The 72,089-nt window shown below is 38.8% G+C and overlaps 3 protein-coding genes across 3 annotated transcripts; 2 read left to right on the forward strand and 1 right to left on the reverse strand.

The window, feature by feature from the left end:
• Positions 1-15,731: 15,731 nt before the first annotated feature.
• Positions 15,732-17,332, forward strand: LOC125775395 (putative nuclease HARBI1). The gene has a single exon (XM_049445941.1). It carries the CDS (start codon positions 15,764-15,766, stop codon positions 16,868-16,870), a length of 1,107 nt encoding a protein of 368 aa, XP_049301898.1. The 5' UTR covers positions 15,732-15,763; the 3' UTR covers positions 16,871-17,332.
• On the reverse strand, positions 17,119-18,999 carry LOC125777788 (uncharacterized). Its single transcript, XM_049453373.1, has 3 exons — positions 18,159-18,999; positions 17,958-18,092; positions 17,119-17,556 (listed from the first exon to the last, which is right to left on the reverse strand). Exons 1-3 carry the CDS (start codon positions 18,252-18,254, stop codon positions 17,119-17,121), a joined length of 669 nt encoding a protein of 222 aa, XP_049309330.1. The 5' UTR covers positions 18,255-18,999.
• A 3,727-nt stretch (positions 19,000-22,726) lies between these two features.
• Positions 22,727-24,579, forward strand: LOC125777789 (protein GVQW3-like). Its single transcript, XM_049453382.1, has 2 exons — positions 22,727-23,064; positions 24,564-24,579. The coding sequence occupies exons 1-2, from the start codon at positions 22,727-22,729 to the stop codon at positions 24,577-24,579; spliced, it is 354 nt and encodes a 117-aa protein (XP_049309339.1).
• Positions 24,580-72,089: the final 47,510 nt, after the last annotated feature.

The following is a 72,089-nucleotide window of genomic DNA, read 5'->3' on the forward strand; positions in this document are numbered from 1 at the left end:
ATGTCTGTCTGTCCGTCCGTCCGTGCAAGCTGTAACTTGAGTAAAAATTGAGATATCGTGATGAAACTTGGTACACGTATTTCTTGGCTCCATAAGAAGGTTAAGTTCGAAGATGGGCAAAATCGGCCCACTGCCACGCCCACAAAATGGCGGAAACCGAAAACCTATAAAGTGTCATAACTAAGCCATAAATAAAGATATTAAAGTGAAGGATCGCATTAGGGAGGGGCATATTTGGAAGTCATTTTTTTGGAAAAGTAGGCGTGGCCCCGCCCCCCTACTAAGTTTTTTGTACATATCTCGGAAACTACTATAGCTATGTCAACCAAACTCTGTAGCGTCGTTTCCTTCAGGCATTTCCATATACAGTTCAAAAATGAAAGAAATCGGATAATAACCACACCCACCTCCCATACAAAGGTTATGTTGAAAATCACTAAAAGTACGTTAACCGACTAACAAAAAACGTCAGAAACATTAAATTTTACGGAAGAAGTGGCAGAAGGAAGCTGCACCCAGGCTTTTTTTTAGAAATTGAAAATGGGCGTGGCGTCGCCCACTTATGGACCAAAAACCATATCTCAGGAACTACTCGACCGATTTCAATGAAATTCGGTGTATAATATTTTCTTAACACCTTGATGACACGTACGAAATATGGGTGAAATCGGTTCACAACCACGCCTTCTTCCAATATAACGCTATTTTGAATTCCATCTGATGCCTTCTCTATATAATATATACATTAGGAACCAATGATGATAGCGGAATAAAACTTTACACAAATACGGTATTTGAGCTGAGGTATCCCTTGTGGATCGTGATCGGTCTATAACTTTTCAAGGTCCCTTATATCGAACACGAAGAACTCAGTGCCTAACCTAACCTAACCTAATTTTTCACCGAAAATATCGGTCAATCTCTCAGAACTTAATTCTAATTAATTTTACAGCAAAATAAAAAAATATGTAAATGACGGATAATGAAATCTCGATTATCACTTTATCATGCGAGAGTATAAAATGTTCGGTGACACCCGAACTTATCCCTTCCTTACTTGTTATACCATTAAACTGACGTGATTTTTATTTTTAATTTTAATTCCATTGAAAGGAACTGAAATATCACTTTATAAAATAAAATGTAATATTATAAGTGATAACATAATAATGTAAGTATGTACATACATATATGTGATTATTTTTAATAATAGAGAAAATTAACACAAAATATGAAAATCCACTTTTTTATTTCATTATATCTAGTCATTATTAGAACCAGTTACTAAATCCTTGTTGTTATGCAATAATGTAATAGTAACTCTTACTAATTTCGTAATGGATTTCTTAACCTTTGGTTCATAGCGTTACGGCTCAAGTGGCTTGCGCACAATTGAGCTTCTTCGTATATTCACAAGTGTTTTGTATTCATGAATATCAGAGAATCCTAAGCAAAGATTCATAAGTATTGTGAGCTCATAAGCAAACACTTGTGAATACATGCTTCATACAAGCTAAGCAGCAGAGATCTGCAATTATTCCCTTTTTTAAGTTATTGGTTGAATAACAAAAAAAACAGTTTTTGTGAATATAAATAAAAATTCAACATACACAAATATCCACAAAAACACATTTACGCAAAGTACACATAGCGAGAGTATGAATAATGAGTAAGTTTCTTTTCATACGACCCGGTATTGTACTCATTCTCTCATGACTCAATAATTCAATCACATCAAAGTGAAATGATTCAAAGCACCAAGAAACACCAATAGTATTTTTGAATGACTTAAGTGACTTGAGTATTTTCAGTTTAGATTTTTTGTGTTTGCTGCTTTTGTTATTTCGTTTATAATTTCTATGTTGGTAATTTATTTCACTACTTATTCATAATGTTTTATGCAGTTTTATACGCAACAATGAAGATTTTTCGTATGACTTTAAAAGTTACTACTAAGAAACCAATAGCTCGATTTTATTTTTTTAATAATAGTTTTTATTTGAAAATAACAAAATGAGATCATCCATGTTTTAAAACTAACATACATAAGTTAACAAAATTCATAAATCGTTATATTAGAATTAATGCACTTGAAAAAAGGAAATACTCATTTAAAGCTACATATAAAATGAAATAAGTTTTGTTAGAAAAAATTATAATTTTTTGTTGTAAATTGAATTTAAGAAAATAATGCTGTCTACTGTCTTTGGCGCTATTCTGTTGCGCTTTTCTGTAATAATGTTACCGGCAAGCGAAAACACTCGCTCTGATGCTGCACTGCTAGCAGGAATGGCAAGAACTTTAAGTGCTAACTTAGACAACCTCGGATATCGTTGGCTATTATTTTTCCACCACTGCATAACATCAAAGTTTTCGAAAAATTCCACATTTTCTCTCGAATAGCGACGTAGTTCATCTGACACATTTTCAACTTCTGTTAAAGAAGTATTCGTACATGTCAACAGATTAGGAAAGAAGAAACTCTCTTCGTTATTTGAAGAAGATTTTCCTACTGGTAAATTCATGAAAGATGATGCTGTATCTTCCAGTATAGAAGAATCTGATAACCCATTCACATCTGCTATTTCAGCAGTGCAAAACATTTCAATTTCGTTTAACTGGCTTGCTTGGAGACGCAACGCTGGAGGATAAAAATAATAAGCCACTTTGTGCCATACATTCAAATTTGGAATCCAAGTTCCCTCTATACCTTCCAAAATGTTTAATTTTAACGCAGAAATTGCCTGAATATCATTTTCATTGAACTTGCAAATTTCTTTTATTCGGTTTATTGCGGGAATTACATAGCACAACGAAGGATTCGAACATCCCTGTAGTTTTTTGAAAATTATTTCGAAATCCTTGCAAATTTTAATTAAATTTTGAATTACTGAGATATTTAAATTAGAAAGTCTGTTCATTTCTGCAGTAGTTGACAGAATTTCATTGATTTTCAACCAATTATCTGCAATCGATTTGAACATATAAAAATGTGAATTCCATCGGGTTGCGCAGTGGGTTTTCAACGATGTTTGTAGCATGTATTGCATACCCGATTTCTTAAAATATTTTACAAGCTTCTTACAAGATAATATTATGTCTTTAAGCTCATCTGTGGATTCAACACTGGATTCTAATACGTTTGAGAAAAGATGACTTGAACAGTTAAGCCTTTGGTTATTTTCTAATGCCTTTTTCACGTTGCTTCCTCTGTCTGTGACAAAAATAATGCTGTCTAAACTATTGACGCCGAACTCTACAAATATATCCTGCAGCTTTCTCTTAATATTAAGGCCTGTAGTTTGCGAATAATCCATGGACTTCATTCCAAGGACAATATCGTATAATTTGAAGTCCTTCGCAAAATGCAGTGTGGCACATAAAAAATCGCGTTTAACGTATTCGTCTTTCCATAAATCAATTGTAGCAGAAGCGTGGCCGGATTGTACATATTCTGTTATTTCAACAGAAATTTCTTCTTTTTTTTCTTTCGCCTTTTTTCCTATATTGCGCGAAATGGTTGTTGGGTCCGGAAGTAAATCGTCAACATCAACATTTTTTCCATACTTTGTGCCTATAGCCACAAAAAATTGTACTAATTTTTTAAATCCGGACCCCTCCACGGAAGAAAACGGACGACAGTCTTCAACCACCCAATCAGCGCAAGCTTCTAAAGCTAATTTTTTATCTTCTTCACTTACTTTCTGTCTGGGCAGTTCAGTTATATGTGAGGTAAAACATTTATGTCTATTGAGATTGGAACTCTGCATGCCATGGCATTTATACACTTTTTTGCAATTACGACAACATACCATGTCAAGTAATGTACTTCCGTCATCTTTAACTATTTCAGCAAACATATCCCAAATAGCACTTCTGCCCTTCCGTTTTTTGCTGAGCTTATAAATACCCATAGCTATTTTTCCCACTAAGTCTTCGGTAGACTCCATTGTGTTAGGTCAACTTGAAATAAATTATAATATATAAATATCAGTATATTTACCTTTACAAAAAACCATTAACACTATAACACTTACAAAAACAGATAATAACGAAACAGTTTCTCAGCACGATACAAAATTTACACTTTTATTCTTTAAATTATTCAAATAATTTTTATTCTTTCATTCAAAAAAGTGAGTAAAGTCAAATTATTTGTCTACTATTGAGAGAGTCATAAATTGTTGTCACTCATATGTGTAGAAATATTTTGAGGTGTTTTTTCTTTTGGTGGGAATGATTCTTAGTCATTTTTTATATTATTATGAGTACTCATTTGCACCAATTTTTATGGCTCATGACTTAAGTGCACTAATTTTATTGGTACCAATTGCAGATCTCTGCTAAGCAGCTCACAAGCCAGTATAGTAGTATATTGCAAAGTAGTATACTCTATTTGTCAGAATACCAAAATGAGACTCCTGACTAACAGAATCACTAAATTACTATAGTCACTATTAGAGACATGAGACAATCGTCTCACGCAGAATACCGATATTATACTCATTCCATGAATAATTTGCTTGCTTCATACTCAATTTTTCGCAAGTGGCTCAAAGTTGTGTTTAACGCATTCACTGCAGATCACTGGTATGTACATAGAGTATACGTACAGAAATGTGTATGCATATTTAACCAATTTTCAATTTTCACCACACTTCACGTAAGTATGTATGTATCAATGTATATATTGCCGTATATATTTTTGAATTACTCTTTTTTCCCTTTAGCCCTTTTTTATATACATACTAGCCCGTAAACGTTGTTTTCCCATGTATTTTATTTCTAAGAAACAATTTATTAGCCCCATAAAAATAACTATATACTATAAGTGTTATAAACAATAAAAGTATGCTTTGTTTACGGTGGTAAATTAATGTTTATTAATGTAGAGAATATATTTCAAATTACAATTCATCATCAGAATCATAGGGATTCGTGAAGGCAACACATACATTTTCGCCTTGAAAAATGCCATACAAGATGATGGCTTCAATAACGTTTTTCATTAATTTTTTAGTGACTAATCGTGTGGCATTGGCCGTTGTGGGTTTAAGTTACGAAGCAGAATAATCGGAGATCCAACCATCAATTGTAAATGGTGTGGTGGCATGCCTGGTAAATCCGACGAATTTAAAAACTCAATTGGATAATTCCCAGTCTCGTTTCTATCACAAACTGCATCGATAGATTTATTTGATACCAAGTCCCCAGGCAACAACTCTTGTAACTTTGAATTTAGCTCATTGACATTCACATTTTTACTTGCTAAAATCGCTCTTTTTGCTAGCCACTTAAGATTTGCATATTGTGTGTGTACGTCGGCAAATACATGTGAAAAATCTCAAGCGTTTTTGAGATGCGAAAAAATATGTACTGGGAATGGGCGAATAATTTAAAGCCTAATTGCCTGTCACGAGAGCAAAATATTCCGATATGAAATAGATACGTCCCTTCGATTTTAAGTTCTTTAATACAATGATTCAATTATTCCAATTATCCCTTCTTCTGCGGCGAATCCCTTCAGTTCCGTTGCCTGGGCCAGAAACGCCTCTTTCAGCTCGCGCAACTTGCGATCGGCGCCGACGAAGTTGGTGGCGTTGTCGCTGAATATTCGTCGACATCCCTCGGCGTCCAGTGAACCCTTTTAGGGCGAAAATAAATGAATTAGAAGATAGGTCCGAAACTAATTCTAAATGTACTGCTTGAAGTGAAGCAAACGAAAACTGCAATGTATGTTTTTACGGGTGGTCGACCGCGTATTTTTAGAGTTGTGTATATCGGACCACAAAAATTTACGCCACATATAAGAAAAGGCCGTAGTGCTTGTAGTCTTTCGACTGGCACATTTCCCATTATTTGGTTTTGCAACTTCGGCTTGTAATGAAAACAATGTATACGGTTTCTTACGATTCTACTGCAACCTTCTCGGGCATAAATTAGCCATAATTCTCGAAGAAGCGCAACCAATGCTTTAGCCCCAGCGTGGTGATTTCGAATATGCAGGAACCGTAAATACGTTATAACGAAGTGCGAACTTTTATTTAATAAAAGCGGAAATTTGGTATCGTATGGGAGAGGTGCATTTAATAGGCGACCTCCTACTCGGATCAATTTGAATGACAGCGACATATCCGAGTACTCATGCAAAAACGGGTGGAGTTTTTGCAAGTTTGCGGGTAGCGTGGTATCTTTATGCAATTTTTGAATAACATCCGAAAATTCTGAATGTTGGACCATTTGTGCAATTTTTAGAAAACTCAAGTTTAGCTCTTCTGAAGTCAGATCTTGTCCCATGGAGGATTTTGGTGGTCGTCTGATCCATCGTAATATGTATGCGACCACACGAAGCAATTTTTTATGAGAAGAGAATTTTTCAATGAGGTCCAATATTGGATTTTTCTCAGCAAACGAAATTAATGTAAATGTAGTTTTCTTCTTCTCTAATGCTTCGTCTTCTGGTGATAGCTGGAAGTGGTTATTAATTGGCCATAATGCAGGGTCTTCTAGGAGGAACTTTGGACCGCCAAACCATATTGAATTATTCAATTCGTCTACGTTACAACCCCGAGACACTTGATCCGCAGGATTTTGTTTCGTTGGCACATGTGGCCAATGTACTTTGTCAGTGAACTCTTGGATTTCGGACATTCTGTTTGCGACGAAGGTTTGTAGTGAAGATGGATGTCTTTTAATCCAATGTAAAACGATTTCAGAGTCTGTCCAAAATGTAATATTTTTGAAATGTCGACTCAACATAGGCGTTATTCTTGACCATAATTTCGAAAGAAGATGTGCTGCCGAGAGCTCAAGACGCGGAAGAGATTTGGTCTTCAGCGGAGCCACTGTAGACTTGGCAATAAGCAGCATGCATTTAATACCACTAGCAGATTGGCTTCGTATGTATATGCAGCATCCGTACGCCCTTATTGAGGCGTCGGAGAAGCCATGTATTTGTTAGATGGCACTCGACTCAACGTTTACGTAGCGAGGAATGCTTATCGATGAGAGCTGCATTAGGTTAGCTTTAAAGTTCTGCCAGCTAGTGTCAAGGCGCAATAGAATCGACTCATCCCAATCTAGTTTTTGGAGCCAAAGCTCTTGCAATAAGATTTTTGCTTTGGTAACTAGTGGGGCTAGTAATCCAAGATGATCAAAAAGGCGAGCAGAAACTGACAATATGTTTCGTTTAGTGGCTCGCAGATCATTAAAATTGTCATCTAAAACAAATCGAAACAAATCCTCTTTCGGCAACCAATGGATTCCTAACGTTTTAGTGGAACTTTTGTCATTGAAGCTTAATGACTTTTCAGTGCAATCACTGTCGAAAAATTTAGGACGGTTCGAAAACCACTTCGTTAAGGTGAATCCTGCGAGTTTAATATTTGAATTACCTCACTTCTCAAAAAATCTAGGACTCAAAATTTTCGGACCCTGTTAATAAATCATCAACATAAAAGTCCCTTTTGATGGCCAATAAACCGAGTGGGTATTTCATTGTATTGGCATCACTGAGCATTTGCAAACACCGTTGTTTAAATGAGTTAAGCGTCCACCCCCTCTACACGGTTAAACTGGTCCATCCTAATGAAACAGCGCAATTCACCACAGGATGCCACTACAATATAACACACCACACTCGCACCAACCCAACCAACAAAAGCACTAGACAACGGGGAAGCTGATTCAATCCGTTCTAAACATTCGAACATCCAGTTTGCACCTCTACAATTCGACTCCCTACTGCGCCGCGTAAACTATACATTCGTCACATACTATTCGAATTCGCACATCAACATTTTCGCATTGATACTGCCGCGTCGATACCAACGCTATTCGACCGTGATTTCCACCTTTTGATCCTGATGTGTGGAACTTCAATCACCAGCACCGTCAAAACATCTTCGGCATTGGAGTCTCGCCGCCCGCGTTTGACATTTTTTACAATTAAAACTTATAATATCAAATTATAATTTTGTTAATCTTCTTTTTCTTTTCTGGCGTAGACATCGCTTACGCGATTATAGCCGAGTCAACAACAACGCGCCAGTTGTTTCTGCTCTTCGCTACGTGGCGCCAATTGGATATTCCAAGCGAGGCCAGGTCCTTCTCCACTTGGTCCTTCCAACGGAGTGGAGGTCTTCCTCTTCCTCTGCTTCCCGCAGCGGTTACTGCGTCGAACACTTTCAGAGCTGGAGTGTTTACATCCATCCGGACAACATGACCTAGCCAGCGTAGCCGCTGTCTTTTAATTCGCTGAACTATTTCAATGTCGTCGTATATCTCGTACAGCTCATCGTTCCATCGAATGCGATATTCGCCGTGGCCAACGCGCAAAGGACCATAAATCTTTCGCAGAACTTTTCTTTCGAAAACTCGCAACGTCGACTCATCGGTTGATGTCATCGCCCAAGCCTCTGCACCATATAGCAGGACGGGAATTATGAGCGTCTTATAGAGTTTGGCTTTTGTTCGTCGAGAGAGGACTTTACTTTTCAATTGCCTACTCAGTCCGAAGTAGCACCTGTTGGCAAGAGTAATCCTGCGTTGGATTTCAAGGCTGACATTGTTGGTGGTGTTAACGCTGGTTCCTAAATAGACGAAATTATCTACAACTTCAAAGTTATGACTGTCAACAGTGACGTGGGGGCCAAGACGCGAGTGCGATGACTGTTTGTTTGATGACAGGAGATATTTCGTCTTGCCCTCGTTCAGTGCCAGACCCATTTGCGTTGCTTCCTTGTTCAGTCTGGAGAAAGCAGAACTAACGGCGCGGGTGTTGAGACCGATGATATCAATATCATCGGCATACGCCAGGAGCTGTACACTCTTATAAAAGATTGTACCTGCTCGATTCAGTTCTGCAGCTCGAATTATTTTCTCCAGCAGCAGATTGAAAAAGTCGCACGATAGGGAGTCGCCTTGTCTGAAACCTCGTTTGGTATCGAACGGCTCGGAGAGGTCCTTCCCGATCCTGACGGAGCTTTTCGTGTTGGTCAGCGTCAGTTTACACAGCCGTATTAGTTTTGCGGGGATACCAAATTCAGACATCGCGGCATAAAGGCAGCTCCTTTTCGTGCTGTCGAAAGAAGCTTTGAAATCGACGAATAGGTGGTGAGTGTCGATTCTCCTTTCACGGGTCTTTTCCAAGATTTGGCGCATGGTGAATATCTGGTCGGTTGTTGATTTACCAGGTCTGAAGCCACACTGATAAGGTCCAATCAGTTTGTTGACGGTGGGCTTTAATCTTTCACACAATACGCTCGATAGAACCTTTTATGCAATGTTGAGGAGGCTAATCCCACGGTAGTTGGCGCAGATTGTGGGGTCTCCTTTTTTATGGATTGGGCATAGCACACTTAGATTCCCATCGTTGGGCATGCTTTCGTCCGACCATATTTTACAAAGAAGCTGATGCATGCTTCTTATCAGCTCTTCGCCGCCGTGTTTGAATAGCTCGGCCGGCAATCCGTCGGCCCCTGCCGCTTTGTTGTTCTTCAGGCGGCCAATTGCTATTCGAACTTCTTCATGGCCCGGTAATGGAACGTCTGCTCCATCGTCATCGATTGGGGAATCGGGTTCGCCTTCTCCTTGTGTTATGCGTTCACTGCCATTCAGCAGGCTGGAGAAGTGTTCCCTCCATAATCTAAGTATGCTCTGGGCATCGGTAACTAGATCACCTTTGGGGGATCTATAAGAGTATGCTCCGGTCTTGAAACCACCTGTAAGCCGCCGCCGTATTTTTTCGTAGAATTTTCGAGCATTACCCCTGTCGGCCAGCTTATCAAGCTGTTTGTACTCACGCATTTCGGCCTCTTTCTCCTTCTGTCTGCAAATGCGTCTCGCTTCCCTCTTCAACTTTCGGTATCTATCCCATCCCGCACGTGTTGTGGTCGATCGTAACGTTGTGAGGTAGGCAGCCTGTTTTCTCTCCGCTGCGACACGGCACTCCTCGTCGTACCAGCTGTTCTTTTGCACTTTCCGAAAACCAATGGTTTCGGTTGCAGCCGAACGTAAGGAGTTTGAAATGCCGTCCCACAGTTCCCTTATACCGAGTTGTTGACGAGTGCTCTCAGAGAACAGGAGTGCAAGCCGAGTAGAAAATCTTTCGGCTGTCTCTTGTGATTGCAGCTTCTTGACGTCGAACCTTCCTTGTGTTTGTTGGCGTGCGTTTTTTGCTGCATAGGGGCGGGTGCGAATTTTGGCTGCAACAATATAGTGGTCCGAGTCGATGTTAGGACCTCGGAGCGCACGCACATCTAAAACACTGGAGACGTGTCTCCGTCTATCACAACATGATCGATCTGGTTGGTGGTTTTTCGATCCGGAGACAGCCAGGTAGCTTGATGTATCTTCTTATGCTGGAATCTAGTACTACAGATAACCATATTTCGGGCCCCGGCGAAGTCGATCAGCCTCAACCCATTTGGGGATGTTTCCTCGTGGAGGCTGAATTTACCGACCGTAGTGCCAAAGATACCTTCTTTGCCCACCCTGGCGTTGAAGTCGCCAAGCACGATTTTAACATCGTGGCGGGGGCATCTCTCATAAGTGCGCTCCAAGCACTCATAAAAAGCATCTTTGGTCACTTCGTCTTTCTCTTCCGTCGGGGCGTGGGCGCAAATCAGCGATATGTTGAAGAACCTCGCTTTGATGCGGATTGTGGCTAGACGTTCATTCACCGGAGTGAATGATAGTACTCGGCGACGGAGTCTCTCTCCCACCATGAATCCCACACCAAACTTGCGCTCCTTTATATGGCCACTGTAGTAAATGTCACAAGGACCTACTCGTCTCTGTCCTTGTCCCGTCGATCGCATTTCTTGGACGGCGGTGAAGTCAGCCTTTATCTTTACGACGACATCTACCAGCTGGGCAGCGGCACCTTCCCAATTAAGGGACCGGACATTCCAGGTGCATGCCCTCAAATCATAGTCCTTGTTTCGTTTGCCGTGGTCGTCATCAAAAGGGGGGTCTCTCGTCCGAGGCTGTTTTTTTCTTTTCATTGGGGGTGTTTTTTACGTGGCGGGTCCCAAACCCAGCGCACAACCCTATGCAGGGGATGTTTCGCCTTCTCACTTTAGCTCGCCTTCAAACGGATGTTCTTAGGCTACCCAGAGGATACTTGGTCAAAGACCGGAAGTCGTGAGCTGCTTGAGTCATATGTAAAAGAATCGTTTCTGGCCACTCCCAAGTGAATGGCGATCAGAGAACTTTCCTCACTTGCGTGAACTTCTACACATGACTCCATCCTCCTTTTGTTAATCTATTGTTAAAATAAAAACAAAATGTATGATAAATTAAATTTGATATACTTTTAATTATGGTCCTTCGAGCCTTACCGAAAGGCACCTTCGGATTTTGACTATACAAAAAATTATAAAAAGAGAAAAACGCAAACGGAGTGCGAATAAAAGTGAAATTTAAAACCTTAAAGTGCCGTGGAGCAAACAAAAGTGCATAGAGTGCAGTGACGCAAAACAAAAATACAATATTTACATAAATACATACGTACATATATATGTATATAACAAAAAAAAAAAAGAAACAAAAAAAAAAAAACCAAATCAAAGACCGCAGCACAACAAAAAGGAAATTAAGCTCATTTCAGCAAACAAAACAAACGTGTCGCGAAACTCACAAACTAAAAATAAAAAACATAAAACAAAAATCCACACAATCGGGCGCGTTAAAAAATTAAAAGAAATAAATAAAACGGGCGCGAAACTAAAACTATATAAAATAAAAACAATTTAAAACCGGAGCAACACAATACAGCTGGACATCGCAGAGACCTGCATACACCAACGAGGGACAATTGCACGAAAAAGAAAAAACAACAAGGAGGTAGCTGGAGCAGAGAAAGAGGGACAAACGCAGAAGGCAGTGTTATTACATACATAAAAAGCCCCTGATGGAATAAAGTGAGCGTATTCAATCCGTTTCTCAGTTTTTGTAATATGCATATATGAATTTAGCCAAAATTAATATGTATGAAAACATCAAATAGAATACAAAAACACAAACAAAATTAAAATACCTATATCTACATATATACATATATGCATATTTCTACTTAGTGGAAACATATACATATTCATTATTTATTTCATTTTACATATAACATACTTACGTACATATGTATAATTGCCAAGCGCAAAATATATTTACATACATACATAAATCTATAATGCATATTAAACGATACTAATAGATACATGTGCATATTTACTTACATATGAACATATATGTACATAAGAGAAAATAACTTTTTACCTCTCTCTCTCAAAAGACAAAAAAAGGTTCAACAAAACAACTTGTAAGAACTATATAAAATATATTAACACATAAACATTAGTACATATTCAAAGTCCACATTGGCAACTATCCGGCAATACTAACATAAGGACGTAAAAGGTGGTAATAAAGTAAAAGTGCGGATATTTTCAAACTAAAAGCTAAAATAAAATAAATATATTATTTCGCAAAAATGGTTAATAACGACACTAATCAAAATACACCTGCAGCAGCTACACGCTCAAAACAGGTTGCTAAATTTATGTCCCAAAGTGACAGTTTAACAAGATACTGCACTAGATTTGCCTCTTCGCCGATTCACGAAAACTCTGAATCGTTATTAGAAATCAAAATTCAAAATCTTGAAAACTTTTGGACTAGCCTCCAATCAGCTCTTGACACCATTCTAGATTCTAACGATTCAGATACACACAATTTCAAATCAATGGCTTACGATATTTACGAAAATTGCTTAGACCAATATGAAGAAACAAAAGCTATGATCTCCGATCCACTAAAGCAAATAAAAGCAATTGCATCTACTCCCTACAGTAGAGTAGAGCTGCCACAAGAAGACAGTCAGAAGGCAAGTTCAGGCATCTACCTAGAGCTGCCCGCATGTGACACAGAAACCTTTTACGGAGGTTATGAAGAATGGCCGTCCTTTCGGGACATGTTTCCGGCCGTGTACATAAACCATCCTCAATTATCACAAGCGCAAAAATTGTATCACCTCCGATACAAAACAAAAGGTCAAGCAAGCGTCATCGTAAAACAGTTCACATTAAATGACGACAATTTCCCTTTGGCTTGGGAAGCTCTGAGATCAAGGTACGAAAACGAACGAATACTGGTAAATAAGCAAATAACGATATTAATGAACTTGTCCAAAATTCAAAAGGAAACAAGTGAAGAATATATGTAACTTCAATCCACTGTTTCCAAATGTTTGTCGATTCTGTCGACACAAAATATTCCCAATTCTGGTAAACATTTGCACCGCCGCATTACCAGAAAAGTCGTTACTTCTATAAGAGCAATCGCTCTCATCACGGAAAAAGTGCCCAACGTGGCAACAAATGAAAGATTTTCTCACCACCCAATATGAAATTGCGGAAAGGTTAGAAGAAAAAATACTCAAAACTAAGAACAAACACGACCAGAATGAAAGCTTAAATAGACCCCAAGTTAGTAACAAAAACAATTTAAACAAAAACTTTCACAAAACGCTATCGTTCACATCTGAACAACGAACACATACGTCATGCGAACTATGTAAAAGAGGGCATAAACTTTACATTAAAATTAAACGAACGAAATAATTTTGTCAGGTCAAAGAGACTTTGCACAAATTGTCTGTCACATGCGCATACATATACAAATCGCAAAAGCAAATTTAATTGCTTACATTGTCACAAAAGACAACATTCGATGCTTCACTACAGTACGTTTCCTAGCCTACCTCAAAAGAGCGCATGTAAAAGCACAAAAAGAACCACGGGCTTAGTTGCAAAAGCAAATCCCGAAAATGCCAAGAAGCACCATGCTGCTCAAAGGCATTAAAATCGCAAACGCTACACAGCGAAAATAAAAGTAAGGTAATACTACCTACAGCAGTCGTCTCCATCGAACACCGAGGAGAACTGTTCAAACTCAGAGCCTTAATAGACCAAGGATCACAACGATCATTTATAACGTCAATGGCACAAAATAAACTAAAATTGTCAACCAAACAATCAAATTTTGAAATTACGGGAATGGGCGGAAGAGTAATCCAAAACTCAGATAAAATCTGTCCCATTACCCTAATTTCCCCCCAAGCGGATAAGCGAATTAAAGCAGAAGCTATAGTCCTACCGCAATTAACAAATATGCTTCGAAGCTACCATATATGTATGTATGTAGATAGCAGACATTGGCAGAAGGTCTCACTCTTAAAACTAGCAGATCGCGACTGCAAAAAACCATCTCAAATAGACATCTTAATAGGCAGCGACCTTATACCGCAAATTATACTGGAAGGTGTTGAAAAAATCACAAACACCCTTCTAGCTCAAAATACTATCTTCGGTTGGATACTAAGTGGACTAGTTACTGAAACAGTTTCTACCATGACAACTGAAGTTGAAGAAATATCCAACGAATACCTTAATTCACAATTAAGGAAATTTCGAGATATAAGGATACTTCCTCCTATATTAAAAGCCCATACAACTTTTCGGCCCCGCAGGATGGCTTTCGCCAATAATGAAAACAAAAAACCATTTCTAAACAAATCCTAGAGCGGTGGCGGGCTACTAAACGCCAAATTAGCGCACACGCACTAAAACATTAAATAAAATATAACATAGTTGTATCAAAAAGTCGAAAAATCGACACATAAACGATCGACAAATAAAACCTACAAAGGAAGTTAAGGGATCACCACTCCCAATGCGATACAGTGACGCATCTACACTTACAAAAGGCATATGTCGCTCTTAACACATACATCTATCCAAGCGCTCCTCATATGGGTGGGTTATGGGAATTAGCTACACAAAGCATCAATAATAATTCTCTACTCCACGAATCGAAGCCGTTCTCCATTCACGGCCATTCCCTCGCAAGATCCCTCTATCGGCACAGTCCTTACTTCAGGGCTAAGGAGTACCCATTCTGGCCATATCTGAGCCAGGCGTGGAGTTATTATCCTTTATAAGCCTAGAATAAAATAAAATGCAAACAATTGCCGATCATACAGAAAAGGCAAATAATAAATAATACACTTAATAAAACGATAAAAGAAAAAATCGCAAATACAAAAAGTTGTCAGTAAAATCAAATAAACCCGCAAAATAAAGTTGCTTCGCTTAAGCATCTACCCGCATATTAAAATGCACATTAAAATACATGTGGTATGTTTCAAACCAAAATCCGTTCACTACACACACGGATAAATAAGAGTATATTACAACTCCATCAAGAAATACTTCTGCTGTCAGAACGTATTCCGCGCTTCGGCTACTCTACCAGCAGTACGCCGAACATATGCAACAGCATTTACATACGCAATACTAGGCAAAATATTCGCCTAGTGGGCCCAGGATATTTAAATGAGTTAGGCGTCCACCCCCTCTACACGGTTAAACTGGGCCCTATTCCACAAAAGAACTTATCAACTTTTCACTTTGTACTTTGCAAATTTTTCGTCAATTTGCAAAGCTTTCTGTTCCACAGAACTATGAAATTTGATAAGTGATAAGTTGAAATTGATAAGTGTAATTTGCAAAGTCTTTGCAATTTTTATGTTCTCTTTGCAATTTCTGTTCCACGTACGTTCTCTTTTGCAAAGTGCAAAGCTTATATTGAAAAGTGTAATTCGCAAAGACTTTGCTTATAATTATGCTGTTCCGTTCCACAAAAACTGTTAACTCTATTTTTGCAAAGCAAAATTTGATAAGTTTGTCAAAGATTTGCTAGGTAAATGATCGCTTTGCAAATTCATATTATCATAACTAGTCAAGCTTTCAAAATGTTAAGACGTGAGTTTTTGTTCGACAATAGTGAAGACGCGGTTAAAGCTAGAAATTATAGAGACCGAATTAATTTTTCGGGACTACAAAATTTCAATTTTAAAGAGTGCTTCCGTTTAAATCGAATCCAGGTGGATTTTCTTTTAAATAATGTTGGACAAAAATTAGAGCACAATACACAGCGCAGTCATGCTTTGTCGGCTGAAAATCAACTGCTACTGTGCCTGCATTGGCTCGGAAATGGTTGCCAGTACCATGGAGTTGCAGCCTTGCATGGTGTTGCAAAATCCACAGTTTGCAGAACCATCCATAGAGTTGTCGACATTATAATAGACGTTTTATTTCAAAAAACAGTGCGATGGCCCGATGATGTCAGTGGTATTGCTGAAAAGTTTTTTCTGATGGGTGGATTCCCTTCTGTGTGTGGTTGCGTTGATGGCACAATCATTAAAATTGATGCGCCTCCATTACACGAGGAAGGATATGTTGACCGGCATGGAAACCACTCATTGAATGTGATGATGATATGTGGGCCAGACTACACATTTTACAGTGTAAATGCAAGTTGGCCGGGCAGCGTTCATGACTCAAGGGTCCTCCGGAATTCGGCTGTAAGTCAAAAATTTGACAATGGATGGAGACCATTTCCGGATGCTGTTGTTTTGGGTGATAGTGGTTATGGATTGAAAAACTGGTTGATCCCACCATTACGCCGAAATCCCAGTAATCCTGCTGAAGAAGTTTTCAATCGTTGCCACAAAAAAACACGCCGCATAATTGAAAATAGTTTTGGCATTCTTAAAGAAAGATTCCCGTGTCTAAATTATTTGCGACTGAGGCCTGAGTTTGCAGGAAAGACAGTCATAGTTTGTGCCATCTTACACAATATTGCCTGTAGCATCGGAAGAAGTAGTGAAAATATGCAGCCCACTGAAGACACTGACAATGAAAGCGAGGAATTGGATGAAAATGCTGAAGAAGAAAATGATGCCCTTAATAATATAGATCAAGAGAGTGGAATGGAAAGGGTTACTTCCCTGCTACAATACTTTACCTAATGCCAACTATTATAGTATTGTTTTAAAATAAAAGTGGTGTTTTGGTCATGACTTTTTTTCCACTGCAAAAGCGTTGTATCTTATTGGGTTTAAGATTAAGGTCTCAGAGAATAAATAATAAAGGAAGTATTTTTGTATTTATACATAATTTTATTAATTTCAGAGTTTTTTTGTTTTTATCACAAATTATTTCAAAATAAAATGTTTAGAAATTAAATATACACAAATGAAAAATTGGCCTTTGGTAATCAAACCTCCTCAAATAACACACGCGATATATTTTCTGTTTCTGCCGTTGCAATTCCCAGTGTGATAGCAGAGGGTGGAAGTAGGAGCTCCCTCTCCAGTTTTAGGCATTGAAGTTTCCGGTAATAAACCTCAACCTCAAGGAGCTCCAGCCGGCATTTTTTCTCTCTATCCAAAGTTTCACTTGGAAACTTGGTAGAGCGCTTCCTCTTTCTTGGGTTTAGAGGTGGATTGGCAATAGTTTCTTCTGAAATAGATATTCTGGAATCATTCTCAGCTGACGGTAGATTTTCTGAGTTGCCATAACTTTCTGGCAAATTCAAACCATCTACCACAGCTGAGTCTGATTCCAGAATATCGAGGATGGCCAAGTCAGCTTCATCCATTACTTTGTCCTTCCCACCTCCGGATCCAGTATTTCGGGCGTTATCCCTTTTACTCTGCAAATTAAAAAAATTAAATTTACAAAAATACAAAAAGTTTCTCGTTAAAAACCGGAAGCTCGATTTTAATTTTAAAGCCATGGTTTCTTGGGCAAATTTTCTTAGAACTCATCGTAGCTTGCGATTTTGATAACCGCTTCGTCGAAAAAAAAAATTGACCCTCTCTAGTACACATAGCAATTAGTAATATTTTGGTTAAACCGGTTGTTATCACCAAGAGTTGTTGATTGAGTGCACTGTTAACTCACAACAACAATGTCTATGATGACGTTTTGTTTTGTTGTTGTCAACAACATGCTTGTTAGTTATTAGCAATGCACAATATAATAATCCCAACAACAACAAATGATGCAAATATAGTTATTTGATATGTGTAGGCAATAAATTGTTGTACTTACCATTGTCCGGCTCTTCCAGAGCCCAAACAAACTGTCCCTTGCATAGGTCCATGTTTTTTGTGCTGACGCCAGTTGTAGGGATTGGGCTTTTTTTAACACATCCTCCCATGCTGCCTGTTTATCTAATTTGCTAACCTTCACAAAGAAATATATACTTAAATATGCTTGAAATTTACAATTATTTATTTAAAAAATACTTACTCTGTTGTTTTTAAAACTAGCAAATAAAATGCTTTTTTTTTCTTTTATTACATTTAAAACAGCAAGTTTTTTTTCAATTTGTATTTTGCGGCTCATTTTAACAACACATATAAAGCAATAATTAGGCTGTTCACGATAAGGTGGTTATCGGGTTATGTGATTAAGTAAACAACAACAAAATGCGGTATGACAAAACACTTGTTTATAGATTATGTGGTTGTTTGCTTATTTCCAGTGTTAGAAAGTCGTTGAAATTTTACTAAATGGCAGCACAAAAAATAAATAAAACTAAGCGAATGGCATTTCCATTTAGATTTTCTTATTGGAAAATCTGCTATTAACAGCTGTTTTTTGTTTACAATCAGCAAATTATGCAAGATATCTGTAAATTTTATACAAAGAATTTTTGAACCCTTAAAATTCGGATTATTTAATAAGCACATACCTTCACTAAAGTGAAAAACAATGAACAGCTGTTTGTGTAAAAATAAGCAAATAACCATACAACATAGGGTGCTCACGAAGCATAGAGGTTATTTTTAATTTAATAACCACATAACCCGATAACCACCTTACCGTGAACAGCCTAAATGCAAAGTGAAAAGTGATGAGACAGAAATGCAAAGTTGATAAAACGCTTTGTGGAACACTTTGCATACTCACTTTGCAAGAGAGTGCAAAGACTTTGCCAATAAAGTGCAAAGACTTTGCACTGAGCGGAAAGAGCGTAAAATCTTTGCCAAAATATGCTCAATGCAAAGTGAGATTCGCAAAGAATATTGTGGAACAGAAACGCTTTTCACTTTGCAGTACAATAACAATTGACAAGTGCATAGTGAAAAGTTGATAAGTTGTTTTGTGGAATAGGGCCCTGGTCCATCTTAATGAAACAGCGCAATTCACCACAGGATGCCACTACAGTATAACACACCACACTCGCACCAACCCAACCAACAAAAGCACTAGACAACGGGGAAGCTGATTCAATCCGTTCAAAACATTCGACACATCCAGTTTGCACCTCTACAATTCGACTCCCCACTGCGCCGCGTAAACCATACATTCGTCACATACAATTCGAATTCGCACATCTACATTTTCGCATTGATACTGCCGCGTCGATACCTACGCTATTCGACCGTGATTTCCCGCTTTTGATCCTGATGTGTGGAACTTCAATCGCCAGCCCGCGTGTTGACATTTTTTACAATTAAAACTTATAATATCAAATTATAATTTTGTTAATCTATTGTTAAAATAAAAACAAAATGTATGATAAATTAAATTTGATATACTTTTAATTAACCGTGTTGCGAGAAATGGAGCAGACGCAGTGCCGTATGTTACGGTGTTAAGACGAAAAATTTGAATTTGTTCAGAAGGATGCTCTCTCCAAACAATAAGCTGACAATTTCTGTCTTCTTCATACATAATTATTTGATTTTACATTTTAGTAATGTCCGCTGTTAGTGCGTACTTGTGTAAGTGAAAACGAAGAAGAGTTGAGTATAGCTCTTCTTGGATCAAAAGTTCATTCAACGCTATTAGAGTTGAAGATCGACTCGAGGCATCAAATACAACACGTAATTTGGTCGTTGTGCTCTCGGGCCTTAAAACGCATTGATGCGGAATGAAGTAGTGTGGCTCACTCGGGATCTTATTGTTTGTTGGGCTCATGTGACCCAGTGCCCTATATTCATTCTTAAAGTCTAGATACATTTTACGAAGTTCTGTATCTTTTAATGTCCTTCTCTTCAGGGCCTGAAACCGCCGAACTGTGGTTTCATATGAGTGACCGAGTAGCTTACGGTCAGCTTTAAAGGGCATTCTGACTTGAAGCCGTCCTGAAGGCAATACTTGAGTTGTATTCACGAAAAAATTTTCACACTCTTGCTGCTCTGGAGTGAATTTGATGCCATTTGATTTTGAAGGTAATTCTTCTAGAGCCCAAAATTTTTGGACTACTGAATCTATTGACATAAAGTCTTCCTCAGCTTAGCATAATGTGCTATGTAATTTGGGAGGAGAACTTAGATTGCTGACGTATTTGCCAGATACAACCCACGCTAAAAGGGTTTTCTGTAATGTTGGTTGATTAGGACCATTTTTAATTTGGCCGACAGCTAGAAGATCGAAAAATATTTCTGCACCCAATAATATGTCAACTTTTTTACATTTGTGGAATTCTGGATCCGCCAATTCAATATTTTGCGGAATTTTCCAGCCATTAATATTGATATTATGGTCTGGATGATTTGCCGAAATACTTCGCATTATCCAGAATTCCGTCAAAAATTCGTAATTGTTTACGCGTGACTTAACAAACGCGCTTAATTTTGCCCCCACTTTGGTATTGGAATTGCCGGTTCCTATTACGTTTAATGTTTTCTGTTGTCGTCGAATCCGCAACTTCTGTGCCAAGTCCTCCGTAATGAAGTTGACCTGTGAGCCTGAATCCAGCAACGTTCTCCCAGGTAGGTACTCTCCACAACTGGTCCTCATTTGAATCACTGCTGTTGCCAACATGACCCGATCCGGCATACTGGCTGTATGTATGGCAAGAGTGGTTGATGGTTGCGGATGAGGTGCAGCGGGGAAAGAAACCGGATACTGGTGCAATAATGTGTGATGCGATCGATTGCACACACGACATCTATCCGGTCTGCACTTAGAGACAGTGTGTCCCTTACGCAAACAATTTATGCATAAGGGCACCGATTTCACGAACTCGAACCTCTGCTGCACCCGAAGCACCTTGAAAGTGGGGCAGGCAGTCAAATAGTGGTCCTTGGATTTCTACTGCTGAAAGAGACTGCCTCGTATTTGCTGCAACTAGCGCCGATTGGGTCCTGTCCATATGTTGTTGTTTCCCATGACTCGCACTGCCTGTTGGTATGGGCTTCGTCCTTGAATTTGATGCTCCTTCCGCTGATAGCTGCTGGAATCTTCGATTTAGGGTGGCTTTACATTCTTTCCACAGTGGCAGCTTATCATAATCCAGTTGTTGCTCCTATTTGGATCTGGTAGCTGAGTCGACCTTTGTCATCACTATGTGTATAATAATAGCGTTTGTTATATGTTTCTCACCGCCCAGCGATAGCAATGAGTCATACACCGCTGACACTTCCTCAATCATTGATCGCAATGAAGGAGCGGATGGCTTTGGGATGGTTGGCAGCTCAAAAAGTTTAGATATTGTATTGAAGAATATAAAACATTTTTTATTATAAACTTTTTTGAGACTTGCCAACGCTTTCGGATAATTTTCATCCGACATCTGAAACGCTTTAACTGTTCCCAAAGCCTCTGCAGATAGACAATTTACCAAATGGTTAAATTTTTCTATATCTGGGATATTTGGATCGTTATGAACCAAGCTCTCGAACAAACTCTTAAAATTTTTGAATTTTGAATATTCTCCCTTGAATTTCATTTTAGGGAGCCTTGAGCTGTGAGAAGCTACGAAAGAGGTTTCGGCTAGTGCAGTTTTATTTTTTGCTAAAATTGACTTTATTATGGACTTCGTTTCAACGATTATGGCCTCTAACTCCCCTCGGGCACTTCAATAATTTTTCACTATGTGAATTTAATATATCTAGACGACATTCCAATTCGATTGGATCTAAAGACATTGTCTTTTCCAGAAGGCCCGTTTTAATGCGCAAATTACGACGTTTCGCAACCGTTCTTTGACGTCTTAACGATTTTAAGTCCGTCAACTCCTTACTTGGAGACAGGCTTGCGAGAGTTGGCTTTGGCTTGCTCATTTTGCGCTGGTTAAATTAAATTTCCGAAAAAAAATATTATAAACGTTAGAAACAGATATATTGAGAATCGATAACGAAAACGAAAAAATATATGTCGATTCCCAAATATACGAAAGCCAAAACAATAGCAATAAAAGTTGGCAACAAATATATTTGGAATCGGTTACGAAAACGAGAAAGAAAAATAATATCGATTCCCAAGTATACGATAGCCAAACCAATAAATGCGCAAAGTGAGCAATAGCACAAAAAAAGTGATTTAATCGGAAAATGTCCGAACGAAAATCGACAAAAATTGCGAAAAAACGACCTATAATTGCAGACGCGGATCGAAAAAATTGCGAAAAATGAAATAATTTAATTTTACAATTAATAATTTTATCAGATTTATTTCAAAATAAAGGGCTACCGCAAATCCCAAAATCCCTTATTCACTTTGAATTCGTATATGTCTGAGCATATATTAATATATGTATATATACGAGGTGTGTTCAAAAAGTATCGCGAATTTTGAATTTTCGTGGGTTACGTATATTCGAATTTCGAATTTTTTGTGGCGTTATGTTGGTACTCAACCTCGGCCATTTTGAATTTTCATTTAATTGTTGACAGCTGCTTTGCTTGCACGTGTTTTGAATCGTCTTCGATTTTTAGTTTTACCTATTCAAAAAAATTGATCAAAGAACCTGTATCAAATTTTGTGTGAAAAACGAAATTAAGTGCGCGGATGCATTCCGAATGTTGACTGTGGCATACGGAGAAGCTACCTTGGACCGAAGCAACGTTTATCGGTGGTACAAAATGTTCTCAGAAGACCGAGAAGATGTGAACGACGAAGAGCGTGCCGGACGCCCGAGCACTTCAACAACAGACGAAAAAATTAATGAAGTGGAGAAAATGGTATTGGACAATCGTCGAATCACCGGTAGAGAAGTTGCTGAGGACCTAAACATATCGAATGGCTCGTGCCATTCGATTTTTATCAATGACTTGGGCATGAGACGGGTCGCCGAGAAATTCGTACTAAAATTGCTCAATTGTGACCAAAAACAGCATCGCATGAACATTGCTAATGAGATATTAAATTCTGTCCGCGACGACCCGAATTTGCTCCAGAGGGTCATAATTGGTGACGAATCGTGGGTTTATGGTTATGACGTTGAAACCAAAGCTCAATCATCTCACTGGAAGCTGCCGCACGAACCAAGACCGAAAAAAGCGCGCCAAGTTTGGTCGAATGTGAAAGTTTTGCTGACAGTTTTCTTCGATTGCGGGGCGTGGTGCATAATGAGTTCTTGCCACAGCGAAGAACGGTCAATAAGGAATATTACCTGAAAGTTATGCGCAATTTGCGCGAAGCAATCCGCAAGAAATGCCCGGATTTGTGGAAGAACAAAAATTGGCTTTTGCACCACGATAACGCCCCTGCTCACACATCGTTGCTTGTGCGCGACTTTTTGGCCAAAAACAACACACTAATGATGCCGCAGCCACCGTATTTCCCAGATCTGGCCCCCTGTGACTTTATCTTGTTCCCTAAAAAGAATAGGCCCATGAAAGGACGACGTTACGCTTCTCTTGACGAGATAAAGACGGCATCGAAGGAGGAGCTGAAGAAGATAAAAAAATGATTTTTTAAAGTGCTTCGAAGATTGGAAAAACCGTTGGCACAAGTGTATAATATCTCATGGGGATTGCTTTGAAGGGGACAAAATAGATATTTATGAATAAATAAATAATTAAAAAAAAAACACAAAATTCGCGACACTTTTTAAACATACCTCGTATATATGTATGTTTGTATATTAAATATAAGGCAATACAATAAAATCAATGTAAAATATGTTAAGTGAAAAGGGAGAGCCAAACACTCAAAGTGTGCACTTGTTTTGTTGCAGTTTGCCCCTTTTTTTTTGCACTGCTTTCAGTAAAACGCACTCGTTACCTGGTGTGTCGGCTGTTTGCCGGCGCTTATGCCTCTTTGGCACAGGATGCAGCGGCAGCTCATTCCCACGACGGCAGCGGCGGGTGATGTCAGCAGCAACTTGATGGCAGCAGCAGCTTGATGGCAGCAGCGATTTGATGGCAGCAACGATTTGATGTTGTAACATGTAAAACTGGACACTTAGCGGTATGCCTTACTGGTTTCTGTAGCGGTAAGTACGGTCACTTTTACGGCACGAGAAACGGTGGGTTTATAGCGGGAGTTTTTAGCGGCACTTCACAGTTTAATTTTAACTTTTTTCTAATACGCCACTTTTAAACAATATAATAATTATTTTTCACTTGTTACGTTTAGCCGAGATTATTTCCAACACTTTTGTGCGATTACTATGGAACTCACTGTACTTTCGATTTCTTCACGTTCTTCTTGTTATTTCGAAACGTACATATGTAAGGTGAAGTACGTACTATGTATTTTTCAAATTTTTTCACATTCCACGTCACGTATATATGTACGTATGTAAATTATGCTTTCCACTTAGCCTTTTGTATATGTATTTTTTTTCACTGTGTTTAACACTTTTCACATATGTATGAATGTATATAAGTATTAAATATTTTTCACTCCACTCTTTATTTTTATTCTCACTTTAGTTTTGTGTTTTATAATTATTTTTCGTTTTTTGTGTTTCAGGTATCACTGCACTTAACCACTTTTAGTATATGTACCAATTATATGTATGTATGTCAGAGAACGGCATCGGCTGAATGAAAAACATTCGTACGCGCTCAACAGCCGAATAATCACACTGTTCGGATCAGCCGATCAAACTTGCATGCGCTCACATTTTCGTTGTTGATTTTAAATTCACTCGGGTGTGTGCGATTTTTTGTTTCACTCCGAGTTTGTTCGGCTCGTGTTCAATATAACGATTTCGGGCGCTTGCTCATTCGGTTCAACAATCATTGTTTTGAACAAGAATAACACTCAACTCCCAAAAATCAACTCGTATGATTTTACTCATGCGCGCAGCAAGCGACACTTTTTCTGCACAGATGAAATGTGAGAAGAAGAAGGTGAAACACAACACAATCAAAATATTTTCACAACAAATCATTTATTTGCATGTTTTCATTTTATTTTAAAACAAATAAGGAACATATTCATTGGTTACATCGCATATTACATACATATTTTGATTTCAAATTTATAGTATGCGAAACTTAATTATGTTTTACATTTACATACATACGTAAATTAAGAAATTATATTGAAAGATTGTAGAAAGGAATCAATGGTCGAAAGCTTTAAAATAAGAATTTAAAAATATTAGGCTGTCGAAAGATTTTGGGCAAAGACGGTTCCTCTTTTCAGTGATCACGTTTCCAGCCAAAGAAAATCCGCGCTCTGCAGCTGCACTACTTGCCGGCATTGAGTGGACCTTAAGTGCGAATTTGGAGAGTCTTGGATAAGTTTGTTCTTTATCCTTCCACCATTTTAAAACGTCAAATTCATCTCCTATATCAACACTTTCTCTACAGTAGCCTTCCAGCTCATCTTCAGGTGTTTTAAAGCTATTAAGTGTCGACTTCTTAATTAGGTTGGGGAAAAAAAAGAAACATTTTGATCCTTGTTTACTTGTGTACTTGTTGAACATCTGTCAATTGAAAAAGTTGAGCTTTCAAATAAAAATTCTGAAGTATCGCAATTTGGTGTGCTTGGGCTAATTTGAGCAGAACTTGTTGTTGTTGATGTAACGTCCAAGTACTTCATTTGTGAAATACAAAATTTTTTTATTGCGTCTTGATCGTTGGGCTGCATTTGTAACGCAGGTGGAAACAAGAAACAAGCAGCTTTTTGCCACACACAAATATTTGGAATCCAGATTTCATCAACATTATTAAGAATCTTTTCTTTTAATGTTAACAGAGCCGGTACATCTGCCACTTGTGGCGCGCAAATATGCCGCATTTTTTCAATGGACGGTATAACGAAACAAAGGGATGGCGAACTGCAAAATTGAAGCTTCTTAAAAATTATTTCGAAATCGCTACATAAATCTACCAATTGTTTCAGCGTTGAAATGTTTATAAGCAACAATCGTTGGCTTTCTTGGTTTTCTTTCAGAATTTCATTAATGCTGAACCAATTGTCTACAATGGATTTAAACATTGTGAAATTTGAATTCCATCTTGTTGGGCATTGGTTTTTGAGCGAGGTTTGTAAATGATGCTGTAAGTTAGCTTTTTTAAAATATATGACAATTTTTTTGCACATTTCTACTAACTCAGCAACTTCTATCGATTCCTTAAACGAACTCTCCAAAACGTTGGCAAGCAAATGGCTGCTGCAGTTTAACCGAATATTGTTCTGCAAAGCTTTGACAATATTTGGGCCTCTATCCGTAACGAACTTCATTTGGTCCAAATTATATATGCCGAATTCAGCAAACAAAGTGTTCAACTTATTTAAAATGTTTGTGCTAGTTGAACGCTCGAAGTTCATTGACTTAACACCTAAAATTAGATCCACCAATTTTAAATCTTTCTGGTAGTGCAAGGTGACACCAAGAAAGTTGCGATGGACGTAACTGTCCGTCCACAAGTCAACTGTGGCAGTTGCTCCACCACTATGAGCAACTTCGGCTATCTCATCTTTAATTATTTTTTTTTTCATCCGCCAACTTTAGCGTAGCTCGAGACACCGTTGTTGCATCAGGCAGTAGGTCATCAAGATCAACTCCTTCCTTATATCTCCCACCAATACTGATTAGGAACTTTGCGATGTTCCTAAATCCATTGCCATTGATTGCTGAAAAGGGTTGGCAGTCCTGTGTCACCCATTCCACACATGCGTCAATAGCATCTTTTTTTTCTTCGGGTTTCGCAGTAGTCAACAATGCTGTCTCTTTAAGCAACTTGCTGCATTTATGACGGCTTAAATTTGAAGACTGCTTCGGTGAGTATTTTACGAGATTATGACAAGACCGGCAATATAAAAATCCATCCAGAGCGACGCCATCCTCCTTCACAATTTCTGTCAATATGTTCCAAATATTGCTTCTTCCCTTACGTCGGGCAGACAATTGGTATTCATTTGCGCGAATTTTTTCAATGATATCCTCCATATCGATCAAATAACAAAATGCTACTAATTATGAACTACAAAAATGTAATGTGTGTCATAGCGAAAGGAAGATTTTGACTAAAAAGAACAACAACAAGAACAAGCTACAACAACAAACTGCATAGAAATTGTAACGGTACATGCAGTCGTAACGCTCCCATCGTGTCGTCTTGTCGCCAATAGTTTACTCCAGCGTTGTCCACGGCCTATGCGCACAATAGCGCACGGACAGTGCCAGACACCTCACACCAACATGTCGCGACAAGTGTCTGTGAAACCACGATTGTGCTACTGCATTCAACTTCGTAGGCAAGCAAAGCAGAACTTTGCGATCAGTTGACGCTAGAATAACCAACACAAGCATAACGTGCACACAGTCACGTTGGACAACACTGGTTTACTCATAATCGATCAACTCAAATTGAACCGAATGATGCTTTCGCCAACACATGCTCATTTTAATGAACCCTGAGTTTTGTTCAGTGAGTTGAATTGAGTGATAAATTTTGAATCGAAGACTCAAGATCCTCGGAGTGATGTGTACGGCAAAATTAGTTGATTTTTACTCATCACTCTGTTTTTTTCAGTGAGTTGAGTTGAATGAAAAAGTTCGCGTATGAGTAAATCAAGAAAATAGTGATTTTTGCAGTTCTCTGATGTATGTGTATTTTTCTTTTGGTATCTTTTTATTTTTTTACATGATATGTACTTGTATATTTGTTTTAGGTGTTGTTTTTTCTTTTTTATGTTTAATTTGTTTCCACTTCGCTTTCACGAAGGGCCGAAAACGAACGAATTGACAGGCAATTAGCACGAAATTAGTTGATTAATGAAAACGAAAGAAATGAAATATATACTAAGTTCACGCACTTAGTCCCTGCTCGGGCGGCATGAAAAATCTCAAGCGTTTTTGAGATGCGAAAAAATATGTACTGGGAATGCGCGAATAATTTAAAGCCTTTCACGAGAGCAAAATATTCCGATATGAAATAGACACATCCGTTCGAGTTCTTTAATACAATGATTCAATTATTCCGTTCTTGGAATTGCTTAGCCAAAATCTTAGAACTAACGGCTCACACTAGTGGTAATGTAAATACAAGGGGTAAGTAAATATCTTTCGTTAAATATTGTAATAGATGAATTAAGGTAAGTAATAAATGAAGGTAATATAAATGTATTATTAAGGTAAGTATGCTATTTTGTACAATTCAATATTTATAAGTTCAATTTCATAAGTTCTTATAATAATTTTATATTTCATTTTTTTTTTAATTTAGATTTAGATTTACAAAAGATGTTGCTTGTCGCAACAACATATGTGATCGATATAGATATTTTGCGAGCCGATGATTGTGCAAAAGTCCGCCTGTAATTTTATTCATCCAGTATTTTCATGTACAGCAACTTTTCTATCGCCAATTTCTAGAAATTGTTTAGAGAAAGTTTAAGCGGATGGATCCTGAAGCATGTGAATGCGCATGTTCACCGTCAGTTGTACTTTTTCAACATTACGCCATAGACGCAATAATTTTAATCAACGGTTGATTTCATCAGCGTACGTTGAACGTGGAATAACGGGAAGTGTTTGTCTGAAATCATCTGAAAGGAGTAACAAAGTGCCGCTAAATAATTGATCGTTGTTTTTTATATCCTTTAGTGTCGTATCTAATGTCGCGCAAGTGTGCATAGTGAATTCATCTCAGAAAATAATTTCACATTGTTTCAATACTGTGACCAATAGACTATTGTTTCTTTATGTTGCACACTGCATCTGGATTATTTTGAATGTTCAACGGCAGCTTAAATGCTGAATGAGCTGTTATGTCTCCATCCAATAAAGTTCCTGCAATTCCAGAGGAAGCAACGACCAATGCTGCTGCCATCAAGTTACTGCTGGATCCCGTTCATTAATTGGGAAACCGAGAATACGCCAGACAGCGTCATTTGAAGTCCGGCCTATTTGGTAATTTCATCATTTTCATTCAACGAAGGAGCATTTATATTAGTAGTTTCAAATCTAAATACAGCCATATCACTTCCTTTATTAAAATATTTGTAAATGTATTTGATACTCTTCACTGAACTGCATGACTCAACATTAATATGAGTAATATGGTACCACCCAATGAATGTCAATGTCGATGACTGCGTTACTGATAGTTTAAATGAACTATTGTCCGCCATTCTCAGTACTTTCTCGACAATATATTGGATATTCGTCGGTATTTGTTATCGTATCATTAGTGAAATCTTTAGAGAAATGTTTAGTACATTTTCTATCTGCCATGCAAGGCGATGAACGATGAAGAGTACCGCATGGACTATAGATCACATTTGCTGTAACAATATCAAACATCACTTGGTCGGTAGACGGATATGGAATTTCCGCAGAAATTATACCTTCGATTTTGTCGATTAACCAAACAAAAATGTGCGCATGAGGTAATCCTTGGTTTTGCCACGCAACTGAATACAGCTAGCAACGTGTGGGACCGAATACATGTAATGTAGTAATGAAACGTATTTGAGACTTCAATGTTCGTCAGAATACACGTGCTGTAATGTCATGACGATGTATTACATTTTGGCGAGGCGGTAGCAAATTTGTAATCTTTGGCCATTTTGGATTACATGTGAACGTGATAAGTAAACACGGTCGTCCACATTCGCGCACGTAAGCTATAGCATCCTATATACATATAATATTGCATATATCGTGGACTGCCTACTTACGATGATGTAAAATGACAGAGTTACCAATTTCGGCGACGTCGGCGTTGATGTTAATAGCGTCTCGCACATTCATCCACACGCAGCTTGATTTAATAATATCGTAAGTATCGTAATCGTTCATCCTCTATCTTCGTGTACATGTCGACCCTGAATTGCTGACAAAGCTCACGACATCGTAGAATGACGTTGTACAGGCCGAGCCAAATCATTAATCGGTACGCATAATAATTTTTCGAGCTAACATTCTTGTTTGTTTTAGCTCCTGTAATAATATATTTATGAATATTAATTTAAATTAATTACGTTCAATAATTGAATGGTTTTGTTAAATGGTTAATGATCAAGTTCATAATAAATGAATTTCCTCATACGGGATCTCGTTGTTTTATGTCTAAGCAATATCCGTCTTGCCCCTTCCAGAATATTACCGGATATTGGAGAGCGTCATATGACGATGTGTATCAGCAATGAACTGAAGATTATTATTTCTACTACGAATCACAATTTTTCGTGTACCTGTACTTTCGCCAACCATGAATATGTTCTCCAGCAGGTGTTTTATCAGGATTAATGACAATAACGTGATTATCGGTTTGTAATTTGTGTATGTGTGATTTGAATATTTTCAACAATTCATTGTACTTGTTCAATAGAGCGTCCAAGTCGCTGACGATGCGCCTGGCAAAAAATTAATCAAGGTTATTATAGTCACAATGTGTATTCACGCGATTGGAAATTGCGCCTCCCATGAAGTAGATTTGTAAATATTTATGTGGTTCGTTTGGCATTGGCATCAATGAGCCCATTTTATGATAAACTTTGCTTCTGATTTTGAATGTAGAATTTTATTAGCATTAGTATTTTGAACTATTTCTGTTGCTCCAATGTCATTTAAAAGCATAAATTGAATGTTCGAATTGACTTCAGGAATACGATAAGTAAACCGTTTAATGGTTCTGGTGGTGTTTCAATTTCATTCATTCATTTTTGAACTTGAGAGCATGACAGTGAGGACATTTCTTATCCATAGCACCAATTACCACTTTTGAATGAGCATAATATTCAATATCATGCTCATACTGGAATTCTAGACGCAAAAATGAATCTGAAGTAAATACACGATGTGCCTGTTGGCGTTGTTGGTCATTTGATCTGCGTTCTGGACCTACTTGTATTACGGCTCAAGTCAGTCCCTTTGCGTTTCCTTGGCATTGCTCACTGTACAAAACGTTATAGTTATAATTACGGCCAGGATTATAGCGAAAATATTAGTTTTATAAAAAAAAAATCCTGAAAAAAATTTGAAACCATAGTTGTAAAAATTTAAAATGATTATATAAAAAAAGTATACTTACAACACAAAAGTCGTTGTTGATTGGAGCTCGTGACACGTGTTGAGAACTTTTAAGGTTATGTAAATCACTTGTTTAACTAAAATTTTATTAACAGAACTAATCGTGCCAAATACACTTAAAATTAATAATTTCATTATTGTGAATAAAATATTAATAATTAATAGTTAATATGAGAGTTACACTGAGATGATAATTGTAAAGGTTACTATGTACTACACTGTATATATAAGCAATAATGATGGCCGAAAACTATGTGGGGAGTGAGAGAAGTCTTATTGTGTGAGTGAAACAGAAGGCCGGCTTCAGTCAATTGTATAGTGTGGCATTTCACTCACTAATAAAGGCGCGGCAAATTTTAAGAATCCAAGATTGGTAACTCTAAGCATATATCAGGATTAAGCTTTAATAATGAGAATAAATGTTTATTTTCTTAAAAAAATTTTTAGATTTTTAATCGAAGTGCAGTTAAAAACACTATAATTGATCAGTTATCGAGCAGGATGAAAAATGATTAAATTACTATAATGGCTACAAAAAATAGGGGTTCGTGATAAAAAAGTAAAACTTTAAGTATGTATTTTTTAATGCCACATTATAAAAAATAAAAACAAAAAATTTCGTCCAAAAATTAAGAAAATATTTAATAGCTTTGGGGTATGGCAAATAGATAGTAGCCGATTCTCAGACCTACAGAATACTCATATAAAATTTGGTAAAATCGGTAAAGCCGTTTCGGAAGAGTACGGTAGCTAACATTGTGACATGGATATTTTATATATTAAATTTTTTGAAGTAAAACTTCTTTAGGCGCGCTTGGCTTGGGGAGTAAGCTGACGAACGCGTGACGAAAAGTGTGATCAGGCGAGGCGAACGCAGAGAACGTATAATATAGAGAAGGCTTACCGCGTTGCCAAATTTACGACATTTCATTTAACATATGTACATATTAAAAGACCAAGCGGTCGCGCATATTCACGTACATACATATGTAATTATGTGTGCATGTAAACAAATTTGCAAGAACCAGAGAACTTAAAAGTATAGACAGAGAACATAAAATTTGTTAACATTGTATGTAAGGTCGAAATTCGCCTCGCAATTTTAACATTGTTTACAATTCTCTCACATATTCTAACCGAGAATATGAAAAGACAGAAATATATGTATTTACGGCATATGATGACAAGGCATATATGCCGAAGAAGAGAATATGAAGAGACTCCCAACGAAGAATTTCGTTTTGCTTGTTTATATTTTGTTTCATTTTGACACCGAAAATGTGTAAAAAATACATTATGTTCTCTGTCTCACATACGCAAGAATATGAAGAAACATAAATATATGTATGCATGAATATGAATATGAAGACATAAACACATGCATGCATGCTCCTTATGCAAGTTCATACATATGCATACATATTTACGCACGTTGGAAGACGAAGCTGTTACAGCGGCAAGGGAAGCGGTAACAATCGGCGATCGTTTGTTAGTTTCTTCCGCGTCTCGTCGCGTCAATGCTTCGACAGATTGATGTGCTGAACACATAGAACGCGGCAGACTGCAAGCGCCATCTGAATCTGATATTGAAATACACACATTCTTAAGGACACTGTTACTTAGACAGCTGCACAATTACAAAACTATGTCCATAAGAACGTGTGTATTTTAATATTTGACAGATGTCGCTTGCAGCCTGCCCCGCTCTATATGTTCCGGGCGTGACTCTTTGAGTTTCGGCCATTGATTATCCGTGACAACGGAGATGCGAAAGATGCGTGCGACACTTGTTATTATGAATGTATGTACATATGTACATATGTATGTAATGAAAATAACGAATAAAACAATGCAAAAAAATAAAAGATCTATGCAAAAATATTAATTTACTAATGAAAACATAAAATAAATTTAAATATTTGTAGGAAATAAATATATGTATATGTGCATACATGTATATATTGCACACACACATTCATATATATACATATAGATAGAGAGAAAGAAGTTTTACTTCAGTCGTGCGGTCATAAGCACACTCTCTTTTTTTCTCTGTGTCATTTTATGAATTCTCGAAGAAGTTTGAGCAATACTACCAATTATTTTAAACAGCACTTCTTAAGAATCTAACATTAGAAATTTTCTACTAAACTTAGTAGCCAAAGATTAGTTTTTTATTATTATTTTACATTGTACCTATGTAGTATATAAAAATAAAATGCTAACAACAATTTTAGTCTAAATAATTAGGAGGATGCTTAAAAGCTAAATGTTAAGAAATACATTTGCTGCTACTGTTGTCTTACTAGGTCGGAAAGCTTCATGCGTTTCAACCGTATTTCTCGCTTAGCAGTTTCGATGAGTCTGGAGGCTTTCTCATTAAGGGGGTATTCTACTCTAGAATTTTGAAAAATTCGATTTTTTTAATATATTTAAAGTTTAGACTCTTAAGAACATATCCTCCAAAGGATTTTTGAAAACTAAAATTATTTTAAGAGCTACAGTTACTTTAGTGACGCAGTACCTAGTTCGGTAGGTAGGTAGACTCACTTTTTTAAACGCGATTTTCTCGAAACTACTTTTTTCCACACGGTACCGGCATTATCTCAAGTTCTATGCAACCGATTTACTTGAAATTTTGTGTGAACCTTCTTTATATAATACTTTATCTTTATATAATACTTAAACCTTTGTTTTTAATATTTTAAAAAAATTCAGGAATTTCAAAAAAAAAACGTAAAAATGATTTTTATTTTCAGGCAGTCGCCATTTTTCCAAAATTTTTTTTTTCGTGTGCCCTGAGGTAGGGACTATAACAGCATCCTTACTGATTACGAATTTCTGTCGTTGTCATATAACTAGAATCAGATGGGAGGTCACTGGTAAAAAGCAAATAAAGCATTGGCCCCAAGACGCTTCCCTGGGGAACACCCGCTTCTATCGGTTGCAAGTTTGAATATGCATCCTTTTGTTTAATGCGGAAGTATCTATCTTTTAGGTATGAAGCGATTATTTCACAAAATTGTTTGGGTAGCATGTATTTCAATTTGAGCAGTAGACCCATATGCCAAACTTTGTCAAAAGCTTGAGACACGTCCAAAAAGGCCGCCGTACAAACGTTCTTTTTATCGATTGTATTTTCAACAAAATTAGCGATTCGGTGTACCTGGTCAATTGTTGAATGGTGGTCACGGAAGCCAAATTGATGTGTTTTATTGATGTATTAGGTGTTTATGAGCGATTATTGGTTTGAGCCTATTTATGAATACATTCTCAAAGATTTTAGGTAAAACTGGGAGCAGCGAAATTGGTCTATATGATGTAGCTTTCTGTTCATTCGTTTTGGCCCATGCAGTTTCGTTTAGTTTTAATGGTGCTACATGTTATATTTGTTTATTAATATTTCTTGCAGCTTTCCAGAGTGAATAGTCGGTGGATTTATCAGCTGTGAGTTTAGCCAGGTAAGTGTTGAATGAAAAATGTTTAAACTTTTTAATTTGTGCTCCTAGTTTCGCTGTACATTTATTAAGCTCAATTTTGAGAGCAGAGGACCTAGTTTGCTGCCATCTCTGTCGAAGCTTGCGCTTTATATGGATACTTTCTAAGATGTGTTTTGGGTATTTGGTACCACTTAGAATCACGCGGGTATTTGGTGGACTCTTTCACTCAGCGTTTTGAATTATTTTTGTGAAATCTTCAACCTTACAGTTCAACTCAATACCAGTCAATATGTGCTTAAGCTTTGGGTCGACTTTATTCAATATATTTTTAAACGTATACCAATTAGTGTGTTTATTACATAACGTTGGCTTGGCGGCCAAAATAATTGGCTTTTCATACAGAGTTAGTAGCACTGGGGAATGGTCAGAGCTTAGGTCTGAACAATCTTTAATACATAAATTGTATTAAAATGTTGTTTCGCTAGTTTATTAATTATAAAGAAGTCAATAAAGACTGGCTAATTTCTGTCTATCTGTAGAACAATAAGGGGTCTTCCTATAGAAACAAAATTGCATCCAACTGCTTGTATAGCTTTGAGAAGTTCTCGACCTTTGGTTGTAGTTAAACAAGATCCCCAAAGAGTGTGTTTGCTTTAAAGTCGCCACCAATGATGTACCTTCCGTCATATTTTTTTAATAAATTCATATACGATTCTATTTTCATATTATGTCTAGGTGGACTATACAAAGCAGTAATGGGTGATTGGGCAATTTAACTGAAATTGTTGTAGCATGAATTTCTTCCATCTTAATCGGATCTTCCTCGCAGTGTTCAATATTGCTTTTGATAATAATAGCGCTCCCTCCTCGTGCGGAGTTTGCCGGATGTGGTGTGTGATATAATTCATAATTTTTAAATTTAAAAAATGAATGGTTCGTAAAATGCGTTTAAAAAAAAAACATACATACATATATCAATATTTCTGTCCTGTAGAATAACTTCTAATTCATTTTTACTTTTGGAAAGACCATTAGCGTTCCACAACATTTTTCTTAAAGAGTTACTGTTCATCAATAAATTGTAGATGGTGCTCAAAGCGTTGAGCCGCTGATTAAAGGACATAAATAGTTTCTCTTGCTCATTTAGTTCATCCAAGATTTGGTATAACGGTCTACTTTTTGGAATTCTATTTCTATGGCCTTGTTTACAACCTCAACTGAATTACCATTCTTTTTATCTCTAAGTTTTTGCAGTTCTTTTGCGACGACACAGCCACGGTAGCTTGCAGTATGAGAATCGCCGCAGTTACAACATTTAGCAGGGTCTTTTTCAGCTTTTCTGCATTCAATAGAAGGATGTTTGCCTACACATTTCACACACCTCGATGGCTTACAACGGAAGTTTTTTGTATGTGCAAAAGCTTGACAATTTTTGCACTGTGGAATTAATTTAGATGCTTTAATAGGCTTAACTTTGACAACGGTACTAAGAATGGTTTTGATCTGGTAAATTTTCTTAATGTCTTCGGTAGCATCGAATACTACTAAATAAATATCTAGCGGTTCTTTAGTCTTCCATTTAAGCTTACTAATTGCATTTATGACCTTAAAACCTTGAAATTTTAGATGGATTGTGTATCGCACGAATGGTGTAAATTTTTTATCATTACCTTTATTGGCGTATTATGTTTACTCTCGTAGCTTAACCAACGTATATTTTCATTAAATAAGTAGTTTGTTATTGTGCGATAATCGTTTGCATCGATGAGATTAAGTTTGTAGTTGCTCAAAAGCTTTATTAAAAAGTTGTTATTTATTATATTAGATCTGTAATATTACTAGAACTTAACTTATTAAAACGGAGGATAGGATGGAGGCATGTGTAGAAGTTCACGCAAGTGAGGAAAGTTCTCTGATCGCCATTCACTTGGGAGTAGCCAGAAACGATTCTTTTACATATGGCTCATGCAGCTCACGATTTCCGGTCTCTAACCAAGTATCCTCTGGGTAGCCTAAGAACATCCGTTTGAAGGCGAGCTAAAGTGAGAAGGCGAAACATCCCTTACATAGGATTGTGCGCTGGGCTTGGGACCCGCCTCGTAAAAAAAAAACACCCCAGCGAAAACTAGCCATCAGCTTCGGATGAGAGACCCCCCTTTTGATGACGATCATGGAAAACGAAAAAAGGACTACGAATTGAAGGCGTGCACCTGGAATGTCCGGTACCTTAATTGAGAAGTTGCCGCTGCCCAGCTGGTTGCCTGAGATCACCGTCAGCCAAGAAATGCGATAGACGGGACAAGGACAGAGACAAGTACGTCCTTGTGCCATTTACTACAGTGGTCATATAAATGAGCGCAAGTTTGGTGTGGGATTCGTGGTCGGAGAGAGACTCCGTCGCCGAGTACTATCATTCACTCCGGTTTTTTAACATATCGCTGAATTGCGCCCACGCCCCGACGGGAGAGAAGGATGATGTGACCAAGGATGCCCCCTATGAGCGCTTGGAGCGCGCCTATGAGGGCTGCCCCCGCCAAGATGTCAAAATCGTGCTTGGCGACCTTAACGCCAGGGTGGGCAAAGAAGGTATCTTTGGAACTACGGTCGGTAAACTCAGTCTCCACGACGAAATGGGTTGTGGCTGATCGACTTCGCCGGGGCCCGAAATATGGTTACCTGTGGTACTAGATTCCAGCATAAAAAAATTCATCAAGCTACCTGGCTGTCTCCACCAACCAGATCGGTCATGTTGTGATAGACGAAAGACAGGTCTCCAGTGTTTTAGAGGTGCGTGCGCTCCGAGGTCCTAACATCGACTCGGACCACTATATTGTTGACGCCAAAATTCGCACCCGCCTCTGTGCAGCAAAAAACGCACGCCCTCAAACACAAGGAAGGTTCGACGTCGAGAAGCTGCAATCATAACAGAAGGCCGAACGATTTGCTACTCGGCTTGCACTCCTGCTCTCTGAGAGCACTCGTCAACAACTCGGTATAAGGGAACTGTGGGACGGCATTTCAAACTTTTTACGTACAGCTGCAACCGAAACCATTGGTTTTCGGAAAGTGTAAAAGAACAGCTGGTACGACGAGGAGTGCCGTGTCGCAGCGGAGAGAAAACAGGCTGCCTACCTCGCAACGTTACGATCGACCACAACACGTGCGGGATGGGATAGACCCCGAGAGTTGAAGAGGGAAGCGAGACGCATTTGTAGACAGAAAAAGAAAGAGGCCGAAATGCGTGAGTACAAACAGCTTGATAAGCTGGCCGACAAGGGTAATGCTCGAAAATTCTACGATAGAATGCGGCGGCTCACAGAAGGTTTCAAGACCGGGACATACCCTTGTAGAACCTCCAAAGGTGATCTAGTCACCGATGCCCAGAGCATACTTAAATTATGTAGGGAACACCTCTCCAGCCTGCTGAATGGCAGTGAACGCACAATGTCAGGGAAAGGCGAACCCGATTCCCCAATCGATGACGATGGAGCAGACGTTCCTTTGCCTGACCATTAAGAAGTTCGAATAGCAATTACCCGTCTGAAGAACAACAAAGCGGTAGTGGCCGATGAATTGCCGGCCGAGCAATTCAAACATGGCAGCGAAGAACTGATAGGGAGCATGCATCAGCTTCTTTGTAAAACATGGTAGGAGGAAAGCATGCCCAACGATTGGAATTTAAGTGAGCTCTGCCTAATCCACAGGGAGAACTCACAATCCAACTAGCGTGGGATAAGCCTCCTGAACATCACGTATAAGCTTCTATCGAACGTGTTATGTGAAAGATTAAAGCCCACCGTCAGCTAACATATTGGACCGCATCAGTGCAGCTTCAGACCTGGCAAAGAAACAACCAACCTGATATTCACAATTCCCCAAATCGTGGAAAAGACCCGTTAAAGGAGAATCGACACACACCAATTCTTCGTCGATTTGAAAGCTGCTTTCGACTGCACGAGAAGGAGCTGCCTTTATGCCGCGATGTCTGAATTTGGTATCCCCGCAAAAACTGAAGTTCGAAACCAAACGAGGTTTCAGACAAGGCGAAGGTCTTTCGTGTGACTTCTTCAACCTACTTCTGAAGAAAACAATTCAATCTGCACATCTGAACGGGGAAGGTAAATGTTCTATACGAGTGTACAGCTGCTGGCGTATGCCGATGCTTTTGATATCATCGACCTCAACACCCGCGCCGTTATTTCTGCTTTCTCCAGGCTGGACAAGGAAGCAAAGCAAATGGCTCTGGCAGTGAATGAGGGCAACACGAAATATTTCCTGTCATCAAACAAACAGTCGTCGCACTCGCGACTTGGCACTCACGTCACTATTGACAACGTCCGGTGTGTTTTACGTGGGTATCTGCTGACGACAACCTTACTCCACGGCGCTCAAAAGCACAGCGGATCAATCCAATGCGTTGATCAGCGCCCTGAGAATGCTAAGCATTTTCAGTACCAATTGGCAGTGTGGAATGGACACACTAATCACCTTGGTCGGGTTCGAGGCCCATCTAAAACCTCTGCCGTGCTTTGGGTCCGGCACCCGGTTGCAATGCAACTCCACATTCAACTGACAAAGTCAGTTCTTCCCGCGATTTGGGTTTCAACCACAACCACCACGATACTCCCCGAGGGGCCAGTCCGCATGAGCAGGTTGGAGTTACCTCCAAGGGCTTCTGCTCCCCGTGGTACCAGAATTAAGTCTCCGGTCAGACCTCGTAGCCGAAACTACTACCAGTTGAGCTTCCATACTGCTCTGGACTGGTGGCCAGGGGTTGGACCCCATACATACATCACTTGCACACACCAATCACACAAAAAACTAAAAACCCTAACTTCCAGCTAACCGCCTTCGCCGCTTAAATAATTCACGCGCAAACGACCCTAACTGTTCGGTATTCCGACTAGTGGAGATCACACCACTAACATCTAATCGTCCATCAGTCCAGCTAATCCCCATACCACCCAGATCCCTAATGTCCGAGTACATCGGGCACTCCGCAATTAAATGCGACCAATTTTCTAACCCCGCCCCACAAAAACACCCTGACGTATCTGATAGGTGCCTCTGGCGCAAAAATGCATTCAGAGGCCCATGCCCCGTAAGCAGAAAACCCAGACTCAGACAGAATCTGAAGTCTGGGTTATCCTCAACGAATCCAACGTCCCGAATGTACTCGTACGTCACTCGGCCGTTAGGACTATTGTCCCAACGTTGTTGCCACCTACACCTAACCCTATCATCTAGAAGCCTCTTGCTCCCTAGATATCCTTCCCTCTCCACATAATCGTCGGAAATCCAATCGTTCCGCAGCAATGACACACTCAAACCCCTTCTTAACCTGAATGCAACAGCTCGCTGTATGACAATCAGGTCAAGAGGGGGTGCACCTAATAACACCTGCATCGCATCCGTTGAAACGGTGCAACATACAGGCAAGCAAGCAAGCATCATACAACGCTGTATTGAGAGGAGTTTTTGAGACCCCAAGACAGTCGTGGCTGCCTCCCACCATACAGGGGGGGCTCCATATGTGGCACAGGCCACAAATAAGTGGCACAGGCCCCAATTATATGGTGCGGACAGCACGACGTCCGAGACCCCAATCGCTCCACAAAATACGTGGTATTTTGCCTACGGTTGCCTGCAGTCGCTCCTTCATATTCGCAAAGTGTGGAGTAAAACACAACCTTTCACTTATGGTCAACCCCAGATACTTGACTTGTGTCACATATCTGACGCTGACCCCGTTCACACGGACAATCGGTGGACGAGACGGCGACAATCTACCTTTCAGTAGCATTGCCGCCGTTTTGTCCATCGATATGTCAACGCCCACACCTAAACCCCAAGAATTAACGATCACTAAGAGATCTCCTCCCGTCCGTTCTAACTCCAACCTCGAGCGACCTTCAACCATACGCGCAACATTTACAGAGTGGCTCGAGCTGCCCAAGCAGAGTGTCCATCATAAGGTTCCAAATATATGGACCACAGATGGAACCCTGCGGGCAGCCTCGAACAACTCCAATCTCCACACTCCCATTCATTCCGACAAGAGAGGCCTTTCTGTCCGAAAAATAACTCCGCCAAAAAGTAATTTCCGGACAGCCAAGCTCCTCCAGCCGTTGCAACACTCGATCCCAGCTAAGGTAGTCAAATGCCCCCTTGAAGTCAACAAATATGCCAAGGACATACTTGTTGACATTCTCCCTAACGACATTTTGTACAAAAAACCACGCAACAACCTAGGATAAATGGGCTACTACTCGCAAGTAGTAGTAGCTTATCCATGTAGCCCAGGTAGGGCTCTAGTGGCTCGCTATATTTACAGTATAAACTAGCGACAATCATCCGACCGAACTCCCCTTCTATCGCTACACATATACCTAGTTGTGAAGAATCCACAACTACGCAATCGTAGCGTGGATTATTCACAACTATTGCGGCGTTAGCTCTAAGGTCAGTGAAGACCCTAAAACCCCCAGGAAGACCCCGAACCACACCATTGGTGGCGTAGGGCTCCTGGAGTAGAGCAATACCGCACCAACCCTCTACCATACAACCCCCCAACTCACACATCACGGCATAGGAGCCCTGACAGTTAAGCTGGATGATCCCACCCATCAATATCTGGCGAGGGCGCGCTCAACAATGCCACAATATATAGGGCAGACAGCTAACATCATTAGATGCCCAGCTGGCCTACCCTTAAACTCACAGTTGCGACAATGCGGCGCCTGAACCACTACCCGGCGACCCAACTTCCGGTTGACAGTCACGTCCAATCCCACCTCCTCAAACTTCTTATTACTTGCCATTCGTTCCCTCTCCAAAACAGAGGGAGGGCGAATGACGGCCCCACCTCCCTTAATTGGTCGCACTTCGTGGACCCTCACTCCAAGTGAGGGACCCACCTCTTTGACCACTTTGTTAATAACTTCCTTAGAGGAAGTTGCGGGCCCCTTACTCCTGACCACGACCGACCAGGTCTCCACAGGCTTCGGCGTCACCGGTGCGATTGCCTCAAGCACAGGTGCTGGAGGTGCAGGCATCGGTGCCGACGGAGCCGGCATTGACCTGCTCGGCGCCGAAGAGGAGAATCTCCCACAACGCATCTACCTGACCGCGAAGATGGGCATTCTCGGTTATGACCGTCATCAGGAGTGCCTCATATTTTGAGGCAAGCTCCATCAGTCCCTTCGCGGCCCCAACATCAAAGTTTTTGGAGTCAAACACCAACTCGTTTAACTCCTCCGTAATTCGCTTGGCAGCCGCAACTTGGCTGACTGCCCCGCCCCCAACAACCACAGCACCCCTTGAGGGAACTCGCGCACCCTCTTTGTTGGCACCCGAGACGCGATTACCCGTCTTAGTAGCGCCCCCTTTCGCGACGCCCACTCCCTTGCCCACCGTACTAGCCGGATGGACCACGCTCCCACTACCGCTCCCTTCGTCTTTTCGCATCGACCCCGTACGCGCTACCGCTTTCTCGGCAGCGGCCACACTGGCACTCCCGCTTCCCCCTTCCTTCCCCCCTACGTTACGCGGCGACCCCGCACGCGTAACCGCCTTCTCGGCGGAGGCCACATTGGCACTCCCGCCACAACTCCCGCTCCCTCCCTCGCTTACGTCTTCTTTACGCGGCGGAGACCTTACCATCGCTCCCGTCATCTCCCCCTCACCGCCCGACGTGGAGTCATCCGCGACAGTTGAAGCGGCGGATTCTCCGCTTCCAGCGAGGGCCTTCGTCCTCCTCTTCCGTCCCGAAGGCATCTCACTACCCAAACAACCTCTCAGTATAACTGATGCTCAGATGCTCAGCACAGAACCACTGACAGGCAGTCTAGTCAGCAAGAATGCCAACAACACGGAGCTACACTGAAACCGTGCGAAGCTTCCGCCAATAACAACAACGTGGATGACCACGTTGTCCGTATGTAATATAGTAATAATTAAATTACTTACCGTAACCTCACGCCGATTTTGTACACAAAATTGCCAAAAAAGTACAAAAATGTGTACCCGCACTAAACACTCGCGGTCAATAAACCCCGCACCCAACGATCGTACCAACAATTTTACCGAACCGCTACGTACACGCGCCAGGCAATAACGGTGCCAGCTAAACTGCGTAAACAAACGACCGCACAAAAGAAACTCGAAAAAAATCACCGAAAACACTTGGAAAAACACTTGGAAAAAATTGCAACGATGCGCACGCACGTCTATCCGCGCCGACAGTCAACTAACGAATGAGTCACTATTGACAGTCATAACTTTGAAGTTGTAGATAATTTCGTCTATCTTGGAACTAGCGTAAACACCACCAACAATGTCAGCCTAGAAATCGAACGCGGGGTAACTCTTGCCAACAGGAGCTACTTCGGACTGAGTAGGCAATTGAAAAGTAAAGTCCTCTCTCGACGAACATAAGCCAAACTCTATAAATTGCTCATAATTCCCATGGTATATGTTGCGATGACAACATCTGACTAGTCGACTTTGCGTGTTTTCGAGAGAAAGGTTCTGCGAAAGATTTATGGTCCTTTGCGCGTTGGCCACGGCGAATATCACATTCGATGGAACAATGAGCTGTATGAGATATACGAGGGCTGTCCGATAAATAACGACCTCAACGTGAAGCTAGCGGCACATCTGAAAAAAAGTTTCTACTTCAAATTGTGCATATTATAATAGCTACTCGCCAAAATTTCAGAAATTTATCTTGCGCAATTATCTGTTGACAGTCGTTTTTGTGAGTCTATTTCGGTGATTTCCCCAAAATGGAAAAAATTGAATATCGAGCTGTAATTAAATTTTTATTTTTGAAAGGCAATACACCTTCACAAATCAAAGATGAGTTGGACTCTGTGTATGGTGACTCTGCACCATCGTTTACCACCGTAAAATTTTGGGCAGCTGAATTTATCGACTATCTTGAAAAAGGAAAAACTATAACAGGAGCATACTACGCATCATTATTGGACAAGCTAAAGGAAGAAATTTCGAAAAATCGGCCACATTTGCAAAAAAAGAAAGTCTTGTTCCACCAAGACAACGCACCATCTTACATCAACAGTCGCCATGGCGAAAATCCACGAATTGCGGTTCGAACTGCTTGACCATCCACCTTATTCACCGGATCTAGCACCAAGCGACTTTTTTTTGTTTCCTCAACTTAAAACTGGAGGCAATCTCTTTCGTGAACTCGTATTTTGCAGACAAAGACGCCAAGTACTATTTGGAAGGGTTGCAGAGATGGGAGAATCGTTGGGAGAAGTGTGTGGAGTTACAAGGAGACTATGTAGAAAAAAAAATAAAAATTTTGAAAAAGTCGCGTGCATCATGGTTAGGTCGGTTATTTATCGGACAGCCCTCGTATTTGACATTGACATAGTTCAGCGAATTAGAAGTCAGCGGCTCCGCTGGCTAGGTAATCTTGTCCGAATGAACGATAACGATTCCACCGGGGAAGCAGAGGAAGAGGAAGACCTCTACTCCGTTAGAAGAACCAGGTAGAGAAGGACCTGGCTTCGCTTGGAATATCCAATTGGCGCCACGTAGCGAATAGAGGAAACGAAAGGCACGCTGTTGTTAACTTGGATATAATCGCGTAAGTGGTGTCTACGCCAGTAAAGAAGAAGAAGAAAAATTTATTAAAATCCTTTACATCGTTTATTATAATAGGAGGTGGGCGGTGGGATTTAGTATCATTGTTGGCCGCCTCTTTATTTTTCGAACGGCTGGCAATTGTTGAAGAAGCATCAGCTTTGCGTTTTTTTGAAGAGTGCTTCTTTTTGAGTATCCACTAAGTTTCTTTAGCTAGCTCATCTTCATCGGTTTCGTATATTTGATCTGCATTCACACTAGATGGTTTTACTTCAACACTCACATGCTTACCTTTACTAGATTTTAGTTCCTCGTTTTCTCTTTTTAATTCTATGTTATCTTTATGTAACTGATTGCACATCGCTTCCAAATTTCTTAGCCTCTCATTTATAAGTGAGTTAGTTTTTTCGCTTCCAAATTTCTTAGCCTCTCATTTATAAGTGAGTTAGTTTTTTCTAATTCTCTTATTTTAACTCGAAATGAGCTGAGACTGTTTCTCGGCGTCACCTGATGGAGAGGTTCAGCCATACTTATTTTCTAATGATTTCTCTACTGTGTATTAGAAAACTGTCGTTTGGTCGATAATGCAGTATAAACAAGAAGTTTGTTTTTATTTGACCAGTATGGCAGCACTGATTGCAATTGGAAATTGTTAGAACAGAACAGCTGATGTAATACACGCAGAAATAACGTGTAAAAGAAACAGCTGATGTGCACTTTTTTTCCCCCGCGAAAATTAATTATTTAAGTGTTTATATGATTTGTTATTGTTTAAAAAAAACAAACTTTAATTAAAAATGTGATTTGATTTGAATGATATTTACCATTTGCTACCATTAGTCCAAGGAAATCGATGTGAAACGTGAACATTAATGCCTCCCACGAATTACCACAGATTGGTTTATTTGCAAATTGTCGTAATTGCGGAGCACACTTGCAGGTTGACCGCACTAAATGATAGTGAGTGTTGAAGATTGGTGACAGAAAAATAAATAATGTTTAAGTAAAGTGTAAAAATATTTAAATTTAAAGTAAAGGCAATCTTATGGCGTTAAAATAAGGAGGTTTATTTTACAATCTAGTGAACTCAAAGTAGAGCTTCAACATAGGTGATTAACTTAGAAAAACATTTACAATTGGTGTTAGAAGTGGAATTGTCAAATATATTTTTAAAATGTTTAAGTTTATTAAACTGATTAAAGAAGTTAACAAGCAACGAGTTTGGCAACAAATGAAGTAAAAGACATAGAAAAATAAGCTTGACTATATGTCCTTTAATTATGATTAAACGAAGAACCATCGAAAAAATGGAAGACATTCAATGTTCATCAAATCAACCTGAACAAGGTCAGGAATGTAACAGAAATGTTATCGTAGGTGTCCCTTACAAATGCGGGGTTTGACAATTAAGTAATGAGACTGATTTTATTGCCGGGCTTGTGGTAAACCTGTGACTTTGAAATTCCCTTTCTCTTTTTTCGGCATCCCTCCCCTCTCCATTGATATATGTACCATCGCTCTAGCTTGTTTAGTTCGCCTGCTGCGTCAAGTTGAGTAGATGTGTGTTTGTAGTGCTCGTTACGAAAATGGAAAAACAAAATCAAGAGCAACGCGTCGCGATAAAATATTGCGCCAGATTGGGCGAAACAGCTTCGGAAACGTACACTAAAATTGCAAGAGTGTATGGGGATAGTGCTCTTAGTCGCACCAAAGCTCACAATGGTTGTCTCCGCGCGCCCCCGCCCGAAAAAGGCTCGCAAGACGAAGTCGAAGGTGAAAACGATGATTATTGCCTTTTTTGATAGCCGTGGAATCGTCCACAAAGAATTCGTTCCACCGGGGAAAACTGTAAATCAAGTCTACTATTGCCAAGTACTCAAAAGATTGCGAAAACGAGTCAACAGGGTGCGCCCAGACATCGCTCGTAACTGGATCCTTCATCACGACAACGCGCCGTACCACACCGTCCTCAGCGTGTCCAAGTATTTGGCCTCTAAACGGATCGCCGTGTTGCAACACCCACCTTATTCGCCCGACATGTCACCCTGTGACTTTTTCTTGTTTCCTAAAAAAATCGGTGGTAAAAGGAAGCCATTTTGAGTCGATTACGAACATTCAGGCGGCCGTGACGAGGGTACTCACGGACATCCCAGGTGAAGCGTTCCAGATATGTTACGAGGCATGGCAAATGCGCAGGAATCGCTGTAGAGCTGCCTAAGGGGACTACTTTGAAGGGGATGGCAGAGTTGTAGAATAATTTTCAAATATTTTTTATGGAATTAGTCTCATTACTTAATTGTCATAACTCGTAAGAGAGGCGCATCAGAAGGTTGTCACAACAATCGCAATTGTGCTGGTCTACAACCAGTGCTGTGCAAGAGACGTGTATTTTAACACAGTTGTAAGCACAAGAGACATCAACGTAATACAAGAGGTGTTAACGAATATTTTACCAGAGGAGTCCTCACAAGTATTTTCTGCATCATTCATTGTATTAAAAAGGTTTGGAGCGGACAGTGTCCAAATAATTCCGAATTGCGCGACGAGTAGTTATTTAACATTAAAAGGTGTAATGTGTAAAGGTACATAGAAGTTATTAAATCGCCACAAGAAGGCCAATAAGTATCTACACCAATTACTAATAGAATAACACAGTAATTACTTAAAATATTTATGAATTAATAAAGAAAACTATCGAAATGCATGACATGATTGAAAGCTGCAACTGTAATAATCACAATGAAAGCAAATCAGAGCTGACTCTGCATATAATTTATAAATCGGTATATACATATTTGTTATGAAAGCATAAGTTTTCGACGAAGTTCCCGCGGGGGGAAGCAGAGGAAGAGGAAGACCTCCAGGTGGAGAAGGACCTGGCTTTGCTTGAAATCTCCAATTGGCGCATCGTAGCGAAAAAAAGAAACGACTGTTGTTAACTCGGCTATAATCGCGTAAGCGGTGTCCAGTGAACGTTTATCATAGAGAAGGTTCACGAATTAGATATCGTAAATTTTCGCAGAGATGAAAGGCAATTACTCGGCAGAGATGAAGGAGTTTCACCACAGACAAATCATAAGCGTGTTTCACCAGAGTTTGATATCAGGAGACACGAAAATAGCAGAATTGAGCATTTTCAATGTTAAATGAGACGTATATTAATAAACCAGTACTCCACAATTGGTGACCCCGACGTAGAGTTTATTGGTCACCTTGGATCAACGGTGGAATTTTACAGCAAGCGGACCGTTACCAATAGCGGACTATACCACTGAAGGTGACACGAGGCTAAAGTCACAGCACTCAACCATCATCTGGCAGGGTTTTGTACAACCAGTACAAAATTTCGTAACTATTTTTTTTTGACATTTTCTCTATTTATTAATTAAATATTATCCGAAATGCCTGCCGACGATGATACGCCACGCCTACCGAAGCCTTCCATGTTTCTGGGAAACAGTTTCAGCCCTGCGACAATACGTGTTCCAAGCTTCAACCGAGACAGGCCAGCCCTCTGGTTCGCGCAATTAGAATCACAATTCCGCAATCACAACGTCACGAGCGAGGTGGACAAATTCCACCACACGATTCCGTTGATAGACACGCGCAAGTTACGTCCACTTCCCATTTCAATGAGTCGATCAACTCGCTTCCAATAAAATGGGGCAAATGACAAACAAACAGTTTCAGTTGTTTATACAATGAAACTGCAGACCGATCAAATTTATTGATTTCCGAACTTACAAATTCAATTGTTTGCATGCACAGCAACATTGTAACCTAATTAATTTTTGTATACAACAGCCAAAATTTATTGATCACAGCAATAGTAATTCGATACTTCCGTTTTTGTTTATTTTAATAATTTTGGTGCAACGATCGATTTCGTTGACTTAATTGATTTCACAAACATATGAATAAGTTCAACTGACGTTCTGCTGAGTCTGCATTTGAAAATTTAAGAATCATATAAATATAAGTAGTTTTTAAAGAATGTAGCTAGTTCTTAAGAACCAACCGAAATGTAAAGTTCAATAATAAAAATTTTAAATACAAAATAAAAATTCGTTCGGTATTACTTACGAAAGTGGCGCAGTCGGAAATCCTCGCAAGTAATCATAAGATTACCACGGTATTAATCTAAAGATTAATAATAATAATTTGAACAGTATGAATCTAAAGATTAATAATAATAATAATTTGAACAGTATTAATCTAAAGATTAATAATAAAAATTACGTCGGTGATTAATCAGTTTTAAGTGAACCAAGTGAAAAAAAAGAAGGACCATGGCAACCGAATCAAACCAACCCACTCACTTAACGGGTTCGGAGTTAATAAAAGAAGCGTCGAGAATAAAGGAGTATACGGGGAAAGACTACGACTTATCATCCTTTATAAGGGAGAACTAATTCTCCCCCTTTTCAACAACAACATAGCAATGTAACGACTTATATTTGAGAGGTATGTAAAAAATAAAATCCAGGGACCAGCCCAGCTGCAATAAGGACATTAGGACAGGAAGCCACATGGGCAGAGATCAAAGAGGAACTCATAAAAAACTTCGGCATCAAAGAAACGTATCACAACCTGTATCACCAAGCAGTCAACTTAAGGAATTATAATGTAAGCAATTATTTTTATAATCTTAAAAATATTTTAGACAAATTAAATACTAAATACGAACAAGATAATAATAAACCTCCAGAATTTAAGCCTTCAAAAAATGAGTCGCTCATTCTAAAAATATTTTTAAATGGTATTGAGCCAAATCTAGCAAATATTATATATAGTAGAAACATAACGTGTCTTAGAAGTTCATATTATTTGTTAGAAGAAACAGGCATGGTAAAAAGATACGACGGTAGACCGAATATACGGAACAGATTTATACAAACAATAGACAACAGCCACAATACTTACCACAACATAGAGTTCCCCAAAACAATAACTTACAAACATTTAGGGATAATAACAACCATAATTTCGGACAGTTACGTCAAAACAGTAATAACCCATATAATAACTCTGGACAGTTACGTCAATATAGTAATAATCTATATAATAACTCCGGACAGTTACGTCAAAATAATAATACTCCAAATAATAATTCAAAGCCAAAATAATAAAGTAACACAAACGGAAGTAGACCACATTGAAACTAATGATGGTGAAGAGGTAAATTTTCAATATCAGGCTGAGAATATACATAGTTTACCGATAATCACAATAACAATAAATAACATAAGAATTAAGTGTTTACTTGACACGGGATCCACCACTTCTTTACTCAATAAAAATCTTTTACCACAATATCAACCCAAACGACTTATACAACCATTAACTTTTAACACTAGTAACGGAATTTTTAGTATTAATGAGGAAATCATAACTCCTCTGCCAATCGAATTTAATGAAAAAAATTGTATGTGTTGGAAATTAACTACTTTTAGGAATAAAAAGTTTGATGCTATAATAGGTCAAAATATTTTAAAGCCACTCTCAGCAATTATTAATCTACATGAAGAGTACGTCGAAATAAATAATATTAAAACTAAATTCATTGAAAGTTGTCCATTTCAATATAACGAAATACAAACGTTCATTATTTCACCACCCAATGAAGAAGTGTTAGAAAAATTAACGAGGGAAGATATGAATACAGAGGAAAAATCCTTGTTGGAAAAACTGATAAACCAAAACTCAGATTTATTTTTTGAAGAGGGGCATTCGCTAACCCATACTCATGAAATACAACAAGAGATAGTAACCACAATAGACAGACCAATATATTCTAAAATATATAGATATCCCCAAATCCATGAAGAGGAACTTAATAGGCAAATGAGAGATATGCTGAGCTAGGGTATCATTAGAGAAAGTTCATCTCCATACAATTCTCCTTTATGGATTGTTCCGAAAAAATTGACAATTCTGGAAAGAAAAAATGGAGGATTGTAATTGATTACAGAGCCCGAAATGAAATATGTAAGTGTCAGTGACAAATTCCCAATACCAAACATCGAAAATATGTTGGAAAAATTGGGCCGTGCACAATACTTTACAACAATTGATCTTGCAAAGGGTTTTCAGCAAATTCTCATTAAAGAAGAAGACAGAAAAAAACAGCTTTCCCACACCCCTAGGACACTACGAATTTGTCCGAATGCCCTTTGGACTCAAAAACGCCTCTTCCACATTTCAGAGGCTCATGAATTCTGTATTAAGGGACTACATAAATAAAACGTGTGTTGTTTATTTAGACGACATCCTAATATTTAGTACCACAATACAAGAACATGAACAAAATATCCAGAAAATTTTCAATGCGCTACGAAAACATAATTTAAAAATTCAAATAGACAAATGTAATTTCTGTGCTAAATCCACAGAATATTTAGGACATATTCTAACCTCTGATGGGATCAAGCCCAACCCAAACAAAAGAGCAGTAATCCAAAATTTAAAGTTACCCGAAACCTCTAAACAAATTAAGTCCTTTCTTGGTGTCACCGGATACTACAGAAAATTCATAAAAGACTATGCGAAAATTGCACATGGAATGACAAAGTATTTAAAAAAAGATGTTAAGTTAAGAAAAAACGACCCACAATATATAGAATCTTTCTATAAGTTAAAACGACTTCTAATTGACACACCAATTCTTCGTTACCCCGATTTTAAGAAAAAATTTAAATTGTGTACAGATGCAAGTGAAGTTGCAATTGCGCAGTTTTAACGCAGGAAAATCATCCAATATGCTATGCTAGTAGAACACTAAATGAAAATGAAAAAAAATATTCCACCACAGAAAAAAGCTCTATTGTATGGGGCATTAATTATTTCAGACCATATGTATATGGCAGGAATTTTGACCTTATGACTGACCATCAGCCACTTAAATGGTTCCAAACAATATATAAAGGGAAAGATATACACCCCAGGTTGCAACGCTGGCTGCTTAAACTAGGTGAATATGATATTAACATTGGCTATATTAAAGGAAAAGAAAATACATTAGCTGATTTTCTTAGTCGATTAAACGCCGATACCGGATAAATTTTAACAATAGAATCTGAAAATCCAGAAATCATTGGCACAAGAGAAAACGAAGTAGACAATATGAGTACATGTGCAACTATACATTCTCAACAAGAAGAAAATAATGACCACTTTGTTATATTATACACAGTTGTCAACCGTTTTCATACACAAATTATCTTAACAGAGAGTAAAACCAGAGAAATCGAAATAATTAGAAATAAACGAAAAATATATATAAGTTTAGACGACATAAAAAGTGGATTTATGAGCGATATTTTTAGAAGATTTATTAAAACGGAAAAGTAGGCATATACTCAGGTATCTCGGACAGCGATTATAATATTGTTCAATTAAAACTAATAGAAATGTTCAGTAATACCATAAAAATTTACAGATGCACATATCATGCGAAAGATTTGAGAAATGAAGAAGAAACATTTAGATATATTAAAAAGTATCACAAAGAAGAGACAGGGCATGGCGGGATTAATGAAAATTATTAAGGACTAAAAAATTTAATTTACTATAAAAATTTAAAACAACTTATCCAAAAATACGATGTTTGTTGTAGAGCCAAATACGATAGACGACCAATTAAACCAAAATATTTTTTAACAGAAACCGCTACAGATACAAATGAAATAATCCATATGGACACTTATGTCATATAAAAGCACAGTTTCTTGACGTTCATAGATAAATTTTCTAAATTAACTACTGCAATTTATTTAGAAGACAGAACCAGCATAACTATAATAGAAAAAATTCGTTTATATTTTTCCTTAAAACCAAAGCCAAAACGCATAATTGCCGATAATGAATTTAACTCAACTAATGTAAAGGATAAATTCATTTTACAAAACCTAATTCTCACACTGGCAATGCTGACATCGAAAGATTTCATAATACTTTAGGCGAAAGGTTTAGAATAATAGAAATAGTAGAAACGCCGAAATTGTCAGTTCAGGAAAAAGTATATAAATGCACCGAATGGTATAACAAATCCATACATTCAACCACAGGGAAAAAGCCAATAGATATTGCAAACGGTAATTATGATAAAAATGAAATATTTGAACGACTTAAAACAGTAAAAGAAAAACAAATCGAAAAGCTTAACAATAGAAAAGAAAATTATCAACACACCGACAGGGAGGGATATGTAAAAAACTATAAAGCTGTTAGACATAAACAGGAACCCAGATACAAAAAAAATGGCAATCGACAACATTCACACAACTAATATTAAAAAAACTACCAAATTTTCAGGTAAAATCAATACTAACGATTACAACACTACATTTCTGTTACTGAGCAACGCAACCCTAATGATGGAAAACGTTGATGGTACAAACGGTTTTACTGAAATTTCTCTTGAAGACGCAAAGATAACAGTCAATTACAGCACAATACTATATATTATCAACCCGTTAGAAATTATTAAAGTTACTGAAAGTCTTGAACATAATATTGAACAAATTACAGATAATGAGGAAAAACATTTTTTGATACAAGAATTAAATAAGGTTAAATCGAAATTAATAACTATTAACCCACATATGTAGACAACGAAGAGGATTAATTATTATCATAGGATCTGGTATGAAATCGCTATATGGTACAATGACGATAGCGACAGAAAAAAAAAGAACAACATCTTGAAACAATAGACGAGAGTAACCATGCAAAATATAGAATTAAATAACGTTTAATATAACAATTGCAAAACTTAAAGAAGCTATAAATGAAGATAGGGAAAAATTTACAAGAAAATTTAATGAAATCGCTGCAAGTGATCAACAATTAGAAAGAAAAATAATGTATCTTGATACCTTGTTAAAAATTAAAATTTTATTAGACAATGTTGAACACATACAAAACAACCTTATGTCTGCAAAAATTAATGTACTGAATAACAATATACTAACTGGAGAAGAAATAGTTCGTTATAATATAGATTTATATAAAATGCAAAATATTAAAGTTAGCACAGCTCAATATAAAAATAATGAAATAATTTTTGTTATACAAATACCAAACAAAATAATTAAAGTAAAAAGATCTTTATTTATACCAATACCAAATTACCAACATGAAGAGCTTTTGTTTGAAACCCAAGGAGTTATAAAAATTAATGGAACTATGTGTGATTATAACAATGAAGCCTTATTAAAAAATTTTAAAATATCACAATTATGTATATTCACAAAAACTTGTTTAAAATCAAAAATCATAAGTTAGAAATTAAAGAAATACGACCAGGCTTGCTAATTTTGAAAAACCATGTCAACTCAGCAGTTAATAATACATGTAATGAAAGACAATTAACATTAAAAGGTAATGCTTTAATCACGTTCAATAATTGTAAAATAGAAATAAAGGGAATAATCTTTTACAACTATAATAATGAATTCCATGAAAGTTTCACAATGCCTGGCACTTTCTTCATTAAAAATACAAAAACTTAGTTAACGTTTGATGAACTCATTGCAAACCAAATTAAAAATATAGAAAAAATTGAAGAACGTAGATTATAAAAACTCAGGAGAGTTTTCAGTCAAATGGGGGAGGAGATACGTCCACTTCCCATTCCAATGAGTTGTTCAACTCGCTTCCAATAAAATGGGGCAAATGACAAACAAACAGTTTCAGTTGTTTATACAATGAAACTGCAGACCGATCAAATTTATTGATTTCCGAACTTACAAAATCAATTGTTTGCTTGCACAGCAACATTGTAACCTAATTAATTTTGTTTTGTATACAACAGCCAAAATTTATTGATCACTGCAATAGTAATTCGATACTTCCTTTTTTGTTTATTTTAATAATTTTGGTGCATCGATCGATTTCGTTGACTTAATTGATTTCACAAACATATGAATAAGTTCAACTGACGTTCTGCTGAGTCTGCATTTGAAAATTTAAGAATCATATAAATATAAGTAGTTTTTAAAGAATGTAGCTAGTTCTTAAGAACCAACCGAAATGTAAAGTTCAATAATAAAAATTTTAAATACAAAATAAAAATTCGTTCGGCATTACTTACGAAAGTCGCATAGCTGCCGACGCTGAGGACATCATTTTAAATCCGCCAGTCGACAAACCCTATCAACTTTTAAAGACCACACTAATTGCTTGCTATTCTAAGTCGAGAGAAGCAAAAATCCTACAACTTCTGGACGGTGAGTGCCTCGGCGACAGAACGCCCTCCCAACATCTGCGACACCTTCGAAGTTTAGTTCCAGACATAGACGAGGAAGTACTAAGAGCAAGGTGGCTCTCACATCTCCCCGACCAAATGCGTGCATGTTTGGTTGCACAACGCACGGCCGATCTACAACCGTTAAGCGAAGCCGCGGATCGTTTACACGACGTTCTTCAACCTTCTCAAGGGCATAATATAGCTGCGACATCGCTTACAACAGGGAAGGGCACATTTTTAGCCCGCAAAGTGCGCACGGGGGAATGAGGGGAATATGAGTTTACGGAGAGAAGGGCATATCAAATTGCGAAAAGTTGCGAAAAAAATCAACTACATTCCTCCGTTACTTAATGTTCATCGCAAAGTGGTTGCGGCAATACTGACATTGTACACAAATTAAAGAGCGGAAGTTTACTTCATATCGGAATTGTACAGCCGTGTGAACAAAAAGAGGTAAACATAATTTGCAGGGTTTAGAGTTTCGCATTAAAATTTGTTTTTATTTACCTTTGCATGGTGAGAAATTCTAATCTCTGTTAGGAAAAAATATATAAGTTATACTTTTATCTAAAAACAATTTTATTTAATAAGAAAACAGCACATTTTAAAACGTCACAACACCTATAGTTGTTCCTGTTTTGTTCACACCACTGTACATGTGATAGATCAGTTAATGGTGGTGATGCCAGTTGAAAAAATTCAGTTTAGTTACAACTGGGAAAACATTTCTCAAGTTGTAGGCTTTTATACGTACATATACATATCTACAAATATAAAAAAGAAAAGATACTTGTGACCATTATATTTATATATTGTCTTTAAACATATTGCAGTTCCATTTAATGAAAATGCTTATATAAATATATGATATGTGATATTTTCAGTTTGGTTGTTTTATCAAAATATTCAAAGAATTGAGGTTTTTTTTCTAAAATTGTTTTGTTAAATTTTAAAAATCTAAGTTGCCTCTGGAAATGTATTAAAATAATAATATGCGCTATAGAAAGGGAGCACATATTTTCAAAAATATAAGAAATCATCAAATAAAAATATATTTGCGCGGTATGGAATTATTGATTGAGAGTGGCTAAGCACACAAATAGAATACAAACGCTAATGGCAGAAACATCTTCTCACTTCGCCACGAGCGGCAAGAGTTTTGTTCTCGTTTTCATTCGAACAATGTTGCCATTACTCAATACGCATATGTAGTTTTGTACACATTTAAGTTTTCAATTATAATTTTTCATAATAAAATATATCAAAACTGAAATCAAGCTATTAATACTAGTTTATATATTTGTAAATAATAGCATTCGATTCTGAATTTGAGTTATTTTAAGAAAATTTCAAATATATTGAAGACAATTTTTATAATTACTACAGTATATCGAGCCTGGCAACCCTGCGGTGTGAGAGAGCAATCAGCTGTGTCGTTGGAAATTCTACGATTGGCGGGTGGTAGAAGGGTTGTTGGGTAATTATTTACATTGCGCTCTCATAAGATTCATTTGGTCATATGTGTTTGAAGAAACAGTGGTTCATAAACTGAAGTTATTATTGAATTTACTTTTTATAAGGAAGTTTAAAGAAATAAACTGGTTTGAAACTTTTTGCTTCGAAAATTATATCTAAAATAAGAAGTAGGTTACCTGATTTAAATTTTGGTACAATGGCTATAGCAAATGAGATGAAACCAAACATATAATTTATTACTTCAAATAAACAAAATTAAAAGCTGGTAGAAAGACATATTAAAAAAAATGATTACTAAAATCAAATATTTATTATACTTTTTGTTATTTGTCTTACATTTTATAAATTTGTAGTAGTTATAAAGAAACTTAAAATTGTTAGGCAATTTTACAGTTATTACCCACAGTGCAACTTCCCATATATGCGTGCTCTCTCATTTGTAAACATGGTGTGGGAAAATACGTTGCTCTCATTTGTAAATATGGAGTGGTAAAATACGTTGCTCTCACTTCCCTCTTCATGTTTGCCCGCGATGATCCCCTCACCCAGCCCTCAAAATGTGCACTCGTGCCCGCACGGGCAAAATGCCACTGAGGGCTAATATGCCCATCCCTGGCTCACAACAACTCACGACTCAAATTTTACAGCCGTAGAGCAACAACTTACTCACATCACGAGAAGTCTTCAGAAGCTTTTAAACACCCATCAAACCACTGGACGACAACGTTTTCGTTCACATACAACAAAAACATGTCTAGGTCTAAACAAATCGAGTTCCTAGGGCATACAATTTCCGCCCATGGAATAAAACCATTTCCGGAACGAGTCAAAGTCATCACCGACTATCCTCGTCCTTCAACAATCACCAAGCTACGCGAATTCATTGGAACAATAAACTTTTACCGCAAATTTATTAAGAACGCAGCAAACTTACTCGCACCACTCAACACGCTACTGGTAGGCCCTAAAATCAATGTAAAAACTCCAATAAACTGGACAACATTGCTTGAAAACGCATTTTCAAACTGCAAGAAAGCTCTTGCTAACGCAACACTTTTGGCACATCCGGACAACAATTCCGAGTGGGTCATCTTTTCAGACGCATCTGAATGTGGAATAGGTGCCGCGCTTCAGCAACGTATTGGCGAACATTCTCAACCGCTTGCATTGTTTAGCCGCAAACTTGCACCATCTGTTCAAAAACGATCAACCTACGATCGTGAACTCAACGCAGTTTACGAAGCAGTCAAATATTTCCGTCATATTTTTGAGGGACGACACATCGCAATCTACACAGATCACAAGCCCTTAATGCACGCATTCAAACAGAAACCCGAACGCGCTTCACCATGGCAATTTCGACGACTTGATTATATCGGTCAGTTTACCACCGACATACGGCACATATCCGGTTCCAGCAATATCGTTGCGGACGCTTTATCTCGAGTCGATGCCATTCACAAGCAGTTACATCCGAAGAACTTGCACGCGGTCAAAATAACGATGCACAACTCGACAACTACTTAACAGCTCGAATATATCATTAGAGCTACGCAAAATCAACAGCAATACTACGGACATTGCTATATACTGTGACATATCTACGGGTACAGCACGTCCGTTCGTTCCACAATAGCTAAGGCGGCGAATCTTCGAGACTCTTCATTTAGTCTCACATCCTGGTCGCCGAGCTACACGACGCCTTATGACACAAAGATATGTTTAGCCATCAATCAACAAGGATTGCATCACATGGACCAAAGCATGTATTCAATGTCAACGCAATAAAATTTCACGTCATACATTTTCACCCATCGCAACATTCCAGCCACCTTCGCGTCGATTTGAACATATTCCCATAGATTTGGTGACACTCCCGTTTTCAAAAGGTCACACCAAATGTCTCACAATAATCGACCGATTCACACGCTATCCAGCAGCCGCACCACTTATTGGCGACACAGTCGACCGAGTGGCACATGCACTCATGCAAACTTGTATTTCCTACTTTGAAGTCCCACTTCGAATAAGAACTGACCTTGGAAGACAATTCGAGTCAGACCTTTTTAGGAAGCTCGCTGATCTCCTCGGTTTCAAACATCAACGAACAATGACTTATCGAACGCTTTCATCGACAACTCAAATCATCCCTTTTTTGCCACAACGATAGTTGGTACGATGCACTCCCTGCAGTTCTCTTAGGACTACGAGCTGCATTCAAGGAAGATGTCCAAGCCACACCAGCAGAAATTGTTTATGGTGAGCCAATCAGACACCCGGGTGAGTTTTTGACACCAACAAATAAAACAATCGAAGCACCTGAACTCGTTAAAACGCTAAGAAAAGCCTTTCAAAATCTAACGCCTACGCCTGCTTCTCGTCATAATCGAGAGAAAATCTTCATTTGCAAGGATCTCGCAAATTCAACGCACGTTTTTATTCGAAACGACAAAGTCAAGCAATCATTTTCACCACCATATGATGGACCATTCCCAGTTATGGACAAACCTGCACACATATCCATGGATCGGCTTAAACCAGCTTATCTTTGTAGTGACGACATCGAGCATCTACAATCCAATTCATCTGAATATAACGTATGCAACACAATTACCAGCGACACGAATCCTGATCTCTCTACTACAATTCATAGAAGCCAAAAAAGAGTACGCTTCCAAATGTCTTCATAATTCAAAAAAATTCTTGCTAATTTTCTTTTTTTCCCGCAAGGGAGATATGTGGCGACACCCACATTAAACATATCTTTAAATTTATTTAATTCATGTATTTACAGGGTAGTACTCGTACTTAGTTCATTTATATTTGTACAACTAAAGGTTAAGTTATCCTACATTCTACTTTACATTGTTATCCTCAGAGTTACTACTGTTTTCTCTTTTACATACATTAATTAAGGTATTATAAAAGGCTAGCCACAAACCCTACTCCCTTCCTTCCCTTTCCTTCCTTATCGGCAAAATGTGTGCACAGTCAAAAACGTGGTAAAAACGCAGAAATCAGCCATCTTTGCTTTGTTTTCATTTGAACAATGTTGCCATTGCCCAATACGCATATATAGTTTTGAGCACATCTTTGTTTTCAATTACAATTTTTTACAATATAAAATATCAAAACTAAAAGCAAACTATTAAAAATAGTTTATATATTTATAAATAATAGCATTCGACTCTGATTTTGAGTTATTTTAAGAAATTTTCAAACATATTGAACAGATTGAATTATAAAAGTTGATAATTACTGCAGTATATCGATATTGGCAACCTTGCGTTGTGAGAGAGCAATCAGCTGAGACGTTTGCGACGGCAAAAATCCAAATGTCGCAGATTCTCACGTCATCGTCACGTCAGAGAGAAGGGAGTAGCGTTTTTCACTGTTCAGTTACATTGCGCGCCCATAAGATAGGTCGTGCCAGCTGATACGACCCACGATTCTGCGTTGTTCACTAACTAGCCTATAATAATGCATTACATATTGACAGCAGCTTCACCTGATGCTTTTCGATCAGTGGTCGGCATTTCATAGCAAAATTTTGCAAACTAACTTCACACGTACGCTTACGCTCTATCGTTCAGTCGTTGTCGAGCCATCAACGAATTAACATCACGCAAGACCATAGCGCAAAACGAAATATGCCCTGCGAGAAATATTTTATGATTCTAAATGCCTTTGATGCCACGCAATGCCTTTATGTTCCAAGTCTTTTAAAGATAATAGGGAATATATCCTCAAAAGACAATTTGTTAATTTTCATTATACTATTAATTAATAATAAAAATTGCTTAATTTTAATTCCAATTTCTCACTGGGCTACTATTTTTTCGTGCTCACCAACACAGTGACAGATCCTCTCATGCCGACCACTGATATAAGATTAATAGGCTAGTTAGTGAAAAACGCTTCCTTCCTTCCTTCCTTTTCCTTCCTTATCGGCAAAATGAGTGCACAGTCAAGAACGTGGTAAAAACGCAGAAATCAGCCATCTTTGCTTTGCTTTCATTTGAACAATGTTGCCATTGCCCAATACGCATATATAGTTTTAAGCACATCTTTGTTTTCAATAACAATTTTTTACAATATAATGTATCAAAACTGAAAACAAACTATTAAAAATAGTTTATATATTTATAAATAATAGCATTCGACTCTGATTTCGAGTTATTTTAAGAAAATTTCAAACATATTGAACAGATTGAATTATAAAAGTTGATAATTACTGCAGTATATCGATATTGGCAACCTTGCGTTGTGAGAGAGCAATCAGCTGAGACGTTTACGACGGCAAAAATCCAAATGTCGCAGATTCTCACGTCAACGTCACGTCAGAGTAGCGTTGTTCACTGTTCAGTTACATTGCGCGCCCATAAGATAGGTCGTCCCAGCTGACACGACCCACGATTCTGCGTTGTTCACTAACCAGCCTATAAATTCTAAGCTAAGCATGTCAGTTGGATTTTGGTTACCACGTCGCCCAGACGTATATGTATTAATAAACCGGTACTCCACATACATAAAAACATATATTTGTTATGATAGCACATAAGCACGTATTTTAAAATGTACCTATTTTATGTTGTCGTATATAATAAATTGAATATACATTTTATATGGGTTTGATAGGTCATATATTTATATACAAAAATATATATTTGCTTTGGTTATTAAAAGTTTCAATATCATTTTAAAAGACCAAATATGACAGATCATACGCATAATGTTTGTAAATTTGTCTGCATGCAAAATATGTATGTATGCAAATATGTATGTATGTATGTACACTCAATGTTTCATGCGTAATTTCCGTTGGCACGGGCAACCAATGCCGAAGCTCACGTTTTGTCAAAAAGTCAATTTGTCGAAGGACTGGCGCGACGTCAAAGCGGCACAACATTGTGTTGTTGGTAGAAAATCCGAGCTGTGCCGAAAAAATAAACGAATGATCATCGATTTTCACCGATTCCCTTGCCGATCTAACAGCGTTACCACGGAAAAATATTTTAGAATTGACAAATATTATTTTCTCACTTCTCTCTGTGAAGAAACATCAAAATGTAGTTCAATTTATGATTTTTAGCGTTTCCCATCGTCGCGAAAAGCCGCTTGTGGACAAAAGCATGCTCGGGGAGATGTGACGGTGGCTCAATGTAGAGAAGAGTTCAATTAGAAACATTAGAAGACCGTATGCAGGAACACAAATAGCAGTTTTAAGCCTTCCAGAGATCAAGATTGAATGGGTTGTGTGCAGCATACGGGAAACTGCGAACCTTAAAAAATGCTATAGATGCCCCGAATATGGCCACATAACAAGCAAGTGCACAAACTCAGAAGACAGAAACAAATGCTGCATGAAGTGTGGAGGAAAGAGACATTTTTCTAAAGCATGTGTGAAGGAAATTGTAAAGGATTCCCAGTTTACCTAGCAGCAAGCAGCAATAAGAAATGAAAATCCTCCAAGTGAATTTAAACCACTGCGAAGCAGCGCAGAAACTGCTAAAACAAACAGTGTATGAAAAAGAAATAGATGTTGCATAATATGCGAGCAATACAAATGTCTAAACGCAGGAACATGTGTCTCAGATAGCACATATAAAGTGGCAATATGGGTCTGCGACGATAAGGCGGTGCAAAAAAGAATACCGAGTGCCCGATCGTTCTATCCCAGAGCAAAAGTTCGTGGTACCCACATCTATAGTTGCTACTTGCCACCAATTTTATCGCTAGAAGCGTACGAAAAAATTCTTGACGAACTTATTAGAGATGCCCAAACAACAACTCCGAATCTAATTGCAGGAGATTTCAACGCCTGGACCTTGGAATGGGGAAGCAGAAAAACAAATCAACGTGGAAATGCCTTGCTCAAAGCATTCTCGGTGCTTGATGTGGTGCTGCTAAACACGGGAACCAAGAATACATTAAAAAAATGGATATGGTTCCATAATCGACATTGCGTTTGTGAGTTGATCCCTAACAGGAAAGTGGCAAATATGTGATATATACACACATAGTGACCATCAAGCGATAATAACACGACTCTACAAAAAAATTTTCGTTCTTTGTCCTAAAGTTTATTTTATGACTTCCTGATTAATTATGAACAAATATAAAGTTTGCTTTTGTAAAAGTTATAGTAATAATTTGTACTATATAATAATTACATACTCGTATAAATATACTATCGCTTAAGCGATAAAATAAAAAAGCAAACTTTTTCATGTCATATGGAAATTTACTGCTTTAAAGTTAAGGTCAAATTTTGTGTTGATCCGTTTAATAGACACTTGCAGTAATAATAAATGCCAAAAGAGAACTGGGTGGCCAAAAAAAGCTCAAAATATAGGATGGAAAGACGAATCAATAGATGAAGACTTATTTAAAATAATGATGGATAAAAAGTTAAGCAGTTAAAATGACGCGAATAAATAAGCAAAATTATTGACTGACTATGTTGGCGGAACATGCGATGCTGCTATGGTAAAGAAAAAATGCAACCACGCCGTAAGCCAGTATATTGGTGGAATGGCGAAATTGCTGTTTTAAGAATTAACTGCAACAAAATCCGACGGAAATACTAAAGAAGTAGGGATGTAGTGCAGGTCGACTCCACGCAGGTCGGGAACCAAAGGAGGTTGTGGACAAAGAGGATCTTCCTTTTGCCCTAGGGCTCGCGTCTGGCTGCCAGCGGAACCGTTCACTGCGAAGGGGATCGAAGAAGTCCTCAGGTACTGCAACCCCTCACTTCCTACGCATGACTGAAGAGTTATAAGGTTGGAGAGAACCGATGAACTATATCGGCTGGCGCTGATAATGCTTAACGCGGAGTCCATCGGTCCTCTCAGCAAAACCAAGGGAGCCATCAGCTATGGGTTCGAAATGGTAGTACTAAAGGTACTACCAACGGATGATAGGGCTGATGCGGGGGTGAAGGCTGGAGGCGTTATTGATGGTCAAACGACCATGGAAAACGACCCAAACCTCTCAGACGTGGCGAGTTCTGGAGGCGGTTAGTCGATTGGCGACTTCGTTTTCAGCCTCGAACAATTGTTTGAGGAGGTGAAGGTCGATCACGACTTTGGCGCTGAACTGGTCCTGGAGAAAAGACTGAAGGATGAAATTCCTCCAGAATAACCTCCATCACGCAAAGGCGGCCTTCGCCAATCTACTGCTTCGTCTGGAGCAACACGAAGCCGATGTGGTCCTGATCCAGGAACCGCAGCTAACAGGCAACGGAACCTCCGGACTGAGGACGAAGAGCCATAAGCTGCTGGTGGCCAAAGATGCAGGTAGAAATAGAGCCTGTACGCTGGTCAGAAACGAACTAACGGTATTTCTTTTACTTAATTTCAGCAACGCTGACGTAGTTACAGCAAAGCTAGAGTGCGACATCGGGGATGTCTGGCTCACCTCCGCATATATGCCTCACGACGATGAGGTGGAGCCGCCTCCTGCATTGCAAAGGAGGACCTTGGCTGCAGCGTCCCGGAATGGTGCCGGTGTCATCATCGGCTCGACGCCAACTCGCGACATTCGATCTGGGGGCTCGGATACCAATACTAGAGGTTAGTCGCTCTTTGATTTTATTGTAAGCAATAAAATAGGGGACATTTTCCAGCTTTAGTGACCGCAGATAGGGAGGAGGTTCTCAACCTCACCATAGCCTCACACGGGATTGCCCCGCTGATCTCGAACTGGAGGGTTCTCTATGACCACTCCTTTTCTGATCATAGGTATATCGAGTTTAGTCTAGACGGAGAAAGTCCGCCTAGAAAATCTTTCAGAAATCCCAGGAACACGGACTGGGAAGGTTACCACAGAAGGCTTCGGCAAACTCTCCCACGCGCACTGGGGGTGGATGCGTTGGCCACCGCCGATGTGGTGGATGGGTGGGTCGAAGCTTTCAGCTCGGCGTGCAATACTGCACTGGAGAGCTCTTGTCCATTGAGAACATCGAAGAGCAGAGGGAAACCTCAATGGTGCACTTTGGAACTCTCGGAAATTAGGGCGTCCTGTAGACGCTTAATTAACAAGGCCCGTAGGAGTGGGTTATCTGATGAATGGGTCCTGTATAAAACAGGACTTTCGATATCCAAGTCCGAGCTAAGAAGGGCTAAGAGAATCTCGTGGAAGAGCTTCTGCGAAAAAGTAGAGGGCCGTCACGAGTCCTCTAGATTCAGGCGCATCCTCGCAAGAAACCCTGTGTCCCTGAGCGCTGAGCAGTGAAGAGACACTTCACATGGTCCTTGATGTTCACTTCCTTAGTAACACGTCTTCTGCGGAGGTATGTCTCGGAGCGTTGCATGCTGACTACACGGCCTTTGTCGACCTTCTGGATGAGCGTCACTTGACCTGGGCGATCAATTCGTTTAAACCGTTCAAGTCCCCGGGACCGGCATCATACCAGCGCAGCCGCAGCGGGCTATTAAGGTATCATGCGGCTGGTTGACACCGATCTATGCGAACTGCATCAGATTAGGTTACATCCCGGAAGCTTGGAGACGTGTCAGAGTTACGATCATCCCGAAGGCTGGCAAGGGCTCCCACGTCACGGCCAAGGATTTCAGACCCATCAGTCTCTCCTCTTTTTTCTTCTTTCTTTCTCCTCTACTATGGATCCTAGTCGTTAACGACCTTATCAAAAAGCTAGAGGATCTAAGCTGTCGGGTGATTTCCTATGCAGACGATGTAGCACTTATAGTGAAAGGAAAGTTTCTAAACACCGTGTATGAGTTACGCAGGGATATCTCAGCGTTGTTACAAAATGGGCGGTCGGAAGTGGACTCGCCATCAATCCAAATAAAACAGAAATGGTTTTATTTAGCAGGAGATACAAGATCCCTGTGGCACCATTGCCGCTATTGGGAGGTATTCGCCTGCAACCGGCGGATACAGTGAAGTATTTAGGGCTCATCCTGGATAAGAAGCTTTCATGAAAGCCGAATATCGAGGAGAGAGCCAAAATGGCATCGATTTCTCTATACTGCTGTAGAGGAGCTTTTGGCAAGAGGTGGGGCCTCACACCGAGGGTGGTACTCTTGAGAGCGTTCAACGAGCTGCGTTCATCAGCATGTGCGGTGCATTAATGTCTACCCCAACCATTGCAGCTACTATCGTGAGCTCTCCATCAAATCCAACTTTAGACTTCCAGACTATTGCAGTGTTTTCCAGGCTGAGGTTGCAGCCATCAAGGTAGCAGCAGATTTGCTGCTCAAGAAATTGTCTACCTTCAGAGAAGTGACCATTCACTCAGATAGCAGAGCGGCGATACTAGCCTTGAACTCATTCGCGGTGCGTTCAGGGTTGGTCGAAGAGTGTCTGTCTCTGGCGGCGAGAGCCATATATAAGACTTGTATGGGTGCCGGGCCACAGCGGAATCGCAGGTAACTGCAAAGCTGATGAGCTAGCAAGGAAAGGCACCCTAGAATCGCTATCGGTGGAATGGGAACGGGTAGATGCTCCTGCATCCTCTTTTGTTCTACTACTGGATAGCTGGACCTCGCGGCTGCTTGGTCAGCGATGGGCCAGCATTGGTACCTGCGCGGTCGCAAAAGCCTTTTGGCCCAAGATAGATCGCAGGAGATCTAGTGATCTCTTTGCCCTCAGTAAGGCTAGCCACTCATTAGTGATGGGGCTCTTGATGGGCCACTGCCCTATTGGCAAACATGCTGTAAGACTGGAAATCTTACCGGACGCCGCATGCAGAAGCTGCTTGGAAGAAAATGCAGTAGAAACTAGCCAGCACTTCCTTCTTGATTGCCCTGCTTTTGGGAGATCAAGACTTAGACACTTGGGGGCACATACCTTCAGACATCCCACCGATCTGGCGGGCATAGAAATTAAGCGCCTCTGCAAAGGTCCGAACACGGAAGTTCGATTTTCAATATCTTCACGAAGAACTACATCTATTAGTCCTCGTGCGATCTCAGCCATCAACCTAACCAAAGAAGTAGAGGAACCTTGGAATTTGAGCGACAACGCGAAACGTTTAAATCAAGACGGAAAGAACTTAGAGCAGCAATCAAGAAAAGCAAAGCTGAGTAATCGGCTAGAAATATACCTTGAAGAAGTAAAGGGCTTATCTGACAAGCAGTACGGCTTTCGAAGAAGACGTGCGACAATTAACGCTATAAAAAAGTTATCGAAACTGCAGACAAAGCCATCGAGGGAACCAGGTTTATGTACGGCTCCAAAAATTATTGTGCCGTTGTCACGATAAATATTAAAAATGCATTCAACTCCGCTAGTTGGGCTCACATAATGAAGGCAATAGAGACCCTTAAAAAGCCAACGTTCCTTCTGCGTATCATAAGTAGCTACCTCTCGAACCAAGTACTGTTGTATGATACGGATGAAGGGGTAAAGCGGTATGAAGTTACTGGTGGAGTACCACAAGGATTGGTGCTAGGCCCACTTCTATGGAACATCCTCTATGATGGAATCCTTCGACTTCCAACTCCGAAGGAAGTGGAAATAATAGGGTATGCGGATGACATAGCTATGACAATCGTGGCAAAAGAGCTGCACCAAATCGCGGACTTATGCAGCAATATTGCACAAAAAATGAAGAGATGGCTAACAACAGCGAAGCTTCAACTGGCAGGACAGGAAACTGAAGCAGTGCTCATATCTAGCAGGAAGAAGGTGGAAGTCGTCACCTTGGATATGGACGGGCATAAAATAACGTCACAGTCATTCCCAAAATACTTAGGAGTAATGATTGATACGAGGATGAACTACAAGACAAACATAGAGAAAGCGGCAGGAGTTAACACGGCTTTAAGTCGAATTTAGCCATTATTCGACTTAAGCAGGCGGGCCAAGTCAGAACGGAAGGCTATTATTGGCAAAAGTGACTCAGTCAATAGTCACGTTGCCAGCGCTTTCCGTACGATGTCTCACGAAGCCGCAGGAGGGATTTCAGGCTGAAATAATGGCTCGTGAGTTAGAGAGAGAGTACAGTAAAAGCAAAAGTAACGGCAAGGCTCTAACAGCTAGAGAGCGCGAGGAAAGAAGATAGCAGAGTCTAAAAGAATGGCAATCTACGTGGGATTCAGCGCCCAAAGCCAAAGGACGATGGACGCACAGGTTGATTGAAAATGTGGAAACATGGGTTAGCAGAAAGCATGACGACGTTGATGTTTACTTGACGCAGTTATTAAGTGGTAATGGCTGTGTTAGGGAATACCTCCACAAATATATGGCCATGATGAGGTAGAAATATGCTCATCTTGTGGTTATGGAAAAGAGAATGCCGAACATATCTTTTTCCATTGCACAAAATTTGAGGAAGATAGGACGATTTTAAAAACGGAAATTTCTGAAAGAATAATGCTGCGGTCAAAGCAGGTGTGGAACTATGTTAACCACTGGGCCGCTGGGGTTATTCAACTGCAGTGGAGACTAGAGCGATTGCGATATAGCGAGGCAAACAGCCAAAACCAGTTCGAAAATCCCTGAGGCGTTATAGGCAATAGGCTTAGCTTGCTCTGCGATGTAATACTTAATCGGTAGTTCCGCAGGGCAATTCATCAAAGCTATGTGTCGTTATTGAGATGTTGTTTTTAGTGGGTTAAAGTCCCACACTACTGTTGTAAGGGCAACAGTGTCTTTTCATGATTTCTTTACATCTCGCTATAAAAAAACACATATGAGCAGCACATGTTATAATTGATAAGTGATAATATGATTACAATTATATGGTCATGATACATGTGAATAAAAGTTTTGGATAATAAATGAAAAGATTTATGTACTTACATTTATCACTATTGTAATATATTAAGCTTTTTAGTATATTATGATTGTTTGTTATATACATATGTATTAAAGTATACAAATAATTATGTATTGCTTTGAAAAGTTGAAATATACACAAAACGAACTCATTTGAGTACATATGTATGTTTGCATATTAACGTATAAAAATATAAGCAAAAAAGCTAACATACGTCTGTAATAATAATATATACTACATAGTTCTGAGTATAATTTTTATTCCATGCTCAGCTCTGTTCTAGCGCAACTGTTACGATTTCTCCTGCCGAGCTGGCAGTGGTGAAATTCCCTCATCTCGACCGAATTAGCCAAAAATATTTTTACGTTCTCCGCGCCGTGAACCTTCTCTATGATAAACGTTCTCTGCCTGTACCTACTGCCATCCGTATCGAAAATAAGAGTTGATATTGGTACCGAATACGATCATTGGCGCATTAATTAGCATTAAAATTTGGAAAGTCACGCCCTGTTCATTATCTATTCCAAGTATTTGTTTCATTTGGTTATTTAATTAAGACTACACGCTACGTAGTACGGCTGTTTATCAAAAAATGTTTTATTTGTATTATATTTTTGTCTTCACTGGAAGCTGATTGCTAGAGACACTAATATACCTGAAATACATTTGCCGATATTTTGGAAACAGATCTGCACAATTATCTGCTCCTAAAGTGTCTACATATACAGTATTTTTTCACAAGCAGATGGTTACGGAAGGTAAATAGTAGGGCAATTCAGAATCTGGTGCAAATGGTCTTGCATCTTTGCAAATGCAAATTAACGAGGAAATTGCGTTCCAATTGACATTGCCAATATCACCAGGCAACGTAAGTGAAGTATGTATATGTTCCTGAAAAAGCCAAAGATTTCGCGGAAAAAATTAAAAAACACGATTTAAAAGTTTTAGAATTGGAAAAGGATGAAAGATTGAAAAAACTTCAAATGGAAAAGGAGGAACGCATGCAAAAGTTCGAAATTGAGATGAAACATAAATATTCCTCTCAACAGTAATTTATTTATCTTTGTACTTTATTTATCTTTGTATTTTAAAATTTTTAATTCCAACCACTGTTGGGAGGAATACTTATTTAATACGGTTATTGATGTTTTACTATCTTCTATTATCCAAAGCGTTAGCTTTTTCATGTTTGTCTTCAACTAAATACTTAAAGTAATTTATTTTGCGTACAATACTTTTATGTATAAATATATTGTTACAAAAGAAGTATTAAGTTTGGTACCACTTGTATTTGTATTGCTATATGCATCGCTTATTAACTATAAACATTTGGCGCCGCGGTTGTCTGTTTGTCTACTTAAACAATAGCTGCATGTATATGGAATGTATGGCATCATTATGTGTGTTTGTCTTGTTAAATGCATTTCTTATTACAAACAGTAGGCGCCACGGTTGTCTGTTTGTCTACTTATAGCATAAACATTAACTGTATATGGAACGTACAGCATTATGTTCTTATAATTGCCAGACGCAATATTCTAAAAGTACACGTCGGCATCAGCGAGGAGTGCGTGGCTATATAAGCCGTGGCAGCGCCAACGTAATCATCCAATGCTAAGAGTAAACTACTATGGTGTAGACAAATTGCGAAATAAAGAGAATTTGTTGAATTAAACGGTTTTTGGTTTTATTTGTCAATCCGGAGGTACGAACCTAGTAAAGTAAACTAGTAAGCTGTAAATTCGCAACAATTGGTGTCAGAAGTGGGATTGTCAAATAATCCAAATTCAAGATGGTTAAATTCGGGGAATTGAGAATTCAGTAATTAAAAAATGAACTGGAGTAGCGTAATTTGCCGATAAGCGGACAAAAGGCGGATCTGCATGCACGATTACGTGAAGCAAGGGAAGCGGATGGAATTAATGTGGACGAATCCGAATTTGATGGCCCAGAAACTTCTACGAAGGTAGAAGAAAAAGTAGAGAGAACAAAGAACATCATCAAGTGTAGACATAAACATGCTGTTAGTGGCTATTAAGCAAGTGGCAGAAAATGCAGTGCAAACAGAAAATCGTCTGGCACAGCAAATTACGCAAATAGCTGAAAATACATCACAGTTAGAGTCTCGCCTTACACAACAAATGATTGAAAATAATACGCAGTTAGAAAATCGTTTGGTACAACAGATTACAGAAAATACTACACAAGTTCAAAAACAAGTGCAAGAGAAATTTTCAAAATTGGAAGACGAATTAAGCACGTTAAAAAAATAACGAAGAAAATTTAAAATCAGAAGTTCTTCAATTGAGTAATCGTATGCGAGAACTGCAACTGCATGGCCCTGCATCATCAACAAATAATCCAAGATTGAAGGCACCCACATTCGATGGAAGTATTCCATTTCAAATTTCAGTTTGAAAATACAACAATGGCCAATAACTGGAATGCAGCGGACAAAGTGGCGTCCTTGTTTGTATCTTTGAAAGGACCTGCGGCAGAAATCCTTCAGACTATTCCAGATTGTGAACGGGACAACTATGAGGCATTGATGGGTGCGATAGAAAGACGATATGGTAGTGAGCACCAGAAACAAATATACCAGATCGAACTGCAAAATAGGAGTCAGAAGATGAACGAGTCATTGCAAGAGTTCGCAATTGAAATAGAACGACTGGCTCATTTGGCAAATACAGATGCACCTGTGGATTACATTGAGAGGGTGAAAATTCAAAGTTTCATAAATGGAATTCGTGATGTGGACACCAAACGCGCCACATATGCATTGCCAAAAAGAACGTTTGCTGAAACGGTTTCGCACGCCTTCACACAGGAAACAGCTTCTCTACTAAGTAAACCAGCACACAAAGTACAAAGAGTTGAAATGGAACAGCCGGCGCTGATGGAAGAATTATTGAAAACTCTGAAGACAGTTGCTGTACAGCGAGTAAATACAACAGGCAGATGTTTCAACTGTGGAAAAGCGGGTCACTTTGCCCGAAATTGCAAAATAAATGTAAACCCATCAAAACGGAAACAACCAACAGATAACGAGGACAGAGTATCCATTTCTCACAAGTCGTTAAACTAAAACGGAACAGTTCAAAGGGGCGTGAACTGGTTCTCACAACTATTTGCCCCGCCATCTCGATATCACAAATAGGTCGCTATGTCAACAATCTTACTATCAATGGTATCGTAAATGGACGACTGTCAATGCTTACTTTGGATACTGGTGCCACACATTCAATTATCCGACCGGATTTGGTAAGAGGAAGGGTTGAAGCTTCGAACGGCCACCGGGGAGGAAGCAGTTGTTGCGGGAAAAGTGTTTTGAGAAGTGATGATTGGTACCCTGGTAGTTAATCACACCTTCATCGTAGCAGAAATCACGGATGAAATTATAATGGGAGTAGATTTCATTATTGATTACGGGGCTACTTTGGATTTAGACAAGCAAATGCTGTTTTGCCAGAACATGGAGATGCCTATAAACACCGGATATGTGACCAACGTTGAAAGTAAGAGGGTGATTGTTAATGATAATCAGAGTATTCCACCAAAATCTGAGGCCATTGTATGGGCTAAAGTGAATGGAGGAGGTGGGACTGAGGAATTGTAGATTGTGGAACCAACAAAAATAGATACACCCATATTGGTAGGAAGAACATTTGTGAAAACTAGAGAAGACGCTACCATTCCGGTCAGAGTAGTGAATGACAGTGCCGGAATATAAATGCAATAGCACGATGCGAACGGTGACAATAGAAGCCTACTATTGAGCCACAGCAGATAAGACCTACACTCCTAAACAATTTGCTGAACGAGGTGCATGGAAATGAAACATTAAAAGACGAAAAACTATTAGAAAAATACGCATCCATATTTGCAAACGAAGAAAACAACACAGGAAGAATCAGCATTGTCAAACATCGCATAAATTCCGGAGACGCTAAACCTATCCGACAAGCTCCGCGTAGGGTTCCACTAGCAAAACGTGAGGATGCTAACAAAATTATTAAAGACATGCACAAAAACGATGTAATCGAACCTTCAATAAGTCCATGGAGCTCACCCATCGTCTTAGTTAAAAAGAAAGATGGTAGCACCCGTTTCTGCGTAGATTATAGGAAGTTGAATGATGTCACAAAGAAAGACAGTTATCCTTTACCGAGAATCGACGATACATTAGACACCTTGTCTGGAGCGAAATGGTTTTCTACATTAGATCAACAAAGTGGATATTGGCAAGTTGAGATTGATGAATGTGACCATGAAAACACCGCTTTCAGTATGGGCGACGGTCTGTGATGCCATTTGGGTTATGTAATGCGCCTGCAACGTTCGAGCGACTTATGGAACATGTGTTAAAAGGACTCAACTGGAAGACATGTTTGGTGTATCTTGATGACATTATCATCATGGGAAAAAGTTTTAACGATCATCTGAAAAATCTAGAGAAAGTCTTTCAGCATCAGCCCGA

This window comes from Bactrocera dorsalis, chromosome 1, assembly GCF_023373825.1.
Source record: "Bactrocera dorsalis isolate Fly_Bdor chromosome 1, ASM2337382v1, whole genome shotgun sequence".
In the NCBI taxonomy this organism is placed as follows: domain Eukaryota; kingdom Metazoa; phylum Arthropoda; class Insecta; order Diptera; family Tephritidae; genus Bactrocera; species Bactrocera dorsalis.

Excerpts from the sequence above, each read along its gene's own strand:
- LOC125777789 (XM_049453382.1), top strand. The coding sequence starts at position 22,727 with ATGTTCTCAGAAGACCGAGAAGATGTGAACGACGAAGAGCGTGCCGGA.
- LOC125775395 (XM_049445941.1), top strand. The coding sequence starts at position 15,764 with ATGATCGCTTTGCAAATTCATATTATCATAACTAGTCAAGCTTTCAAA.
- LOC125777788 (XM_049453373.1), bottom strand. The coding sequence starts at position 18,254 with ATGAGCCGCAAAATACAAATTGAAAAAAAACTTGCTGTTTTAAATGTA. Across the intron at positions 18,093-18,158 it reads CTAGTTTTAAAAACAACAGA|GTTAGCAAATTAGATAAACA; the intron begins GTAAGTATTTTT and ends TTCTTTGTGAAG. Across the intron at positions 17,557-17,957 it reads TCTGGAAGAGCCGGACAATG|AGTAAAAGGGATAACGCCCG; the intron begins GTAAGTACAACA and ends TTTAATTTGCAG.